At 34.7% G+C, this 64,091-nt stretch overlaps 5 protein-coding genes across 6 annotated transcripts in view; all 5 read right to left on the reverse strand.

Moving 5' to 3' along the window:
- LOC110103595 (signal peptide peptidase 1) overlaps positions 1-5,446 on the reverse strand; it is a 20,640-nt gene extending 15,194 nt beyond the window's left edge. Inside the window, exons 1-6 of the mRNA XM_020832379.2 lie at positions 5,315-5,446; positions 4,763-4,947; positions 2,105-2,220; positions 1,844-1,995; positions 1,668-1,753; positions 134-261 (exon numbers count right to left, since the gene is read on the reverse strand). Coding sequence (XP_020688038.1) covers positions 134-261; positions 1,668-1,753; positions 1,844-1,995; positions 2,105-2,220; positions 4,763-4,802 — 522 coding nt within the window. The 5' untranslated portion in view covers positions 4,803-4,947; positions 5,315-5,446. The remainder of the gene's footprint in view (positions 1-133; positions 262-1,667; positions 1,754-1,843; positions 1,996-2,104; positions 2,221-4,762; positions 4,948-5,314) is intronic.
- A 2,381-nt stretch (positions 5,447-7,827) lies between these two features.
- LOC110103532 (zinc finger protein 36-like) lies at positions 7,828-8,349 on the reverse strand. The gene has a single exon (XM_020832292.2). The coding sequence runs from the start codon at positions 8,347-8,349 to the stop codon at positions 7,828-7,830; it is 522 nt and encodes a 173-aa protein (XP_020687951.2).
- A 3,277-nt stretch (positions 8,350-11,626) lies between these two features.
- LOC110103528 lies at positions 11,627-16,764 on the reverse strand. The gene is made up of 6 exons (XM_028692692.1): positions 16,472-16,764; positions 16,291-16,384; positions 15,576-16,184; positions 15,270-15,456; positions 13,748-13,848; positions 11,627-11,928 (listed from the first exon to the last, which is right to left on the reverse strand). Exons 1-5 carry the CDS (start codon positions 16,546-16,548, stop codon positions 13,823-13,825), a joined length of 993 nt encoding a protein of 330 aa, XP_028548525.1. The 5' UTR covers positions 16,549-16,764; the 3' UTR covers positions 11,627-11,928; positions 13,748-13,822.
- A 2,771-nt stretch (positions 16,765-19,535) lies between these two features.
- Positions 19,536-29,211, reverse strand: LOC110103527 (casein kinase II subunit alpha-2-like). Its single transcript, XM_020832283.2, has 9 exons — positions 29,001-29,211; positions 27,567-27,696; positions 26,399-26,593; positions 21,893-22,050; positions 21,402-21,492; positions 21,171-21,236; positions 19,993-20,075; positions 19,778-19,841; positions 19,536-19,676 (listed from the first exon to the last, which is right to left on the reverse strand). The coding sequence occupies exons 1-9, from the start codon at positions 29,084-29,086 to the stop codon at positions 19,551-19,553; spliced, it is 999 nt and encodes a 332-aa protein (XP_020687942.1). The 5' UTR covers positions 29,087-29,211; the 3' UTR covers positions 19,536-19,550.
- Positions 29,212-30,639: 1,428 nt separating this feature from the next.
- Positions 30,640-60,584, reverse strand: LOC110103539 (transcription initiation factor TFIID subunit 4b-like). Of its 2 annotated transcripts, none has more exons than XM_020832300.2 (15): positions 60,337-60,584; positions 60,107-60,218; positions 42,822-43,489; positions 42,391-42,486; positions 42,167-42,223; positions 41,277-42,080; positions 37,772-37,887; positions 37,615-37,702; positions 37,323-37,458; positions 37,173-37,228; positions 37,030-37,086; positions 36,807-36,950; positions 31,811-31,894; positions 31,218-31,467; positions 30,640-31,045 (listed from the first exon to the last, which is right to left on the reverse strand). In XM_020832300.2, exons 1-15 carry the CDS (start codon positions 60,373-60,375, stop codon positions 30,855-30,857), a joined length of 2,898 nt encoding a protein of 965 aa, XP_020687959.1. In that variant the 5' UTR covers positions 60,376-60,584; the 3' UTR covers positions 30,640-30,854. The 2 variants fall into 2 exon arrangements, with proteins under 2 accessions (XP_020687959.1, XP_020687958.1); XM_020832299.2 differs by having other exon boundaries at positions 31,808-31,894.
- Between the last annotated feature and the right edge of the window lie 3,507 nt (positions 60,585-64,091).

Consider the following 64,091-nt stretch of genomic DNA (forward strand, 5'->3'; position numbering starts at 1 on the left):
TAACCAAGTCTTTTTAGGTCTTACATCTATCTTTCTTAACATAAATCAAATATAATACAATATGAGACCTAAATAAATAAATAAATAAAGATCTAATAACAGATCGTATCCTAAAAGAAAAGCAGAAGCAAACCTGAATGGAGAATGAAATCCCCAAAACATTGTTTGCTAGCCAGTGCTTCTGAGATGCATACCAAGCACAGAAAAAAGTTCCTGGAATAGAGGCAACAATCTGAGACCTCGTAAACTCTACCGAAAAAGCTGCATAAAAAAAAAAAGAAAAAGAAAATTGCATGCTCACATGAGTAAATCTAAATCTAAAATATCAAAAATCTGCATTCACGTAGGGTAAGCAGTCCAAGCACACAGATGAAGAAGAGAGGTAGTAGCATTAAAAACTTTTTTTTTCCCTGAAAGCTCGCCAAAAGTTGCAAGGATCAATCATCATTAAATCAATATAAGTTTATGTTAACTGGCCAAACATAATTATACAAAGTAATAAATAGACAGACCTTTGTTAAAAATTTGAAAAAAAAAAAAATTGGATCTAGGTCCTAAACTGTGTCAGCAGCTATTTTATTTGAAAATACCTATAAAAAAACAATGATTTAGGAGAAGAACACCTGCACATCCCAGGTCATCTCCCCTATGATTGTAGGGGAAACTAGCTTATAGCATTAGCAAATATCATAGAAAAGCTATAGCTTAAGTTCTCCTTACATTTTTCAAACAACGCATATCAGAAAAACAGAGGATTCATCACTAACAGAAAGTGTGTTTCACGGTTGGCTTGGGACAGCTGCATACGTTCGTTAAATTTATTGAAAATTTGTTGCGGGCAAAGTAGATCTTTTGAAAACTCCTGGGATATTATAGATTTTTTCCATCAAATAAATTAGATGATAGCTTTTCTACAATCACCACACTAGTCGATCTAATTGTGAAAACCTCTATCATTGATATTCCTTAAAAGCAGCAAGAAAGTTGTATCCAAATAAAAATGCAGCGGCAGTTTGGAAAATCAACGTCAAACAAATACCAAACACACTCACCCTTCAATATCAGGAGCTGAATCTATCACCAGGTGAGTTATTAAAATCAAAGAAATAGTTTGATGCATTATGGGGGTTCAAAGCATTCTAACAATGGCCACTTCCTAAACTACAAGCTTACAATAGCTTTCTTTATAAGAAAGACTGCAAGAACAATCCAAGATAAAAGTGCCGTGCTAAAAAAGGAACGTAGGTGAAGGCTGAACAATCATCCTAAAATTGCAACGTCTTATATTAAACCATTAATCCAATAAGAGCAGCTGACGCCCAGCCTACCAATTTAGGTCTACGCACGTATCCATGCCAGATAAAAAATAATAATAAGGTAACAGATCAAAATCAAACGAATAAGAGAAAAGCGTTCATAATCTATCAAACAGCTTTTTTTTGAAGTTTCTCGGAAATGGCAGACCAAACAAATGCATTTTACACATCCATCAAAGAATTCCCAATCTCATGTGCATGCAAAGAAATGCAAATTCAAAACAAAATGTTAAAATATGCATGTTATTTAAAAAAAAAAAATGCAACAACCAACAAATGGCAAATACAACATATAATCTTGGTGATAGAAGCAGTAATAACATAGTAGAGGATATTGTTCGGCATACTTACAATGGAAATATGGAGCATGCCAAATAATCAGATCATCATTCCAATGCTTCGGAAGAAAACGCTTAATTGAAGGCACTAGAGTGGCACTGCAAAATCAACATTAGCTGCAGCAACAAAATTTTGCCAAACTAGGAATCTAATAACTAAAATTATAACGAGAAAAGTAGAAGACATACGAAAAGGCGATGATCCCAAGCACAAAAAAGTAGCATGTGAGTACAGCATTGACCAAGTCTTTTGAAACAAACTTGAAAAGCAAAAACAATGACAAGAGCATTGCACTGCCGACTAGGGGGAAGCGCATTGCATGTTCATTGGACATTGTTTCCTGCATGAATTGGTATGCAGCCTCAGGAAAGGTAAAGCAACTAAATGATAAAAGATCTTAAACAAAGATATAACCATAAATTTTCAATGGAAAGATTAATGACACTTACCGATGGTGGTGTTGCCTTGACTGATCTGCAACAACCAACATATACCGTTAGGCATGCTGTCAGAATTACATTTAGATTGGGATCTACCTTAACAAAAAGTGGCGCCAAAGACAGACCTGCAAGAATTACTTTGGTGTCAGAGCATCAATTTTGATTTTGTACCCAAATGATATTGTGCAATTAAAAGAAAAGCATAGAGAGTGGTAAACCATGATACAATTTTTTTTAAATGATAAGTCGAGATAGGGTACCGGTACCATTGAGTTCATTCAGTGGACATCAAAGGAAAAGCTGTGCATAAAATGCATTTGAAGTTACTCGTGATACTTATGCTAAAATGTTGACTGATATTAGTACTTTTCAAGGCAACGAAAGAGTATCCACTCAAAATAGGATTATATCATGGATTAACATCAAACATGTATTATTGCTATTGGTTAGGGCTAAAAAGATAAAAAGAATAAATTTAGGATGGTATACATCATGGTCATCTTTATGTATTCTTATTTTTTGTTTATAGTTGAGTGCTATTTAGAGAGTTAAATATATTCTTCATAAATCATTTTTAAATTTTTTATCCACGTAACCTTGAGTCTACCTCACCATCCTAATCTTCTTAACACTAATTTTATTTAAATGTATAGTGGCATATCAACTAGCCTGCATTGCACATATCCAAACCACCAAAGCCTATTTTTCATTACCTTATTTGCAATAGATGTCACTCAAATCATCCTCCTAATAAAATTATTCCTAAAATTATTATTCCTAGCTTTTCAACATATATCAAGGATTTTTAGGGTCCAACATTCAAACCCATACAAAACTACTGATCTAATTGCAGTTTATAAATTTTACATTCAAGTCTTCATTATACCCTCTCATCACACAAAACTACTTCAAAAATTCTTTATCATCCAACCTTAACTCTATAAGTTACATTTTCATATATTTCTTCGTTATTCTATATAATAGAACCGAGATATTTAAAACTATCATACCTAAGTGTGCTCTTATCTTATAATAATATAAAATGATAATTGTTAATATCAAACCAATAAAATTATATTTCACATACATAGCCTTTGTCTTTACTAATTATAAATACTCTATCTAATAAATATCCCTCTATTTTCCCTTAATTTAGTGGGCACACTACATTCAAACTACATCTACAAAAAAACATACACAAAGGCATATCACTTTAAATGCCATTTGCAAGCATCTCCATAAATACTACAAAGATACATTAACTTAATAATGATCTTTGATGTAAATTAACTATAATTGAAAACTTAGTCACTCCACAACATTATATATTAGTCAATGCTCCATCATATACATCTTTAATAAAATTAGCATACCTTTGATGCACGCATTTCTATCTTAATATAAATTAATCAATTCTAATGATACTCATTCATATAATTTCTCAAGATAAAAAAAAATCATATAACGTCCTTTAATTGTTCTCTATATTTTAAATTAATAATCTTAGCGAAAAAAAAAAAAACTTTCATAGTAAATTTTTAGGGTAAGAAATCAAGTTGATTTCTTAGATATTTTATATTTCATTACTTTCTTACATAGCTTTATTACATGACTTAGAACATTCATCATCTACAATTAGCACAATCTAGAACATAACATTTTATTCTTAAATATTGATATCAAATTATTTCTTCTCCAGTCATTTTAACCTCTTAGTCTTCAAAATCCTATAAAAACTTTTCATTCACTAAATCACAACATCCATCATAGCCCTCCAAATCTCAATAGTTAACTCATATGTGCATAAATCCTTAACTTTATACAGCTTCTACAGAGATAACTCTACTTCATTTTTGAGGATCAATCTACAACATATTTATTATATTATTAATTATAGTATTCCAAAAGAATTTTCTTAAAACTCACACTTAGTAATTTATAAAGGTACCATGCCATGTTTCATTATTGTCTTCAACTTTAATCAAGATCATATCCTCTTCCCTCTAATGCATTTAAATTTATCAAAGTATCCATATCTCTTAATATTTGCCTTATTATTCTAGATGTTTCCTTTTCAATTTCTTTGGCACAAAGTTATTCTCTAAATCATCAAGAGTTGTAGCTTTTGTTTTATTTACTACACTCTATGCAAGATTTTTAGCTTTTTGATAATTATTATAAACTTCTAGAGAAATCAAATTTTGTCACCTTTCAAAATTGCATTTATGTTTCTTACTAGCATTCAATGCCTCATCACAAACAAAAGTAAATGAATATAAGAAAAATCATAAAGTAATCAATATTAGTTGGAATAAGACTGCATGCTCATGATGATGATGGCAACGATGATGATGAAAAATAACAAAATGCAGCAAAACAAAATCATTTGAAGGATATAATCATGCATGCACTTCAACACATTTTACCTCTATAATAGATAACTACTATAACTCATATCAAAACATGGAATTTTGAGTTGCTTGTGAGGTGAAACTTTCAAGGTGATTAATCTACTATCAAATGAAACCACATAAAACAAGTGCAAGATAAATAAAGCATTTGTAAGTTGAAAACACCGCTGTTTCAGATATTGAAAACATCTAAATTTACATCCATTATCAAAATATGACCTAAAATATTCTTGTTTCCGAATGTTATATAACTTACCTAAAAGAACTAAATTTGCCGAGCGTTCTCGATTCTTCATCTCAACGCTTGAGGATGCAAATGACACACTGAAGTGGTAGGTTGAGAAAACAGTAGCTGCTGCCGATTTCCGTAAGTGTTGAGGACTTAAAACTACATCAGAGACTAAGAACAGGATGAGAGACCTTCTACGCCCATCGTAGGCCCTGAAACGCAAAATTATTAAATTAAAAGCGTATTAAACTACAACAAAGAGATCCGAAACAACATCATTATGTATGAAACATAGTACTTTGTTAAATACAAATAACAAATCAAATAACATAGTAGTTTATTCCCGATCGATTCGATGGCCCTTCAACCACCTCAGATTCTAAAGAAACAACCCCGCAAAAGCAATTCGTATATCACCCCAATCCTTATCGGCCACACGTCTCGGTGACAAACGAAATAAACCCTAAAAACCCATTTCGAATTCAAATCCGGCGCGGAGAGACCGGGAAGGACTAAGGAAGCGGATTGCAAGAATACGCAATGATGAGAAACTCAGAGGAAATTGAACGAAAGACGGACCTTCTCAAGTCTTTCTGAGATCGAGAGGAGACGGATCACAATGGATTCTTTCGGAGCCGATAGAGAATTACAGTAACAGTACTCCTCGAGCTTGCATCGGTTACTTCCAGGCGGCTTATGCCGGCCTTTTTTATTTATAGGAAAATTAAATTTTACAATTTAGCACTCGTATTTATGAAAAATTATCCTTATCTTTGTTTTTTAATGGGATTTAAAAAATATCATTTAATTTGTATATATTAATAAATTACATATTAAAATTTTAGTAACTTTAGCTTCTATTTTATATCAAAATATATGTATAAAAATATTATCTTTCATTCTAAAAAAATAATATTAGTGATATTTTTATATGATTTAATATTTATATTTTGATATAATTAAATATCAAGTTTAGGGATTAGATATATAAATATTAATTAATTATATGATGTGTATGTAAATTTTTATTTATAAATTATCTTTTTTATTTTTTTAGCTCTAAATTAATTTAGAGAACATTGACTTTACATACAAAAAAGAAATTTATCACTATATCTTACTCAAATTTTTTTTATCATGATGAGTTTTAAAATTATTAAATTTATTTAGAGAATAGTGCTAATAAAATTTTGATTAAAGTTTTATATATTGCACTTATCTCAAAATATATTTAATGTTTATGAGACCCATCATGACTAAAATATAACATAATAATCTAAATTATATATTATTTTCTTTTTTGGGCCTTATAATACTCAATATAGTATTTAATGAATCAATATATAGCCGACTTAAATTCATAGGATTGAACTCGAGCTTGAATTAGAACTCAATCAATTATTCAATATCAAATTATAGATGAACCAAGCTTGATTTGACTCGCTTACACTTTAGAATAATTTATTGTGAGTATAGTTTAGGAATCTTGTTATGGGTTAGAAAAGACGAGAGGATACTACATGCTTGAGTTCATAATAGAATAGATGAGTAGGTGATAAATAGAAGTAAGCCTATCTTGGAGATGAGAAATTATTTTGTGTGGAGGCCAGATGCAGAACATCATTCAGAGACCAATCATAATGCACCACATAAGCGTTACATAGCTGCGGACTAATCGAAGGGGTGATGTGGCGCATTCTGATTTGTTTATGGGAGGCGTTTGGTGTTCGCACAAAATAATTAATCCTCAGAGAGAGAGAGAGAGAGAAATGAGGAGGTCAAAAGAGGATTCAAATGAGAAGTCATCGTTACTTCACATCACTTATCAATAACCCTACTACAGACCATATTCATCTATTTATTGAAGATGACTCCTCAATATGTACAATGAAAAGAATACATGCAAAACATCGCGACCACCAAAGCATGAAATTGCTCGTTATCGTATTCTTGATTGTCTCCTATCAACAAATAATAACAAGCAATATTTTTATTTATCTATAAATTAAATATCAAATTAACACATAAGAAATGCTTTTTTTTCTTTTATATTTGCTTGATATCAAATGTTTGGATGAATAAAGTATTACTTTTCCCCTTAAATCATCACAATTGTATAAAAAGATTTATCTACACCCTCCAAAATTACCATCTTAGGTATCACAAAATATAAATGATTAAAAAATAATATTTCTTAAATGTAATACCAAATAATTAGTAAAAGACTAATTATAATGATAAAAATTATGATAATCAATTGAATAACAACTTTTCTATTAATTAATTTAACAAAATGTACAATAACAAAGCCAGTATACTCCTCAACTTCTAAACAAAATGAAAAAATAAAAATAATAATAATGTTATGAAGTTGGTGTAAAAGCCCAAACAGTACACAACTAATTCAACATGATCGTTTCAGTTCATAAATATCATATTTAACAACTTAATCTATTCAATATCAAATTATAGATGAACCAAGCTTGATTTGACTCGCTTACACTTTAGAATAATTTATTGTGAGTATAGTTTATGAATCTTGTTATGAGTTAGAAAAGACGAGAGGAGTCTACATGCTTGATTTTATAGTAGAATAGATGAGTAGGAGATAAATAGAAGTAAGCTTATCTTGGAAAATAGTGGTTTTAAGCTTTCCCAAATGAAGCTTAAGGATTCATTTGGGACAGCTTTCTTGCTGGTTTTTTAAAAAAATTTTAGTATAAAAATTTTAATTTTTAGATTAGAAAATTGTTTGAAGAAGCAGTAAAAGAATAGTTCCAAATGAAGCCTACGAGCCTTATCGGATTGATTGTAATATTTTATAAAATTGATTTTTTTGTTGTTGTGGGAAAAGCAAATTATCTATTCTTATCGTAAAAAAATAGCTTTTTAACACAAATTTTCTTGAAAAACAGTAAGAAAATAGCAACCAAACAATTGGTGTTGCTGTTTGAAAGATAAAAACAAATAGATTCAAATCTATTTGAGAAAAAAATTTGGGATTAGTTTTTTATAATTGATGAACTAAATTAAATAAATGTGATACTTAAAATAAGAATGGTCGAATAATATTTTGAGCTTTTCCGAACGCACTAATCAGATAGCCTAATCTTCTTCCTCAGTAGAGGACTCTGAATCTCCTCCTCCTCCTCTGGCGGCAAGTTCAAGTCGAACACCCGCACGTTGACCGAAATGAAAGAAGACGACGGCGCCGCCGCCGCCTCCCAATAATGCAGCCGCTTATGCCCACCGAGGGCCTGACCTGTCTGAAACCGCCTCATACACAAAGAACACTGGTGGGCTCCACTTCCATTTGACTCGCCGACAGTTGGCCCAGCCGGCCTGTCCGCCCGGCCCGGCTCTCCCGGCGCGGCGAGTCGCCGGTGGCTCGACTTGTGGCCGCCGAGCGCCTGGTAGGAAGAGAAAGTCTTTCCGCAAACAGAGCATTGATACAGAGGAACAGAAGGCTGGCTCATTATACAGCTGCCTCCGGCGGCGAGGTTGAAGAGGCAGAGGGCGACGCTTTCCTCGGCAGTAACCGGCGGCGGATGGTTGGGGGAGGGAGAAGGCGAGGGGAGAGGAGAGAAGAAGCTTAAAAAGGCTTGTGTGGCCATCTGTTGAATGAAATTAAGATGGAAAAATACTAACTTGTTGACAGAATTATTGAGCTTTTATATGCTCTGAGGGAGAGAGAGAGATTTTCTGCGCTTACCAAGGAAAGGCAAAAAGCCTTGGCTGGCGGCTGTAGAAGTTCGCCGGATAATTGAGACCAGTGTACAAGTAGAAAGGGTCAAGATAGTTGGTTTGAACTAATTAAATTAAATTAAGGCTTTATTTGAAACAGTTTTCTTACTGTTTGGCAAAAGCTTCTTTTTAATCCAAAGCTCTTAAAAGTAGGAAAAAGTTGAGGTCTAAAGATATTCTAAATGAATTCTAAGATTTTGTTCGAGATCATTTTTTTAACTATTTCCGGTGTTTTAAAAAAATTGGATTAAAAATTACTTCTAAAAATAATTTTTTGTGGAGAAAATGATTTTTTAAAAATATCGTAGATATTATAAATACTTTTTTTATATAAAAAAAAAATCTAATTTGAATTATCTTTAAACTATCACACATTAATAATTTTATCTATTTGATATATCATCAAAAAATTATGTTGATTGGGCACAAATCCGGAAGCAAAATAAAGTTGAAAATTTCAAAAATTAAATTGAATACCATATGTACTATGATTTCAACAAACTTATAGTCAAACTGGACATCTCGGAAATATGAACCCAGCGACACCAGATTCTAGTCAATCCGAGCCCAAATGAGTACAAATCAAAGATCCAAAGCACATTTGAACGGTTAAATCTATAATTTGGATTACCAAACAGTTTCTAAACGTTGCATGCTTATAGTCGAATCGAGCAGCTTTACGAGACGAAGCCAACAAGCCCAAGATCATTGAATTATGATATCATTAAGACATTCAAATGCCTAATAAACGCACCATGATCAAGGGATTCAACATCGGCCGTCCATTCAAACCTCTCCCATTTTACTGATCTTCCTTCTATTTACTAGCAATGCCACTATCAAAAAATTATAAATAGATCCCTCTTTCATCATTGAGAGGGGAGGAAGAAGGAGGCTCAAGCAAGAAGAGAAAGAAGATAATGAAAAGTTTTATTGCCACCAGACTCCTCCTCGTCCACCTCACGGCCACCGAACATTCGTCATTCGTCGGACTTCTACCCAACGCCAGATTTCTGCCAGTCCCTAGACTTTTGCCCATCACCAAACTTTCGTTGGAGTTCTACTCGACGTCAGACTTCCGTCGAACTCTTACTTGATGTCGGACTTCCGCAAGTTGCTAGACTTCTGCCCGTTGCCAGACTTTCGTTGGACTTTTACCAGACACAGGACTTCCGCCTGTCACCGAATTTCTACCCGATTTCGGGCTTTCGCCCATCACCGAACTTCTACCTGTCGGCAAACTTTCGTCAGACTTCTACCCGACGCCGAAATTTCATCAGACTTCTACCCAATGCCGGACTTCCGTCCATCGTTGAACATATGCCTAACACCATACTTCCGACCTCTGTCGCAGGCTGACTACGATCCATCCAATCTCCTTCAACACACAAAAATCTTTCTGACAACTATCGCTCGCCAAGTACGATCCTCCTGATTTTCGTCGCTAGACAATAATCTTTCTAACCAATGTCGCCCGCCGACTACGGTCCTTTCGACCTCCATAGCTATATTGCGGTCATTCCGACATTTATCGTTAGACAACAGTATTTTATTACCACCGGCGTCCGCTGACTACGGTCCCTCTGACCACCGTCACCAAACTACAGTCTTTCAAACTTTCGTTGCATACTGACTGTGATCCTGCCGACCAAACAAATATATCAATATTGATTCTTCCAATTTCCACCATGTAATGCATTCTATGTGATGTATATTTATTGCATCAAGCCAAGGCCTTCCCTCCAATAAAAAGCCTCATTTGTAATCAACTGGAAATACGAGTAAATTCATTCAAATTGTGTTAGGCCCTATGAGTTTTCCCATTTTTAGAATTTGTAATCAACTGCTAATTATTTTAGAATAGGAGTTGGGAAGCAAATTATATTTACAAAAAGTAATTTGAAATAATAAATAAATTTGTGGTGTATGAATCATAATTTGCAAATGTACAAATATTTATTAACATATTATAAAATTTTCAATAAGAGAAATATTTGTAACACAATTAGGTTTGCAATAAGACAAAAAGAGAAATATTTGTAAATTTATAGGTGCCATAGGTGGTCAACTGGAAAAAAAGGTAGCCAGTAGAAAGTTCTGAAGGGGGCTTTCCAAGTAATATTGGGTTTGTATGGGGATGAGAAAGAAAATTGCATTCGTTAAATTTAAATGATGAGATGAGCTAGTAAGAGAAAAGTTGAGGTCAACAAAAATATTAGAAGTCAAAAGCACGTGAGGTTCGAACAGCGTTCCAATCCCCACGTGCTCTTATTGTTGTAGAAGAAGTCAAAGATGGCCTGCTCTGTCCTTTGGGCTCTCTCGGATGCCGGAAGCCTGCCCAGAGTACGGCCCAGATACAGGCCCAAATCGCTAACTAATCCAATGGGTGGGTGTTAAATATTATCTTAACATGGTATTGTTATTTATTTAAAGGAAAATATTATTTATTTAAAATAATCTATGTTGATTATGTGCATGTTCAAATTCAGAACCAATTTTGATGCAGAAAAATAAAATATTTATTTTTTTTATCTATTTTCAAATATTATAATTTATCATATTTTTAAGACTGACTATTTATTAATTATTTATTTAAAATTTGAATAAGGATCCCCCCCCCCACTTTATTATAATAAAAACAATACATCTATACAACAAATAATATAATTAAAATGTATACATTTTTAATTACCATATAGCATTCATTACTCACAAGAACAAATGTCAACAACAACATTAAGCTTTTATCCTGCTACATGGTATTGTCCACATGAATCATTTTTTTTCCATTAATCTTATTAAGCATCAAATTCGCATTTAAATTTAATAAAAAAAATCAATTTTAATATTTTCTAGTCAAATCTTTTTAGGTCTACATCTGCCTTTCTTAACATAGGACAAATCCAATACATCTACTCTCCTAATCAGGCCATAAGAAGTTCGAAGTTTTGTGTCCAAAGCATCTAAGACGACTCTCTCTAATCCTATATGTTAGTGGAGCTATTCCAACAATTTCATGTACATACTCATTTCACATTGTCTCTAAAAAAGCGAAGACACTCATACACCTAAGCATCTTCATCTCTGAAATACTTAACTTAATACTTCTCTTTTAATGACCAACATTATACATCATAAAGCATTGTAGGTCTCTACATTGTGCGCCATATAAAACATTATATTTGGTCGAACCGCCTTGCATAAGAACAACTGTCAAATGAGAAAAATTGCCCTGAAAAAAAAAAAATACACAAGTTCATAGGTTCTTAACAGATATTATATATATTATTTACATTTGCATCAATGCCATATTCAAACAATAACTTCCTTAATGAATGAGAAGACAGTGAGGAATTTTTTTTTTTTTAATTACTGACAAAGATGAGAAATGAAGCAGAAGCAGCATTTTTGGCTGGGCAGAACCTTTTAATTTGCTGGTTTTCTGAAACCTGAAACAATAAACATATACACATTCGAGTGAGACCATATAAGAGATCACCGACTTTTCAGTCCGTATGACTATAAAACTGTAGGACTTAGGCTATGTTTGGTAAGGTTTTCTTACTGCTTCTTCAAGCAGCTTTTTAATATAAAAATTAAATTTTTTATACTAAAAAGCTGTTTTAAAAAAGCAATAAAAAAGCTGTCCCAAACGAAACCTTAATGCAATGTCAAAGATCCAGCTTTTCCTCTCACTGAAATTTGAATGCTGCAGATATAAATCTATGATAAGTAAATTAAAGCAATTCAATATCCTAATAACTCTCCAAATCTCAGCAGGAATCTCATCTAGACATAGAGCCTTTGTTTATGCATATTTTTCAAAGCTAATTTCACAATAATTTTGGATCAATGCACAATATACTTCACTGTATTGTTCGTTATCCTCTAGAAAAATAATTTCTTTCTAAAAAATCCTAATTTAATAATTTAATAAAGTAATATTTATATCTTTCCTAAATATCTTCATATTTAGCCAAAGACTGTAGGTTCACTCTTAATGCACATCCCTCGATCTCTTATCTCGTCTTCGTTATATATTTACATCCCATTAGGGCAGTTAAAAAAAGCAAGTCATTGGCAAGCAACTCGTGCTTGGCTCGTTAAGAAGCTCGTGTTTGATTTGTTTGTCAAATAAGCAGGCCGAATTTAATAGATTTTTGTTCAATAGTATTTGAATGATTATTGACTAAAAAAATAGAAATATCATTAATTCTACATTTTTAGAATTACTTAATGTTGTGAAAATGGGACCGGACAACGAACCAGAAGAAACATATGTTCAACTAGATGAACCGGCCAGTCCGGTCCAGTTTTAAAAACCTTGGATTTACTAATTGATTAGTAGATAATTAGAATGATTATATTGTGTTCAACTCATTATTTATTTATTTTAATTTGTTCAAAATTGACTTATGTTCAGTTTGATTTCTAACGAAGCAAACAAAGACATGTTCACCAACAATTTAAAACATGAGCCAAACACAAACATACCAAATTTCAAATGAGCCAAATACGAACAAACTATCATCTCGTTTGTACCCCAAAACAATATGCATTTCATAAAAATCATCTAAAACTACAGAAATTAAGAAAAACAAAAGATATGAAGTTTTCCATATTAAATCATTGTAACCGGTGCCAATTCGAGTTGATAGATCATATTTAAGTTCGATCAAAGTTTACCTGATCAAAATCATCTTGAGAAGAATATGACCCGTTTATAATATAGGTCAAAAGGTTTGATGCGTGCCTAACCCAAACCAAACCACGTAAGTATCTAAAATGTTATTTATTTGAATCATGCAAACTTTTGGATTCATGTAGCCGACCTCACGTAGTGGGATAAAGGCTTGAGATTGTTGTTGTTGTTGACCTAATAAACTCAGCCTAATGATATACATATCTATTTTAATGATGTGTTTCTAGCTTTTTAAAACCGAAACCCAAATAGTAATCAAGTCAATCGAAATAGACCCGAATAGTAATCAAATCAACTTGAAGCTAGATTTTTTGAGATGGGGCTCAAGTTAAGTTATTGTGTCGTTTCATTTATTAACATCCCTACATTCTATCATCATTAGCATTGTCTATTTGGGGACAACTTGTGACCGATTTTATGTTGCCAGAATTATGTAAGGAAAAAAAAAAAAAACAGTTTCCCAAACAAGATGGCAGTAGAAGTTCTTGAGAGACACAATTCGAATTTCAGTACAAACTTAAGAACATATTGTTAATAACAAATTCTGTGGAGGAAATGATACTTACCTCGTGTACTGCTAAATGTAAAAGTCAAGTCCCAAGAATCAACTAGTAAAAGGCTGAGTACAGACTTTAATTCCTTTAACTTGCATGCAATACAAAAAGAACTGTCAAGATAAATCAGATTGTTAGAATCTGAAAAATGTGGATTCAAGCAAAGGAAAAAAAATTGCATGATTCAAACAAAACAGTTAATATCAAATAATTTCAGATAGGAATGCAAACGAATCAATATGCTTCAAAAGTTACTTGTAGCTTAGCTAGATTAAAGCTCATTTACAATCATTTAATCAACTAGTCAAACAAGCACGAAAGTCTTTATATATACTTGATTGATAAACGAACAAGCTTGAGTAGCTCGGTGCTCAGTTCGTTTGTGATCATGAAACTATCATTTAAAGCTCATAAAGAAGCTTGCTAAAAAGCTTGATTGAAGATCGATAATACGCTGATTATAATTTATTATTAGGTGATTAACAATGGGTCTTGTATTTTTCTCTATTAAATTATTTTTGGGTTTGCAAGCATTGAGAATGTAATTAAACAACAGCATTTGTACACATAGATAACCTTAATCCCATAATTAAAATAAACCATGGTCAACTCACATTTTATCTAAGAGAAACCTTTATGATCTTTTTTAATCTTCCTGTGAAACTCTATTTGCTTTGCATCCTTTCCTGAAGCTCTAGAAAAGCAAAAGATGATAAACTTGAACTCAAGAGTGCTTCAAGAGCACACAAGAACCTCTCTAGTATGAAGAAAGGTCATTTTTGCATATTTTTCCTAGACTTTTATCCAGTACTTCCTTCCCACAGTACTATATAAAAGGGCAATAACTAGATTCTTTGATTGAACTTATCATATTATGTAATTTAAAATTTGGCAGTATCATTTATCTTAAAATTTAAATGTAAAATGAAAATGAATGATTATTATTACATATAATAGAAAGAAGAAAAAATAAATATAAAAAGAACAAATAAAATATCAGTTGCAAACTTATATAATTTAAATCAACACACACTGCATAAATTTAAATAAAATAATTTATACAAACTTAAATAAAGGATTCATAAAGTTGAATAATATATAATTATAAACACAATATGTGTAACTTTGAATTGAATATATATGCTGTAATCTCATACAAATGCATAGTTTTAACTTTGACGTTGCATTATTTTAATAACCAGTATCCAGATATAAGAAAAAAACTACTCTTCAGCCTATATCCAACATAAAGAACCAAACAGTTCATTTTGGACGAATTTCAGATTGTTATAATCTTAAATTATGAAACAGATCCCGCTAAGATCCTTCTAATCTGAAGAAAAATGATTTTTTTTTTGGACAATTAAGCCAATTAAGTCAGACTCACACAAACACACAATGCATACACAAGAATCGAATCCAAGACCTCTTGGTTGATAGCCTAAACTCTCAACCAACAGACCAAGATGAGCTGTACGAAAAATAAATTCAATTTATAAGTAAAAGATGAGCTGTACAAAAGGAAGGAACTCACAAAGTAGTAGGACAGTAACAGCGATCCAAATCATCATTTGAACAGGTCGACCATATTGGATTTGGTATTGGGACCTCTGAAGTTGCCTTTGAAAAGTTCCAAACCAATCCTGGTGATGCTTATGGTAAGACTCATCTGTACAATCGCAAAGACACTTCTTGCTCTTTTCATAGCATGCATTCATGCCCTAATTAAAATAAAAGGAAACACTGTCATCACCAAGCTATCAAACAACAGGCAAAAGCTATATGAAAAATGGTACTCAAAATCTGAAATTTATTTTAAAGATAAGAAGAAATCAATTACCCGACTCAAATGATGATTCCGTAATGGTAAGGATTCTTCCATATCTTCTTGACTCGGATATTTCCACTTTCTGAAACCATTTCTATACCACTTTTTAGGCTTAGAAGATGATTCTGCAGCTCTCAGCTCAAGGACACTTGATAACCTTGGAGGGGGGGAATTAGATTGCTCGCCTGATAATCTCAAAGAAGATCCCTCGGTCGAAACAGAATCAATCAATACACCTACTTCAGCAATCCTGCAGTGATCTTTCTCCCCCAATGACAAATCGTTCAATTGGTATGGAGGATTCTTCAAACTAAAAGAAGTTTCTACATCCATCCGGCTCCCTGCTTCTTCAACATCTAATAGGGTCAGTGACACCTCCTTCCCTTCAGAAGATGGACTTGACAAGAAAAGGGCAAGCTCGTCCCTTTCCCCTTTATCTAGACCTAACCGCATCAAGCCGCTCTCTTTCTCCTCCTTTACATTTGATTCCTTCAGAGTCTTCTCCACCATTCCAATCCTATCCGAAATCGCCTCAACAAAATCGTTATGCCGAGTAACTGTGTCTTCGCAAGCTGAGACTGCCTCATCATCGTGTCTCACCGTCCTTTCCAACTCCTCCAGCTACGTAGTCAAAACCCAACAGATCAAACTCCAAAACTTTCGCCACAAATCAGAGACCACGCGGAATTAAAAAAAGGAAGAAAAGAAGCTAATAATCAGGACTAACCTGCCATTTCGCGGTGCCTAGGGCTATATGAAGCTCCCTCCGCACTTCGGCTCCCTCCTTCTCGTGCATCCATCGCCGATAAGCTGATTCCATCCTAGAAAAGTGAAACAACAAAAGTAATCTATCCCTCTTCTACAAAAAGGGAAAGGAGCAAAACTGTACTACGAGTGAAATCTGATACCTGTCAGCCGATTCCTGGACCTCCTCGGCAGCATAGAAGAAAGGGTCCTTCTCCCACCGATCGAAAGCCGAGGCCATCGACAGCAACAAAAGATTAAAAAAACCCTAGCCCAAGAAATCCAAGATTAGTAGGATCGGAGAAGGTAGAAGCTTTCTTCGGACCACTGCGTCGGTCGGTCGGTGAATGGACGGTGGAAATGGGACCCGCCGGAGAGGAGCGGCCGCGCAGTCGTAGAATAGAGATCGCGATCCCAAGCCGGGAAATAGTTGCAGGTGGCGGGCCGCTTCAAGACTAGCGACTAGCGAGCGTATAAATATAAAAATTTAGTTGCTAAACATTTAAATATTAGAAAAAATAATTTTATAATATATTTGAATTTTTCTTAAATTAATTAAATTTTAATATTTTAATATTAAGATGAAAGTAAATTTCCATTACTATGACAAAGAATATAAAATAGATAAAATAATAATTAAATCAGTTTTAATTGAATATGCATTTTTATATTTATTATTATTTATTTTAAAAGATATTATGTTATTTATTAGAAATTATGGAGTATTTTTTTAACTAAAATATCAATTCCTTTATGGATCATATATTTTTGAGATTCCATAAAAAAGATGCTAGATTTTTGACTTCTTGTATAGATCAAATTACACAAAATAATGATAAAAAATTTAAGGTTGACTTAAGCTTCGTTTGAGACAACTTTCTTAATGCTTTCTAAAACAGTTTTTTAGTATAAAATTTTTAGTTCAAAATATTTTTGTGCTAGAAAACAGTTTTAAAAAAGCAGTAAGAAAGTTGTTCCACCTAAGACTTTTTTATTATTACATAAAGTAGCTTTCTAGTACAATAAATTTAATTCTTGTACTAAAAAATTCCTTTAAGAAATAATAAGAAAGTCATCTCAAATGAAACCTTAGAGGCTAAGAAGGTTTAAAGGATAGAACAAATAAGGTATTTTGTAAAACTAAATGCAAGGTTCTAAGCATCAATTTTGATTTTAGGAAAAACTGAAGAGTTAACAGCCTTGCAAATTGTCCAATAACTTTTCCAAAAATCCCAATGTATTGATGCCTTGATTAGTTATGAATCAATTCATAGTGGGTGATAATTTCATCCTTCAGCTAGCAATCTCTATCAATAATCCCTCTGTTCTTGGAGCAATTATTAGGTGTAGAGTGCGGATGGGAGAATTCTTCGCACAAATACTAGTTACCTAGTGGTACCCAGCAGTACTGAGTGCGAATACCGAGTTGGGTACCACCAATGAGATGACGTGACACATTTTTTATTGATCCCCGGACGCACTCCTCACCCTGCACCTAATAATTTCTCATGTTCTTGCTTCTCCTTTCTTAGTGATTCCCATGCTTTGTATGCTTCTTTTATCTTCATTCTTTGTTAAAGCTACAACTGCAAAGATGCTTGATTCAGTGATCAAAAGCTCTGATTGTTTGAGTTCAAATCAGAATGGAGGTTATTTTTTTTTACCAAAGAGAAGATTATGAAGCTCTTTTTAGAGAAAAAAATTAGCATGTGTAGACGTATAATATCGTCCGAAGATCAATCAGAATGTGCCATATCACTCATTTGCTCGATACTGCTCAGTATACCACTGACATGATTGCACCTCATTTACCTCCGGACATAAAAATTGCGTCCAACATCTGCACATAATAATCTCCTTTTTAGAAAAGTTTCATTTCTAAGATGGCTGTTAAAATTTGTGTTCCCAAACTCACTTTCAAGCATATAATCATGCTTATATCAAAAAGTCTAAACCTGGCCTGTAACCACTCTTCCCTTAAATTATTGATATCCTAAAACTTTTTTTGGCTATTTCTTTACTTAAATTATGCCCAACTCCTTCACAAGTTTGTTCATTTATATTCCTTGGTGAAGAGAGAATTAAATGGACCTCAAGTCTCTGAAGTATTAGCATGCCATGGATTTTAAAATTAATAAAAAAATATATATATTTCTAAACATCTCTGAATCTTAATTAAAATTTTACTGTAAAAAGGAAAAAAAACAAATATTAATACCTTTATTAATATAACATTTTATTTGCGATCAAGTTGTAACGAGTGAGCCAAAATGAATCAACAACATTAAGCCTTTGTCCCATTACGTGGGGTCGGCTACATGAATCATTTTTCTCCATTGTGTTCTATTAAAATCAAAGTCTCATTTAAATCTAATTAAAAAATATCATTTCTAATATTTTCTAACCAAATCTTTTAAAGTCTACCTCTATGTTTCTTAACACAAGTCAAATCTAATACCACTACTTTCCTAATCGGGGCATCAAAAGATTGACGTTTTATATGACCAAACTATCTAAGTCAACTCTCTAATTTTATCTTTGAATGGAGCTACTCCAACCTTCATTTCGTATCCTATCTCGAAGGATAAAGCCACTCATCTATCTGAGCATCCTCATCTCTTTAACTTAGTATTATGCTTCTCTTTTAATGGCCAAAATGAAAGAGAAAAAAAAAACCATGCCACTGAGCTGCACCAGCTGACAAAATAATCAACATTTCTTGTCATTTTCCTCCCACAGCAGCATTGAATTGAAATAGTTAACTCAAGCTATGGACTACTGATCTTTAATTGATGACAGAAAGAAAGAAATATATATATATATATATATATATCTGAACAAAATCTCAGCCTTGACTCGAGTTCGAGCTCGTTTAGTAAACGAGCTCGAGTTCAAGCTTGTGCCGGCTCAAATAAATATTAATATATTTAAAATAATTTTATTTTATTTATTAAATTTAGATATTAAAAAATTAATAAAAATCACATAAGTTTTATTTAAATGTTAAACATTTCATATATATAGATTAAGTTTTAAAAATCCTACCTAATTTTTAAAAATTCTGCATAAATTAAAAAATTCCCGCCCATGGCTCATGAGCCGGCTCGAGCTCGTTTACAATGAGACGAGCTCGAATTCGAGCACGCCTGTCAAGTTCGACTCGAGCTCGCTTTCCAACTAATGAGCCGAGCTCGATAAGAGCCTAAACTCGACTCGTTTACACCCCTATTCTAGAGCTTAGTTCTATAAGAAATCTAACAGAACAAGAAGAACAAAATTGAAAGTATATGAAAAAATTACCATTGCTTCTCGTGCTGTAAGCCTATCCTGATGATCGTATCGAAGAAGCTTGTCAAGAAAATCTATTGCCTGCATTAATTTCAAGAGTTTGAGAATAATTTTCAGTGAATGTACTCCATGGGAAAATTTCTTCTTGGCACAAAAAAAAATTCAAAGGAAGGGCGTACAACCTCTGGAGATACCAGATGCTGGTTCTCAGCATTGATAAATTTAGACCATGGTTTCCTGCTGTGCCTGCAAGCAATACACAAGCATGAAGAAAACTATAATGCAAACACAAATTAATCAATCTTGCAAAATAATACTTAGCAAAACCTATGTGCCCATTGTCACCTAAATAGAGAAACAGACTAAAATATAAACATTGTATTTCTTGATAAAATACCTTCCAACCAATGCCTCAAGATGAGGATCAAGTTCTAATCGATATTTGCTTAAATAAGCATTTAATTCATCTGTTCCTAGCACCTGCGAGAAAATGCACATAAACATATTTGATCAAGCTAGCCTAAGGCCTTGAATTATAAAAGAAATTTGTATAACAATAAAATAAACCTAAACAAACAATACTTTACATCCACACAAGCAACTCATAATAAGCATAGGTCATTCAGGTTAAAAAAAAGTGACAATAAGTTTATCACAAACAATTACATTGATATTATGTTTCAAAGAGAGGAGGACGGTTATGGTAACGAGAAGCTATATGTTAGACTGGTCCAGCCCCGGCTTACGCAAAATAGGCGGAACTCTCCGCCTGTCTGTACGTGTTGAACGGATGCCACAAGTTTTCGGGGGCTGTTTTGGAAGGATTTTTGAGGGGTTTGAAAGGGAAATTTGCATGTAGGTGCTGTTTAGGGATTTCCTTTTGATTTGTATGCATTAAATAGATTGTTTTCCTAGGATTAGGGCATCTTGAATTTGGCTGAAATTTGAGATCACTTAGATCTAGGTTTTCTTTGGGCTCTAGCGTCATCTAGAAATTTGGGAGAGATCAATCCTCCTCTCAAATAGAGGATCAAATGTGTCTTGGTATTTTCCGCTTCCTTTTCATCAAATAATACAAATTATCTACCGTTTTTGTAATTTTGTGCGGATTTTTGTGGAGAATTCTCACTATATTATGAAGATTGACAGAAAATACTTGGGATCTACAAGTGTTTCCTATCACTATACAAATCTCAATCAAGTGGGTGGATAATGAGGCAATGTTTGAGGGATATTATATATTATTTCAGTAATGACAGACATTTTTTATTAGCATCTCACTGATAGTAAGCTGACTTCTGAAGAAGAGCAAGAATCTTAGATAAAAAAGGGAGGATTGGTCTGCTACTAACAACTGTCCTTTTTGGTCAAAGGGAGTAGAAGAAGAACAGGTTGAGTTGGTTAACCATAACAAAACATTGCAGATGAGTGAGTTATTTTATTTTATTTTTACTAACGTAGGAAGATGTTTGATTGGGAGATGGGAAGGGGGCGTGGGCTGTGATTTCAGAGGTATAACAAGATATTACTTATGACAAGCATCTTAAGAAGAAGCACATTGACATTGATTGGTACCTTGGCAATTTTCACTAGCTGGTCTTGGTTATCATGTCCATAGAAAAATGGTTCCTTGCGAAATATCTGCAACCAAAAAGAAGGATATTGGCAATGTTACACACTTGAAATAGATAAATCATTTATAAGCCCATTTATAAGCCCATAAATGCAAATGATTAAAAAAATTCAAGGTTATTGTGATATTTCCTACTAGCGGTATTAAAATTTCTAGCCTGAGAAGATGCTCACCATTCCAGCAAACATGCAACCAAGGCTCCACATGTCAAGAGAATAGTCATAATCTTGTAGATCAACAAGCAGTTCAGGGCCTTTAAAATATCTGTACGGAATAAATACAGGCATAAAATCTTCACAAACAAAATTATTCTATGCAGTTAAAGTTAGTTCTTCCTGACTCAATAAGGTAGAAAACAAGAAGCAAACAGATTTACTTCTGGATTTCAATTTTATCATCATTAACAAAAACATTACTATATTCCCAACCAGTTCCATAATTAAGCAATAAACTACCCAGTTTAATACAGACGTATATCAACTATTAATCTTTCCAAAGCATGAACTGCGTCGATATCTCCTGAGAGCAATTATAGCCAAGAAAAGTAGGGTTTCATTTTCAAGATAGATCAAAATGCTGCGCAGACCAAAAGAAAAATAATACCATCAAATGCAGATAAAGTAGCAAGGCTATACACTAGCATAGTTTATATCCATTTCTTCACCTTGAAGCCACACGAACATTGTACTCCTTTCCAGGATGATAAAACTCTGCAAGGCCCCAGTCTATCAATCGCAGTTTACGGAGTTCATGATCAATCATGACATTGTGAGGCTTAACATCCCGGTGCATAATTCCTTGTGAATGGCAGTAATCTAATGCCTGCAGCCATAAATATTACAGGATGACATCCAACAGAAACAAGATTAATATAAAAGTGCATTAAATTTAAATAAATAGGCCTTTAACAAACGTAGAATTATAACTTAAAACTTTTCTCATAAATTTTGCGACCAATAGATGCATAAATCCAGAAATGAAGCATGCCTAGGGAAAATCTAGGTACCAGACCATAATAGTGAAAGTTCATACATATGAAGAGATATGTCATTAAACTCCAATTTTATCAATAGATAATTAGTACAGGCTAGCAATAAGATATTAATAATCTACTTCTTTTTCTACTTATGCCGTTATACATTTACTATTACACCAAAATTTTGAATTGACGGTGATTATTTAACTTGTTTTACCTCATCTTTCTACTTCTACAAAATTTGATGAATCAAAGTAGCAATCAACTCCAATATTACTATATCATGACCTTAATAGTCCACTTTCCTTGAATGTAGACGCATGTTTTTGACTTCCAAACTAATAAGGGTAATTTTTTTAATAATAATTGGAACTAAAAAAAGCTCAAACATATAGTTAAAGTAAAATTCCAGTTGAATAAAATCAGGCACAATTGAGATGATTTTGAACCGGATCAACATAACTATTCATGTGTCAGTTGACATGTTCATATGCATGCATGCATATGAAATTGAAGTCCATAGTATACCTTTAGATGACAATGGCATAGATATAGCTCGTTGATTCTATTTTGATTTTTAAAACCCATATGTCAGTAAAGGAAATAGGATGCTACTTAAAATCCCATTTCGCTTTAAGAAGATTCACTCATTGGCAAGCTAGTCTTATAACATGGCTACGGTACACATAATAAAGTTGATAAAAACTTTCTTATGCTTACGTTCACATCCACAACGACATCTAAGGCCTAGTTTGTTGATAAAAACTTTCTTATGCTTACTTCCATATCCACAACGACGCACCTAAAGCCTAATTTCTACCCAAATGCAGCTTCACCTCACCCGTCAACTTCTAAAGACATTCTGTATGATTCATTTCGGGACTTCTGCCTTGTTTTTCTTCAATTCCCTATTTACTGCCAAATAATGACCCCCTTTCTCGTAATCCCCGATTAGTGCATGTTTTTTGCTTAATCTGTGATTCTACTTCCCAGCTTACGACCCTAACTTAGTCATGTAGACACCTAGACTAAATATTTGTTTTTGTTATTTGAGGTTTTTCAATATCTTCCTTAGATCTAATTAATAATCTGCTGATGTGTTTGAAAGGTTAAAAATAGGAATAGCTAGGAGAGATAGAAGTGGAGAGAAATTTAAAACAAAATTAATAACATAAATAAGGTCAGTAATAGTGTGATTTCTATTTAGCTAATTTTTAACTAGTGTATTATAAATGTATATAATGCTTCTCTCTTCAAATTCTCTCAATTTTGAAAAGAGATGAGCAACTAAAATGCATACCTGACAAAAAGAGGTTGATCATATATGGTTCCTTAAAGAGGTTGATTAGAGATGGTATCTTAAATGGGCATAAGATCAAGTGAGGATTCATGATGGGTATGTAATGGTTAAAAGTAACATGATGAGAGAAACTATACTTGATATTGTAATATAAAACTAGCTTAGCAACAATATACTTACAAAATGAAAAGAACACTTAATTGGGTTTAAAATTTGGACCGAACAATTCACAAATAAACTCCTACTAGGAAAGAAAAATCTCTTTGAATGGGTTGTAAGATGATTGCGAGAAAAAACTTGACCTGACAAGACATACAAGTACTTATGGATGTATACATATATAAAAAAATAAAAAGCAATAAATTAAAGGGAAAATTGAAAAAATAAGATGGTAGAACTTGGAGGTTGGGAAGTGGTCAATCTTACAAGATGGGTTGTTTAAAGAGGAGAAATAGAATACTATAACTGAAGCAAATTAATTGCGAGATAGCAAGGGTACTTGTATTAAGAATTGTAATTTTAGGATTGTCCATTAGTAGATCATAAATAAGGGGACCCAATGGTGGAGGGAAGGGAGTTACAAAAGGTCTTCAAAGCAAGAAATTATGTTTCTTTTTTTCTTTTGGAACAGAAAAAATGATAATGTATAGTAGGAATACTAAGCAATAAAAGAATATCATGAAAACGTAAAGGCAAATGTTACAAAACTTCACCTGATTATGATATGTGGATCTAAGAGTTGCATAAAAGAAGTCACTAATAAGCTAATAGTCACATCGGCCATGATCAAAATGAGAATGTTATGATGCATATGTGATAAAGATAGAAATGATACATTGAAAAAAAGACTAAATTAGAGGCCATGTGAGAGAAGCATCTACTTAAATATTAGAAAAAACTTACATGACTAGAGGAGGATAAAAATGTACAATAAAGTGTATAAATAAAATTTATGTGGAAGGATTAGAAAGGGAAAAACAGACCACATCTAGATGGCTAGAAGTTGTACCAAAAGCTTTATACAAAGGAGGCCTAGCATTTCTTTTAGCAATCAAAATGGATGAATGAAGTTGGCTGCACAAAATTGACCTCTTGAAGATAAGGCTAATTATAGTAAATATGTATAAGTCTTATGTCGCAATTTCTTGGGATAAACCAAAAATTAGTGTTTTAGTGAAGACAGCTCCTTGATTTTAATTCAATATCATCCATTTTAACACAATGTAAGAATTTCATTAACAGATAACACCAAAAAGATAAGATGATAGCAAACTTCTCTGACCATCCAATAATGAAAGCTTGGAACCTTGGGTGACTCATAATGACTCTTGATTGCAGGGGAGTCTGAACAGGAACATATCATTAAAAAAATCATAAAATTATATCCATACCTCATGAACAAATGACTGATGTTTTAAATCAAAACTCATAAACTATTGCACAGTACATGTGCAGCTTTAAATCGAACATAACAAGAGTCTGGTGCAGCTAATAAACCTAAAGCACCTTAGGAGGTTATTAAGAAAAATTTAAAAAACATGAAAATATAGTCCACATTGCAATTGTTATTTTCATCCCTGTAAGAAGTAACATTTTAGACTTTTTTTAAAAATAATCTTAAAGAAATACTTCAAATGCAAAGTATTTGTACCTGCACCATTTCAAGTTGGTAATAATGACTCAGAAGTATAACTTTATATCATGCAACACCAAGACGAGAATAGAAGCTACCAGTGACAACGAACGAAAGCACAAAGAAAGAAAAAGATGGGTGAAAAAAATGCAAGGTAAAAAGGACAAAAGTTATTGACTGGTTATATTACTTTTACAGTTCTCTGGCGTAGCTGTTACTTTTACAGTTCTCTGGGGAAGCTGTTTTGTATGAGATACTTAACCCCACTGGCAAATGTAAGTTGTAAGTCTCACACTATAACTGATTTTGACTCTAGACACTAAGGACATGAGGTAATGAGACACATATTCTCTTTGACCTTTAACATACTGCAATAAAGTATTGGTACCACCACTCCTGACCACCGCCACCAACCTAATGCCAGTTCTAAGCCAAACGGAACTTACCATGCAATATGGCCCAAATTCAACAGTATTGTTCCAAAGAAATATTCCCTCTTACTAGCACTTTAATAATGGATTCCAGATTCCCCTTAGGATGGGGCAATACAACGTTGCTACTAGCCTACTATTGTTCAGCAACTTAGTGTTAACATGACTTTCCAGCTGCTTGGCATCAGCGACAACACATTCTACAACATAGAGGAACATTTTTTTTTCAATAACAAGTTATAATCACAATTCAAATAAGCAGGTATTGCTCTGTTTGACCCTTAAACCTTCCCCCCTAATCCAATCCAGATATCATAAAGACACCAACTTCCCAAAGGCTCTACCAACAAAATATAATTACCCCCTCCATTACCTAAATTCAATACAACTTTGCCAAACTTCACCCAGGATGAAGCCAAAAGTCACTCAGAAAAACCATGTTGAAACCTTTAATCTAGCATCAGCACTTTGAACAATACCAACTTAGAAGTTTATCCTTTAATATACATATGCGCAACCAAGAATCTATTCTCACAAGTTCCTTTTTAAAGGGCTGCTAAGTACTGATATGCTTGTTCTACTTCAGAAAATTCAACCTACTTCTGAACATGAAGCATACAATAATTTTGTGATGATTGTACCAATCTTTAATTTTCAAAAAGAAAATCACAAGGTTAAATCAGCTTCTTTTCAAATATTCATATTATGATAGCATATAAAAAAATATTATGTTAGCACATCAAAAGAATAATCCTTATAGAAAAGATAAATAATGAATATGACATAATCAAGTTAAATTAGAAACAATCTTAACAAGATTAGGTAAAAACCTTAAGAAGCTCATAAATGTAGTAGCGTATGTCATAATCTGTGAGCGTGGGGTACAAGATTTTAAAATCTGTACTGTTCACATATTCAAATACTAAGCTAGGGGTTTTAGAATGCTGGTCTCTGACAATATCAAGAAGCTTCACTATATTGGGACCACCACAAAGGTTCTGAAGTATTTTAATCTCCCTCTTTATCTGAAAATAGAAAGATAATTGAATTAAGTGAAACAAACAGCAACAAAAAAATGCAACTCATATGAACGCTTACTAATTAAAAAGGTAAGTGAGGTAAAAATAACTCATTCAAAAATCAAGTCTTTTGGACTATTCATGAAAGTATGATTGGTTGTTGGGTGGGTGACATAATATTTGTGTGCTTAAGTTTTCTGTTGGAGGTGAGTGATTCTGCATTGATCCATCTATTCAATAGCTAATAAAGAAGAAATCTTTCTTTCATGCTGAATTATCATAACATTACTCCATGGTGCATTTTAATCCACAACAACTCTGATCAACCCTAGCACAGCAAGCTAGAATGCATCATACCAAGCACAGGTGGTCCATAAACTTCAGTGAAACCATTGAAACTGCAGTGATGTCACCAACAAGGTAAGAAATATGAATGATAAAAGTGGCCTATCAACTGAAGAGTAGTACCAAATCTTATTAATTTCCAACATGGACACTGATAGTGTTCAAGAAAATTAAATTGTACATAGAAAATATGGCCAGCTCAGATATACCAGTTTCGAAGTCCATAAATTTCACCAACTGCACCATGACAACTCTTATATAACTGTGCAAAAGCCTATAAATTCTGGTATTGTGCACTATGATTTATTGTTGAATACATATAATCCAAAAGAAAGGACTCTCAAGAGTAAAAGGATAGCCCACAAATACCAATAGAAGAGAAGCATAAATTTCTACCGTGCGTACAAATTTCAAAGTAATGCTTTTCAACTTATAAATCTTGTTAATGGGTGACACATGCATATAGCATATCAGTGAAGTTGCAATAATCAACAATCATCCAATTCCCAACTAAGCAAGCATGGAGCCAATATGTTTTTTCCTAGTAAAAGAATTCATCCATCAATCCATTATAGTATATGCTGGATTGTATATCGATCATAAATAAGACATGCATTAATAAAGAAAACTGTACCTTCTTTTTCTTAACAGGTTTCAGGATCTTAATGATGCATCTCTCATTGTTTGAAACATTAACACCTTCAAATACCTCACTGTACTTCCCTCTTCCAACTTTCCGAACAACCTCATAATCATCTTGGTCACTGAATGAAAGAAAGGTAAGTTAAGACCAAGCCAAATCCATCAAGGATCTGTTAAATTTAATACAACAACAGCAACAACAACAACAACAACAACAACCCTTTATCCCACTATGTGGGGTCGGCTATATGAATCCTTTTTTTCTCCATTGTGTTTTGTTTAGAGTCAAATTCTCATCTAAATCTAATAAAGAAAGGTCATTTCTAATATTTTCTAACCAAGTCTTTTTAGGTCTACCTCTACCTTTCAAAGCCATCAAGCATGTGTTAAATTTAATAATGAGGGAAAAAATTAAAAAAGGTAAATTTTTTTAAAAAATTGATTAACAAATCACATCATCGCAAAATTTGTATTCGGCTAGATTGTTTGAGGACAATAGCATTCGTTGGGTCTCTATATTTCATTGTAATTGATTGAAACTGAGCTCCAAAACTAAGTTCTAACACTTATTTGGCAAAGTGGATGACATAAAGTGAGAAGAGATAAGTGAACTTCATGTTGTCTCTTAAAAAGACAAAAATCTATTGATCATGCCAAATTTCAAGCTTTCAACAGATGGAGGAAACCTGTTCAGAACCTCACAACGAAACAAGTTTTTGAAGACCCATTAAGAAAACAATTTCTGATTTGATTTTACAATGAAAAACAATCATACACTGCACACCCAATTTAAACTTCATACGCCAACATGCCATTTACTGCACCTCAAAAATTTCTATAGCTTACTACTAATAGTTAAAACCTCCACAGCTTACCTTCTCGCCAACTTATTAACTACAAATAAAAAGTTAGAAGCTCCCGTCAGATTTGGGAGGTTATCTTACACATCACACGGACAAGACAGCTCATAGAAATTAATCAAATATGAATCAGCTCTCCACCTAAAGGTAACAAAATTAAAAATAACTATTCCGATCAACCCTACGCTTGTAATATGACAGTAATTTACTGACGATTATAACGGGAGCCACATAAGACGAAGAACACACCGGCATGACTGCGAGACAACAGGACAGAAAATATCAGAATAGCCGGGCTCTCAGAATCCCAGAAAAGCGCGGTAGAACAACGGAAAAAAGGACAGCTCAAGAACGCATCGAAAACAAATATAAATTTAAGAACAGCATAAACATCCCCCAAAACTTTCCTCATCCAACCAACAATTCGTGAAGAATATAAGAGTAAAACACCACAAGATGCGTCATGCATATACAGAAACCCTAGAACACGGTTCCGATCCATGAAGACAAAACAAGAATAAATATCAAAGAAAGGAAAAGCGATTAGGCATGGGAAAGGGCTTTACCCCCACTGCACAGTGAGGGACTCATAGTCCCAATACTCCTTAGGGCGGATCACGTTGATGTCCGCGTAAACTCGAGCCTTGGACATGGCCGCCGCCCCTCGATCTTCCGATTCTCCCGCCGGGAGCGATACGATAAGCGATCGTCGAGATTTCCAATCTGCTATATATCCATTAGGAGCGCTATTCGGATATGGGTCGTTCTACCCAAAATCGTGCAAACAATTTTTTAAAAAGGAAAAATATCAAAATTTATTTAAATTAATTTATAATCAATATTATTTATAAAATATTATATTACATTAATTTTAAAATTAATTTAATTATTTTTTAAAAATTCATAATATACTTCATATCAAAATTTACTAAAAACTACTCTCTCTAATCATTTAAAAAAAATATTCACATAAAATAATCTTTATTTTAAGAATATTTTACCAATAGTATTAAATTTGATAAAATTTATTGGGTGAATAAAAATGATATTTTGAAGTGTTTTTGTTGACTTGAAAGTAAACACTCGCCATTAACGTATGATTTAGAGCTCAATCAGCTATGAAGCACTACGAAGCTTCATGATAGAGTTAGCCACTAAACTATTATTCTTTTTAGTTTCCTTTTGGATCTCTCTTTTGCTTTGCAAAATTGGATCAAAGAAAAAGCATTATATGGTGACACATAGGGGACGAGCCAGCCTCTCTTTTGAGAGAGATTGCTACGTGCAGAGACTGGATATAGAGAACTGTTCAATTTTATCTCTGTGAACACTAAAAGCATAGTTCATAGAGACAAATCGAACGATTCTCTGTCCAATTTCCGCACGTAATAACTTCTAATCTTTTGAAGGTGAGCAAAAATGAATAGTAAAATATATAATTTTATGAATGAAATATAAAAAAAATGCTTAGAATTTGAGCAAATGTATTTTATTTATTAAAGATCGATAAAATAACTAAAAAAACTTATTCTTTTAAGATCTTCATCATACCACCCTTGGTAACAACTAACAAGTAATTTTGTTGGCTATTGGGTGGCTATTTTAGGTTAGAGAAGGCATTGAATTGGATATATATTTAGCACTCATTGAATGGCAATTTTAGATGCAAATAAAATCTTAGCAAAAGCCATCAATCAACCCAAGGTTAAATTTATTTTGAAACATGTAAAACAAATGAAAAGGATTTCCATATAGCTCAAAATTATCTCATTTATATTCATAATATCCAAATCTAATTATTTATATAACATATTAGTCTATGTTAATACCCTTAATAAAAATCATTGATCATAAAATGTAAGTCATGACTAGTTCTCATTGAATGATGAAGAAGAGATGAGAAAGTCCAAATAAAATATTATCCAAAAGGGTCGTAACGAGATCTCCAAATTTTTTTATTTATTACAAATCTAAAGTAGCTTTTTAATACAAAAAATTTTAGTTTAAAAAAAATTATACTAAAAAAACTACTTTAAGAACCAGTAAAAAAAAACGTCCCAACCGTAACATTAATTTGGTACAGCTTTTTTACTACTTTCTAAAGCAGCTTTTTAGTACAAAAAATATGTAAACTAAAAAAACATGTACTAAAAACCTGCTTTAGAAAGTAATAAGAAGGTCATTCTAAAGGAAGCCTAAATGCAATACACCTATAATACGTATGAGCACATTGCATTTATCACAACATAGCACAAAGAAGTACACAAAGTATAGTCTATTTTCTTCTATTACACTTCTTTCCTCTTATATTTGTTAGAGTTCCTTTAGACCCCACTAGCAACCTTTCCAGCCTTAAAATGGTCTTCATGAATCCTATAAACTGGCAAATATGTGAATGATTTTGATAGCACATACCTGTATTAGAGTGAAGCAAGCTGTTCCATTGCAGAAGATTCACCAGCTTTTCTCTCATAGAGCCTGTATAACAAACTTGATTTTGACATTTGGGGCTCCCTCTCTAAGGCTGATATCACATCCTTAACAGAGATACTGTGTGGAACTTTAATATTAGACATTCCAGATTGGATTCTTGAAGTTTTTCGTCTGATTCCTAAAATGCAATAAGAGGAACCAAGATTTCGCGTAAGAATTACATTTTTAATTGATCCGAGATGATTAAGGCTTCGTTTGGGATGGCTTCCTTGATGAAAATTAAATTTTTTGTACTATAAAGATGCTTCTTGAAGCAGTGAGAAAGACGTCGCAAACGAAGCCTAACTTACCAGATAGAGGTGCTGAAGAGCCTTGCTGTTCAGATTCTTGTTGGTCATGCCTTCTGAAGCCTGGTATTGATTTATTGCTTATAGTTTTACCCGACTGAGATGAGGATGATCCATCTAGTCCTTCGCGCTTCTGTCGAGCTTGTTCGGCCATGAGCTGCCACTTGGATAGCATATCATCTCCACCAACAGCAGCCCGAGCGGCAACATTTGCGGCGGTTGTTCGCATTTTGTCGTCTTCTTCCTTGTTGACCTGCATGCAAATTACACATACTAAAATTTGAGATGGTGAAATTAGTAGGGGCAGATTTCGGTAGTGCGAATAACATATCATAAGACTATTTGGTTTCATTTGGGACGGCTTTATAGCTACTTCTTAAAACAATTTTTAGTATAAAAATAAAATTTTTGTATAAAAAAGTTGCTTTAGTAAGCAATAAAAAAACTGTCCCAAACGAAGCCTATATCGTGTTGGAGGCAGTCTCCTAATTGATTGGCAGCAATTATCCTCACGAACTATTTCTCAAGATGATGAGGGTGTTCTAGGGTAGATCTATTTTCCATTCTTTTTATGTTTAATACAGTGATACCACCACCTTGGTTGCCTTTAGACGACCTTCATCCTTTTCCTTGTCCTTTTCTTTGTCCTTCTCTGCTTCACTTCCAGATTTCATGTCGACCTGCCATCATACAAGATTAGGAATTAGGATCTCTAACTTTTTTTGGGGAGTTCGAAAGCATATTAAAATATTGGATAAAACAGATTTTGAAGAATGATATCAATAAACTTGTTTGTCCAATCTATATAAAATGAGTAAGTTGAAAAGATTTGATCGAACAGAAAAACATACTCTACTTTTGGACTAGTTAATTTATGTTAATTAAGCATTAAATAGAATTCAAATGCTGAAACGGACTTAAATAGATTTAAGAAGACTTTAATAAATCAAGCTTAATAGATCACATAAAATAATAACTAAATTTTCCTGGTCAATACATTATGTTTCTTATTTTTCTAAAATCAAAAACATTTTAAGAAGACTTTAGAAGAAAATGAAAAAAGGAGAAGAGGGTTCCAAGTTTGACTAGGATCTAAAAGTGTCAACACGGGTCAAAAAGAGTCAAGAAGAAGCATGTGAGATTGTACAGCCCACATTCACCCAAGTCAATGCCTTCAATGGCCTCATCCAAGTCTCCAGAAAACCTATCAACGTGATGTGAAACCAGAAATTGTTTTATGATATTAATAAAAGTTGTTGAGCAATGATATAATTAATCTAAAGGCATCTCAAAATTAAAACTCAAGGAATCTCTTAGAAGCAAACGATGTTTAGGCAATCAATTACAACTAAATTTGCAAGTTCTTTAAAATAACAACTTAAACAAAAATAATGGAATGATTAGTCAACTAGAATCCGGCGGTTAACAAATTGATCGGTTCACCTTGAGGTCCAAAGTCGCTCTCCTACTTCTAGGATTGGCGGAGGAAGAAGAACCACACGAGTAACGAAATCACTCCAAGGTAGACGGTGAAGACGATCCGTAGCGAGGGCGAGGGAACCGGCGGCGGTGGGGATTGCCGGCGGCTTGTGATTGTCCAATGGCCGAATAGTAGGTTCTCTTCAACTGACAACGCCAATTGGTACGAAATGCGGTTGATGTATCCGTCTACTGTAATATCCCAACCCGGTTAGGGATCAAAGAAAGGTGATCGTAAGATGTCGGTTCTCCAGTTGGAATCCTCTACGAATCCGTGATAAAATTCCGGATCCGCCATTCATGTTCGTGATGAGTGGAGAAGAGAAGAGAGAGGGGGAGGGGAGGTGGAGGCGGCGGTTTTGGAGAGAGGAGGGCTTAGGTGAGCTAGAGGGAGAGGGATGAATTTAAAAAACTGAAATTAATTTTAGCTTCAAGTGGTTTTGGAGGGAGATTAATTTGAAATTTCAAATTAATTCAATAATGGCCATGGGTTTTAATGGAGGAGGTAATTAGGGGCTGATTTGGTGGAATTTTGAATTTAAATTGGGAGAGAGAAAAGCCCATTAAGGGGGCCGGCCATATGGGGAGGAGAGAGAGGCTTAGGAATTAAGAAAGTGGGGACCACAGGGTGTTAATTAATTCTAATCAAATCTGAATTTAATTTCAGATTTGATTGAATTTGAAATAACTCCCGAATTTGAAATAAAATGAGAGTGAAAACAGTTTGAATTTCAAATAGATTTAAACTCCTTTAAATGTCTTTCCTAAATAGAGACAAACTAATTAGGAAAGCAATTTAATATAGGAGAATTTGAAATTCGAAAAGAAGAGGGCCTAGAGGGGGCCGGCGGCAAAGAGGGAGGCCACGGGTGGAGGGTTGGATCCGGCGGCTGGCTGCTGGCCGCGGGGAGCTGGGAGGGCCGCCGGTGGTTGGTCCAGCCAAGGGAGGCCGGCGGTGGAGCTGGTGGGATGGTGGGGAATTTGGGAGAAGGGAGGTTTCGGCTAAGTAGGGGAAGAAGGAGATAGGTGTAAGGGAAAAGAAATTTAGCAAGCTACAAACCTTGAACACCACCTCCACAAGAACTCGCTAAGAGATCTTGGGAATCACACGAACTCGCAAAGAGATCAATAATAAGAGAATTTCAATTCATCAACAATAATCCCTCATACAAAGCATGGAGACCCTTATATATATGGGCCTCAAGTCTAAGAAAATAGAAAAAGACACAAATGCCCACGGGGCTACAAAAGAGACTCACTACCCTCAGGGGTATACTAGGAAACTGAAATAACATAAATAAAATGAGAAAATACATCAAAAGTACAGACTATGAATCGTGGCCATCGATCTACGTCTCCGTCGATGGTACACGTGTCGAAATCTCTGACTGATATCCGCATCACAACGTCCAGCAAAAGCCTTAACTAAAGTTTCGTTTGGAATGACTTTCTTACTGCTTCTTAAAGTTGCTTATTAGTAAAAAAATTAAAAAAATTTGTATTAGAAAACAACTTTAAGAATGTAACATAAAGTCAAGATAACTTTAACTCGTTGGCATATAGTGCCAACAAACACAAACTATATGAATAAAAAAACTGTGGGTGGGCTCTTGAAGAATTCTGTGCTTAGATTTGCTTCCGTTTTTGAGAGAACATTATCAGATTTAAAGGTTAAATATTTCAAATTCTTAGTTAACTAGAGTTTAATTCCATTTTTGAGAGAACATTATGAGATTTAAAGGTTAAATCGCTTGAGGTTTCCTCGATATTTCAAATTCTTAGTTGACTAGAGTTTAATTAAGAATTGGGGCATTGAGGTTTTTCACAAGTAGAACCACCCATGGTTAAATAAGATTTCGACTTATAGGTCAAGAACACTCAATTAAAAACATCAATTAAGCTCGAAGTTAGAAATCATTATTACAAGTGAACTGAGGTGGATGAGTGATCAACCCGATCAAAATTCAACATTCTAATGGACTCAATTTATCAAAGTTAGAGGGTTATCTACCATAACTTCTAGCCAGCCTAATAGCTGAAATAATATTTAAGTGTTGCCCTCTCTCGATTATTCCAAGCAAATCGAGGTGGCAATATACTGAAAGACAAATTCTTTTATGATGAAATCCAAAATTCACTTTATATTGAAAAGTCAAGAGGTACAAAGGATGAACATGGTTCAAGGCTACTAGGCATAACCAACAAAGGCTCCTAAGAATGGCATGCTCAATTCATATATCCAAGAGTAAACTCGAACCCACTCCAAAAGAGGAATGTCCTAAAGCATAATTGGCATGGGGTTGCACTTTGTTGCAAAGTTGTATCAAACATTTGACTCAATAAATGAGCCTCGAGGAATGATTCCTTCCATTTTGAGGTTATTCAACCATACAATACTGAACTTTATCACATCCACTTGTTACCATGTGAAGGGAGTCTAAAGTTAAGATTACACATTTGTATCATTGCCACCAAAATGGCCAATGATTGGGTCCTACTTCCTAGGGAAGACCCAAGCATTGGGGTATGAAATAATGGGTTTGTTGCTCCAGTGACAATCATATCAATTAGTTAGCACTCACATCTCAAGGAAATCCCACAAATGGGACTTACAGTCCTAAGGATGCGAGAAGTTCAAATATTGGATTTGCAGCTCCGAAGAGAAAGAAGCTCGTTGATTAGAATTATAACTCTAGAAAGAATGGTCCAAACGGGTGGTCCATGTGACTAACTAGTTTTACAAGGGCTTTACAACACATGCAATGACTTTCAACCTTGAGAAGGGTGATCTAGAGACAAAACATACAGCTCTGTACAGAGGGGCCTAAAAGTACGGTCCATGGGAAATATGAGTTTTGTACCGTATAACACATATGGAACTCACAACGGAAAAGAAAAGCAATCTATATAGCTGGGGTTATAGCTCTGACTACTAAGAGGCCCAAGAGTCTGTTTAACGAATCTTCACATCATAACACTGAAGTCCTTACATAAATGGATTTCTAAATATCTTAGCAAAGCTTGAAGTTGAGTTATTGTCCCTGAATGTACTATAAAATTCAATGCACCACATCCAACCACTAGCACCTTCTGGACCTAAAGCCGAGCCAAATTATTATCTAAAAACAAACTATAAAAACCTATAGTTAAGTTAATCCATGCAATAATTCTACTTAACCATTAAATATCATATTCCAAATTATTCTTTTGAATATCAATTAAGAGGTTACCCGATAAACAGTTCATCAATTAGATCTTTAAAAGCTTATGACAACAACTAAGCTAATAATAAATTAGTAATTATTACGGCTCAATTAAGCATATCAATCTTTACTAAAGCTACCTAGGAACTAGCTTGTGTAACTCGTTACACTGTTCTCTTCGTACTAAAGACACCAACATCCTCATTGTACATTTTCTATTTGGCGGTGCAACGACTCAAGTGTAATTATGCCTTTGGCATCGTTGTAGGAGTATGGATTTAAGTTAGATTTAATTTAGATAAACTCACAGATTGACCAAGAACAGTTTTAGCAAATCTTAAATGCATCAAAACAACCCTTGTCGTTTGTGCTGATAGGCTTAGTCGTGATTCAATAATGATAAATACAAAGAGCAATGAAGCAGTGTTTCAAGCACTTAAGAGAAACCTGCTCAATGGAACAGTAAGAACAAAGCAATAAACTAGCTAAAGCAGCATAATATTTCGTCTATGTCTCTTCTCCTTCAAAACAGAGTTTTTATCCTTTTCTAAGCTAAGGATTTCTTTGCTAAAAAAAACTAATACTAGCTGAAAAGTACTAGAGTACTATGCTTAACAGAAAAAAGAAATAAACGGTTGTGGATGGGTAGTGGGCACATGAGCATCATCATGGCATGCCAGCTCAGCCAAATAACCGCATCAAGCAATATATGGAAAGATAAAAGTGTAAATTTGTATATTAAATTAATTGTTATCTTGCAGTAAAAGGATGGCAATAGTAGACAAAAACCTGTAATTTCAATCAAAGATCAAAAATATGTAGGCATACTAGGATGGTGTTTTGTTTTTTTTTTTTAATTGAAATTACACTAGAAAATTTATGTAAAAAAGGCAAGTAGCACATTACTCACATCAATAGCTTTTCGGAGCTTTTCTGCCTCCTCGGCCTGTTTTTTATCCCAGTCATCTTTTATTTTTTTGTTTATCGCCAAGATTTGCCGTCCAACATCTGACGTAACAACAAATCGCCGTCTTGCCTTTTCGCTATCAACCCTCTTAAAACATTTAAATGATAAGTCACAAAGGAGATACTACAAGGATAAAGAGAAGAGCAAACAAGTAGATAAGATCCACCTGCTTTGCCAACTTTATCAAGTAACTTAATAACCCACGCAAACGCTCTTCTACACACTGATGAAAAGGTATGATTTTAGGCACCAAAATAATCAAGAAATAGGCGCAAAGAACTCTTCTAATTAGTTAATATGTTGTCTAACCAGAGACAAGCATCGCTCCACATCACCACCAATGCTCTTTAAACCATGTTTGGATGCTGCAAGGGAATCAAGAAATCAAATTAATGTTTTGATTCGTAGTAAAAGAATTTTAATAATAGAAAAAATAATAATCATGTTTTAACAAGTAACTGATTTCTGCTAGCTTTTTCTGAAGAGAACCCCTCAAGAGAATTAATCTTTCTTCTTCCTCCTGCACAACTCTTCGACTTGCTTCAGAAGCCCGGCTCTCCTCTTTAGGAGCACACAATAGCTGCTCCTCTTCCTCCTACAAAAAAGTAAAATACAGAATTACACACTTGACTCCCAGTGCTACCAAATGCAAACAATGCAGTAAGGACGCACATGCCTTCAGTAAAAACACCATACTCAGATATCAATAAAATGGGAACAATGAAGTACATAATGAAGCAAAGCACCATACCCTAAGATTAACACCACTGACGGCTGTAACATCATTTAGCTGATCGATGCTCTGATCATGGAATGCCCCAGAAGTCTTCTGCTTTTTACTTCAAGGTAGGAAAAAATATGATTAGCATTGTGTAAATCAAATACTTCAACAAAAGTATAATGCTAACCTCGATGGAGGTGAAGTGCCTGGAGCTTCCAATGGCTTTTTGTGCCCAGCAGAAGTTTTTTTCTGGGGAGTTTTTGTTGCATTCCCCGAAACAAGCAATGGCGTTGCAGATGAAATCTGGGATGGAAAATATTAGCATAACGCCATCAAAGGAAGCATTTAAGGTTGAAAAATGTGGAGATTTCACATCCGACATCTAATGGGGTAGTTCTTAAAATCGGCTCTACAACAACAACAACAACAACAACAACAAGCTTTTATCCCAATTCGTGGGGTCTAACTATATGAATCATTTTTTCTCTATTATGTCTTACTAAGAGTCAAATTATTATTTATATCTAATAAAAAATGTCATTTTTAATGTTTTCTAACCAAGTCTTTTTAGATCTACCTCTATCTTTCTTAATATAGGTCAGATTCATGATTTAAAAAGGCGTTTGAGGTGTACGCCTCAAGGCGCACCTCGATTTGAGGCGCAACTTAGATGCCTCAAGACTTAAGCCTAAGTGGTTTGGTCGAGGCTTACAATTTTCTTCATTGAGGCATACACCTTGAAGCGTAACGCCTCAAGGCAGTTTGAAACACTACCTCGATCAATTTTATTTTATTTTATTTAGTTTGGAAGAGTCGAGAGAGCTTATTAGATTTAGGGTTTCGTCGGTTCAAAACATTTGTTTCAATCTTCACCCCTCCCCCCTTCTGTAGCTCGCAGTGAAGGAAACGCTCTCGGCTTCTTGTGCACTGCTTTGGCCTCGCCTGCTTCGACCTCGACTACTTCATCCTCGACTACTTCGGTCACACTTCGTCTCAATATGAATTCTTCATGACAAGGTAAGGATCCATCTTCCCTTTTGAGCATGGAGGCATCAAGATCTTTTCTTAAATTTGTATGATTGAATCTTATGGAAGCATCATTTAGACATAATAAAATTGGGTTGATGGAGAAAAGAGTGATTTTTGTGAGTATTTACTTTGAATCTTGTGTTCTAGAATCATTGATCTTCAAACAAGTCATTATGTTCGTCATGTACTTAATATTATTTTATGAGTTATTTATAATTTTTAGTAATTAATTTTTTTCATTTTGAGGCTTACGCCTCGATTTTCCTCGAGGCATATGCCTCACCTCGCTAGGACAAAACACCAAGGTTCCTGCTATTGCCTTTTAAAATGTTGCTCAGATCTAATACATCTAGTCTCCTAACAGTGTCATCTGAAGGCCTACGTTTTATGTGACCAAACCATCTACGACGCCTCTCACTAATATTATTTATCATAGCGAGTTACTCCAACATTTTCACGTATATGCTCATTTCGCATTATGTCTCTAAGTGTAAAGCTACTCATCCACTTAAGCATCCTCATCTCTGCAATATTATACTTAATTTTATGCTTCTCTTTTAATTGCTAACATTATGAACCATAAAATATTGTAGGTTCACCACCATTTTATAAAATTTTCTTTTAAGTTTGAGGGGTACTTTTCTACCACACAACAGGCCCAATGCATTCCTCCACTTCAACCATCCAACTTGAATTATACTAATAATATCCTCATCTATTTCACCATCATTTTGAACAACATACCCGAGATATCTAAAACATGCACACTTATTAATGACTTGATCACCCAATATCACAATCCCGACACAAGATCTATCACTACTAAATTTATGCTACATGTATTTGATTTTATATCTACTCAAATGAAAACCTTTAGACACTAAGGTTGACCTACATATTTCAAGTTTTCCATCAACTCCCTCCTTAATGTCATCAACAAGAACAATATAATCGCAAAAAGCATACATCAAAGCGCATTCTCTTGTAAATGTCTAGTAAGAACATCCAAGACTGAAGCAAAAAGATATGGGCTTAAATTTGATCCTTGATGTAATCTATTTGAAATAGGAAAACACTTGGTTAAATCACATTGTATTTGAACAATAGTAACGACTCATGTATACATATACTTAATAACTTGAATATAAGTATTATTAACTCATTTCTTTTCTAGAACTCCCCAGAGCACTTCTCTTGGAACTTTATCATATACTTTCTCTAATCAATAAATATCATATGCATATCCTCCTTACTCTCTCTGTACTTCTTGATCAAACCTCTCAACAAATGTGTATCTTCCATAATAGACCTACATAGGAATCCAAACTGATTTTGAAAAATACTGGTATCATATCATAGCCTATGCTCAATTACTCTCTCCCATAATTTTAATGTATGATATATTGACTTAATTCCTCTATAATTTGCATATTCTTGTGTATCATCTTTATTCTTAAAAATATGAATCAACACTCTTTCTCCACTCATCTGACATCTTTTTAGTCTTCAAAATAATATTAAAGAGTTTAATAAGCAAAAAAAATCCACATTTCTATTGAAATATCATCTGGTCCTACTGTTTTTTTATACTTCATTTTCTTTGAAGTCTCTTTAACTTCGGTTTAAATAATACGATGATAAAAATAAAAAATCTTTATTTTTATTTAGGGTGCTAAGATCACTAAAGTCAATCGTATTCTCACAACCTTCATTAAAAAGTTTATCAAAATATATGATCCATCTATGTTGAATATTCTCTTCTAAGAAAATTACTTTTTGATCTTCTTCCTTAATGCATTTCACTTGAACTAAATCTTTACTTATATTATCTCTTTGCTTGACTAACTTATACATATATATTTCACCCTCCTTAGTATTTAATCTATTATATAAATCACTAAAAGTTAAAATTTTGCATTACATATTACTTTCTTAGACCCCCTAAGGGCTCCTCTATAAACTTTTATATTTAAATAAATTTTTATAATAAAACTTCTTAAATATTACCTTTTTTGCATATTTTAATTCCACGGTCAACTATTTTTACTTTTAAGAGTTTTTATTTTTAATTCTCCAAACACATACTTTGCAGCATTCCTGACCTTACTAGTAGACCATATCTTATACATTCATTAACTTCTGATTTTGTGCTAGTCTATCCAATAAGCATAAAATATATAAAAGCATATAGAATGCAAACTTCCTTGAAATTCCCCAATCCATGAAGTTTAAAATTAGTTTAAAGTTTAAACCATAATTAGCATCGAAATTCTTCCCGAATAATCCTTGTCCAGGGTTTCTGTCGACGTAAAAGGCTTCTTGAATAAGTCATTTTGACCCGTAAGACTTGAAGTATGTTTTGTCAATCATTTGAGATCCAAAATCAGCTGTTTAGCAGACAGCTAAACTAATTTGAAGGATGAGATTTTATTTACCTTTTTACAGCATAATTTGATTCAGCTATCATCTATGCCAGCAGAAATAAGTAAGAAAATACAGCATCGTGAACAAAGCTAATCACAAAAAAATTTACACCACAGTTATTCAAAAGTAATCATTCACATCTCTTGATGAAATGGCTAGAAAGTATGCAGACTAGGGAAAGAATAGGCCATGAGAAAACCTGTTTAAATATGTCAAGAATTCTTTTATAAGATAGTAACCTGCATTGTTCCATCATTGATTGGTGTTGGTCCAGAAACATGATTTCCAACTGTAGTCATAGGGGTTGAAAGCCCCATTCTAGAAGACAACTCATTTTGTTCAACGTCGCTTACCCCAAATAAAGAGCTTTCTGGAACTGTCAGTTGAGGTCTGCCAAGGGGTTCAGAAGCCTGGTCAATTATTTCTGGCTTAACAAGACTCATTGATGACATAGCAGCACTTCGTTGTTCCTTGTTTGGATAAGCTTGCATTGTAACAGGACTTTGCTGCAACAATGTATGACTGGCTAAAGAACCGCCATGAATTCTCTTGGATTCATTGCCAGTATTTTGTATTTCATACTTTGACATATGTGCCATACCCATGAGCTGACTAGACCCAAGTTGGGTTGCATTAATGCCTTGAGCATGAAGTGCTTGTTTTGTTTGTGAAACCTGGCCCTGTGACTTTTGAACAGTTGCTTGAGCACCAATTGAATGCCTAGGATAAGGATGAGAATTAAAATTAGATGATGTGTTTCCATACATCGAGAAGGATGATTGTGGGACTTGTGTATGCTGAGGCAGTTTGTTAACTGCTTGCAATGAGGTCATAGTACTTTCCTTTTCTTGGTTCCCTGCATTCAAACCAGCAGAGCGTGTTTGACCAAAATGCATTGCCTTTCCTTCTGACTTAATATCTACTTCTCGGGACTTCTGGATACTATTGTCAACTGTTGGGAAGCTTGTCTCAGTTTGCCTTTGGATTGTTGAAGCTGAAACAATGGGGAGCTGCCGAGGGGGAGATTTCTGCCCCTTTTGGTTCTGGGAAGATGACATGAGATGAAATGGTGGAACATCTAAGATTTGGCAAATCACCAATGAAATGGAAGATTTCAGGAGGCTTGTACCTGTAAAGAATATAGGTTTGGGTTCATCGGAGGATTTCGATTTGCTGGAGCTTGAAGCTGCGTAAGATAAAAATATAAAGTTGATGGTATCCCATTACAATCATCATATAAACCCAAAAAATTGGTTAAGTGCGTCGCATTTCTTATAATTCTAACAAGTCCATCTCTCCAATAACAACAATCATGAAAATTTGCACAGTTATGATAAATAATTAATCACTCACCTGCACTTGAAGTTTCTGAGCTGCCTGTCTAAGCATCTGGTCACCAACAATATTCCTGATAACCCTCAAGAAGTCATCCTTGCTGACTTCATTACTCTACAAAACCAAAACTTAGAGTTTGCTAGAAGCAGATTTACCACACATTAGACATCCCAGCTCAGCGAAAACATCACATACTAACATCAAAATGGAGCTTCTTAAAGAACGCTCATGAAGAAGTCAATATATCAGCAGATAATTTTATTTAACAAATGTTCGCATACAAAAGCCACTTTCAAAAGATTTATCTTGTAAGAAAAAGAGCTCTCATGCAACAGTATAACCAAATCCAATGCAAAATACTACAATCACACAAATCCAAAAGGTAATCAATCAGCTAGCAAGTTTATGATGTTGTGAATTACTTTTTACTGTAAGCAAGTATGTCTCACCCTTAGCTTAGAAAAGATGGCCTGAAGCTGCATTGATCTATCCTTATCAAGATGAGGACGTAGAATTGGGATTAACAAGTGGAATGGTATGGTAGGTATCTGTTTCGTTTGTCTAGCTGAATTGGTTGCTTCACTAGAAACCTGTGGCTGTTGAACATTCAAATGATGCAAATTATGTAGATGGTTTTCTTCATTGGAAGCTAATGATTGTTGAACATTCAACTGCTGAGAACTGTGAGTTTGACTCGTAGATGACTGAACTCCTTCCTGTTTGTGAGGTTGAAAAGAAATTTTCTCAATAGTCTTCATTTCATCCTTTTCAACAGCTGGGGAAGGTTTCCACTGCTTGGATTGAGGATGTTTGTCTTGAGAGAGGTGATGACCGCTATCTGACTGACTTTCTGTTGCTTGATCGTTTTCATTGGCACCAAGTTCTTGTTTTGTCTGCTCTGTTTGAGAAAGATGCTGCTTTAAGGACTGCAAGTGCTGCTCTTCTGTTTGCCGCATCGCTTGTCCAATATTTTCATCTTCAGTGCAAGCTTTCCATTGTTCAAGTAATTGTTTTGATACAGAGACGCTTCCTTGTACGACATTTTCATCTTGGCCAGATGTTTTCCATTTCTCAAGCAATTGTTGTGGTGTAGCATTGCTAACTTGACTGTTCAATTCTGCATCATTAAAAGTCAAACAAATTAAAGACCATAAATGATAAATAAAAGAAAGAGATAAAAAATTGAGCAGTAGGGAGACCAGCATCTTAAATTTTATATCACAACATAATTAGATTACAAGAATACAACTACAACAATAACATCAAATATTTATCCCACTACATGGGATTAGCTACATGAATCCTTCTTTTTTCATTTTATCCTTTTAAGAGTCAAATTCTCATTTAAATCTAATAAAAAGAGATCATTTCTAATACTTTCTAATCAAATCTTTTTAAGTTTACCTCTACCTTCCAATATAGGTTTGATCTAATACATCTATTCTCCTTACCAAGTCATCGGAAGGCCTATGATTTATGTGACAAAACCATGTAAGACACCTCTCTCTAATCTTACCACCGGAGCTACTCCAACCTTTTATATTAGATTATAAGAATAGATCAACTGCAATATGAGGTCAACTTGTGCCATAAAAGATAGCCAAAATGCTAAAATTCAAATCATAAATTGATGCATGGGGGTGAGGGTTGATGGAAGTCAGACACAAATAGTAATTAAAATAATTTAATTTTTAATTAGCCAAAAGGTGTGAAAGTATTAATTAAAATTTAGAAACATGCTCAAAGGACCCCTAATATGTGAGAAAATATTTAATATCTCAACTATATGTTATAATTAGATATTGACTCACATTGACCTATTATTGAACAGTTCATGACTTCGAGCCTCCTTCAAATGATCTAAATTGATTCTTAGGTAATTTATTTTACCCAGAGACAATTTGCACAATAAATGTAGAATCAAGCAAAATATTTTAATTTCAAGTTGAGAGCAAGTTATTTGTTGATGTGTTGCTGCTCACTAACTTGAGATAAATAGAAATATTTATGAAATATAATGGCATGAATGTGGAAAAAAAAAATCATCGCAAGATTATTTAAAACTCTTTGCATAATTTTGGTTGAATGGAATTAAATTTTTCTTCAAAAAAAAAAGAAAAGTAAATATCATTCAATGTCATATGCATGCAAAGCCCAATAATTCCTTCTTCACACATCTCTCCATCTTCTATTGATCTATGATTGTTCTTTTATTAGAAGAGGATATTCAACAAAGGTAGATGAGATATTTTGATTAACATTTCAATAAAGATTGTGAGAATACTATTGACTTTATTGACCTTAACATCATAAATGAAAATAAAGATTTTTGTTTTTATTGACGTATTAGTAAAACCGAAGTTAGAGGGCTTTAAAGAAAATGAAGTGTGGAAAAGTTGTTGGACCTAACGATATTCCCATAGAGTTGTAAAAATGCTTAGGAGATGAAGGAATTTCTTGGCTTAAAAAAATTTTCAATATTATTTTGAAGACTACAATAAATCCCAAATGAGTGGAGTGTAGTGAATCCTATTTTTAAGAATAAAGGTGATGCACAACAGTGTACGAATTATAGAGGAATTAAGTTAATGTGTCATACTTTAAAACTATGGGATAGAGTTATTGAGCATAGGTTATGATGTGATACTAATGTTTCTCAAAATAAAATTTGGATTCATGCCAAGTAGGTCTATTATGGAAGCTATACATTTATTAAGAGGTCTGATGGAAAAGTATAGACAGAATAAGGAGGATCTACATATGATATTTATTGATTTATAAAAATCATATGATGAAGTTCAAAGAGAAGTGATATGGAGAGCTCTAGAAAAGAAAGAGATTAATAATGCTTATATAAGTCATTAAGGATATGTATGCAGGAGTTGCTACTTGTGTTCAAACACGAGATGGTTTGACCAAGTATTTTCCCATTTTAGTTGGATTACATCAAGGAACAGCTTTAAGCTCATATCTTTTTACTTTATGGGTGTTCTAACTAGACATTAACAAGAGGATGTACCTTGGTGTATGCTTTTTGCTGATCATATTCTCCTTGTTGATAAGACTAGAGAGGGAGTTGAAGGCAAGCTTGAATTATGGAGGTTAACCTTAGAATCTAAAGATTGTCGTTTGAGTGGATCTAAGATCAAATACATGGAGTGTAATTTTAGTAGTAATAGATCTAATGGGAGATTGTGACTTTGGGCGATCAAATCATTAATAAGAGTGCATGTTTTAGATATAGCGGGCCTATTGTTCAAAGTGATGATGAAATAGATGAGGATATTATTAGTATAATTCAAGTTGGATGGTTGAAGTGGAGGAATGCATCAGGCCTATTGTGTGGTGGAAAAGTAGTCCTCAAACTTTAGGGAAAATTCTATAAGATGGTAGTGAGACCTGCAATGCTTTATGGCGATTGGCACATAATGTTGCCATTAAAAGAGAAGCATAAAATTAAGTGTTGTAGAGATGAGGATACTAAGGTGGATGAGTGGCTTTACTCTTAGAGACAGAATGTGAAACGAGCATATATATGAAAAGGTTGGAGTAGCTCTAGTGGTAGATAAGATTAGAGAGAGACGCCTAAGATGGTTGGTCACATAAAACATCGGCCTTCCGATGATCTTGTTTGGAGAGTAGATGTATTAGATTTGGCTTATGTTAAAAAAGGTAGAGGTAGTAGACTTAAAAGACTTGCTTAGAAAATTTTAGAAAAGACATTTTTTTGTTTGATTTAAATGAGAATTTGACTCTTAAAAAGATACAATGGATAAAAAAAGATTCATGTAGTTGATCCTACATTGTGGGATAAAAGCTTGATGTTGTTGTTGTATCCCATTTTATCTTATACTTCTTACCAACTTTATGCAATGAAAAAAGTTGTCCATTTCAATTTCTAGCCATATTTCAAAAAACTTCTACACACTGAAGCCGCCAACTTGAAATGCCTAAACATTGACGTGAAATGAATACAAAAGTAAAAGTAAAAAAAATAAAATATAAAACAAAAACTTTGACCACTTCCTCCTATCACACGTTGATCATCTCACCCAAATCATTGGTCCAATGCAACTAACTTATATGTTTTTTTTTTTCTTTTTTTTCCTAAGTACAACTGACTTAGATTACTTAAATCATCACCCACATATATGTCGCTCATTATTATTATCACTACTTTCATAGCCTTCGCTATTGGTATTACATCAAGATAATGTGACAACAACATCAAGTCTTTGTCCCACTATGTGGGGTCAACTACATGAATCCTTTTTCGTCATTGTGTCCTGCTAAAAGTCAAATTTTCATTTAAATCTAATAAAGAAAGATCATTTCTAATATTTTCTAACCAAATCTTTTTAAGTCTACCTCTACCTTTCTTAACATAAGTCAAATATAATACCTCAACTTTCCTAACCGGGTCATCGGAAGGCCTCCATTCAATGTGACCAAACCATCTAAGGCGACTCTCTCTAATCTTATCTTCCACTGGAGCTACTCCAACATTTTCACGTATATGCTCATTTCGTATCCTATCTCTAAGAGTAAAGCCACTCATCCACCTAAGCATCCTCATCTCTGCAACACTTAACTTAGTATTATGCTTCTCTTTTAATGGCCAACATTCGGCACAATAAAACATTGCAGGTCTCACCACCATCTTATAGAATTTTCCCTTAAATTTGAGGGGTCTCACCACCATCAAGATAATGTGAGAATGACAAAATTTTATAATCGTGTTGCAAAACAAATGATAATGGCAGTATGTTGATTGTGGATATATTTTATTTCACATTCATGTCCTCTATGGTATCGCAATCACTTGCTATGAGTTGCAAAAAAATTGGATCACAACATCACGTAATCGATATTTGAGCTCCATTTGTCATGTTTGTCAATCATCTTTTCATTGCTGGTGATTAGTTACTATTTCAAGGAGTTATGAAGCATCAGAATTAGCAGACTAAACCTTCTTCAGAAAATAAAGAACCAATTTTGTAGGTGCTTTTCTTTGTAGGATTATCAAAACCAACATATACTCCACTAATATGCTTCCATTTGCACAGCCTCCGACCTCAACAACCACTCCGCCTGGTGCATGCCCTGGATGCTTAGAGTTGGAGCCTAGGGGCATTGTAATTGACACATCAAATCAACTTGGTAGAACAGAATTTCTTTTCAATTGAGAGAAAGTCGATACAGCACATCAAGAGGGCTTTGAAACAACTTTCATGTTCTTTTTTTGTGTTATACTTATATTTATTGAATTTCATTTAGGAGCTATTTGGTTTAAACAGGAATGCAAAGCAAAAAAGACTGCAGTGGAAAGTAAAGGTAGTATATTAAATATGCTTTTGAGTTGTAAGGTTGAGAGGACTATAAATGCAGGAATTTATTTTTTGTCCGCTTTGAAGTAATGGAATGCAAAGTAAAATAGTAGTACATTTTGAACAATATTTGATCCGAGTCGTCCAATGGTGAGGGTGGTGGTCAACCGCAGCGGTGGTCAATACTCGACATCACTCTTACTAAAGTTGTATATTTGGGATTCACTCAAAATGGACAAATTCCAAAGACACTTAAAATGAAGTAGAGGATGAATTCCAAATTCACTCCCAAAGTACTTTGCATTTTAAGCGCAGCTATCTAAACACCTCAATTTTCAAAACACATGCATTTATTTAATGAGCGGAGTAAAGTTGTAATTTTAATTTATGTTTGTAGAAGTGTATTAGGGAAACTCTATTAATGTATTCGTGGCTAATTAGGATGCCATGAAATATCCACATGCATGGGCCATGCGAGGAAGTAGGAACAGCCAAGCAAGGAATTGTCAAGGATACCGACCAATACATGAAGAGGTTGGGTCCAAGTGAAAGAGCACATGGATATCTTCATTATCAAGCTAACAATGTTGAAGAAGTGCATTTCTCATGCAAAAATCATGGTCAACCATCAGCCTGCATCTTCTACATTTCAAGAAACCACCTCTATAGACTAGGACGGTGGCTCCACATTTTCTTGGGACTAACGGCCAACCACCCCTCTCGTTCTCAGGAACTATAAAGATAATTGGTTCAAAAAAATATTACTTTATATATTGCATCTCCCACTTTACCGTCAAGAGAAACAAATGAAAACATTTAAGAATTCTACAATTTTAACATCATTTTCTTAAAAAGGTGGACATGAACTAGAATTAAAGACCATTCAAACTTAAGAGGTTCAAAGTCTTAAACTCGCTCAAAAATTGCTGGATATTTGACTCTACACAAGTCAATTTCAAGATCCACTCCATAATTGAAATTGATATCAAGTTTCCCCTCACTCACTCAAATATAGTTTAAGTCGACTGGAACAGGACTCAAAATGAGTATTTATATAAAAATACAGTATAATATAATATAATACATGTATAATATGTATTATACTATTAATATTTATGTATATAATTAATAAGATCAATTTCAAGTCAACAAAAAAATGGTTTTGATTTGATCCGAATCACTCAAACCTGACTTGAAATCAATCCTAATAGAATAAAAATTACTTGCAATCTATGGCAGAGAATCATTTCAGTTGCTATGGCATCATAATATTAAGACTTAAAAATTAGCCTTCATCAAACATAACCTATTTGTCTTCCACTTATCTTCCATTTAAGATGAACTAGCACTCAATTTTACCATGATGGATCAAAAGACTCGTACAGAAGTCAAGGCCAATCAGGTATTTGATAAAATTCTTAAGTGGTTCCAACAATTTCTTACTTGGGTTATCGAATTATGCCTACATCTTAAACGGCCAGAGATCCATACATATAAATTTTTTTATGAACTCCTAGCAAGAGAAAGCATGGCTAGCTACAGATCGGTAAGCTAGTTGTATCCTGTTGCTTTCTAACCTCAAATTCCCTTCCACACATTAGGAGTTTATTTGGGTTCACAAAAGAGGAAGTGGAAAAAGAAAAATGGCGGAAGTGGGATTACTTTAGCTATTGAATGATAGGAAAAGTGGGACTCTACTTATTTATATAAGTGAAATAAAAAAGCTCTTTCGCCAGGTTTTTGGCCTTATATACTCAAAAGCTGCTCCAAAATGGTCATAAGAATAAAGAAATAGATTAGTACAATTTATAGTGCTAAAATTATGAGTTTAAAAAAAGGACCATGACCACTATTTTTCATCACAATAACATAAATATTCAACAGTTATAATTTATCAAACTATAACGGTATAACCAGACATGTTATGAATCAGAGAGTTTGGTAGCTAAAAAAGTTGTTGACATTCATGTCGAGTGGACAAAATTAAAATTTGTGACATGGGTTTGCTATAAATCTTGTAATGATAGGTACAGCAAAAATTACTAAATCATAATGAGTTTCGAGTTGCACCAATTGAAAATAAAGGGGTCAAAAGAATATTAAAATGATTTTTACAAGTATAAAAGGGGGCATGATGACAAATAAACTTGGGATAAATTAAGTCGAAATAATTAAGAAAAATAAAATGTGCTGGGCAAAGGTAAAAATATTTAGTAATAATGAACAAATGGTAATGTTAAATACTCAAATATTGCATGTAGCATTTAAAAAACATATACAAATGGAGAATGACAAAAAAAAAAGCAAACCTCAAATTATTAAGGATAGAACAAATGAAGATCCTGATAAAACTATAAATGTGGATGAGTTCAAGGTGATTTCTATTCTTGCTAAATTGGCACACCTGAATGTTGTTAATAGAATAAAAGTTGTGCTTGCAGCATTCACTTTCTATCCGCCACTTCCTCCTATTAAAAAATTTCTACTTACAATCCTAATCATCCATTTAATCACATCCATGACATTGTAACTAATATTACTATTGTAATACTTTGGTTTCATAGTTTTCTGTAACACTTCATTGTTGCTGGTAAGTAATGAGAAAAGTCCATTAGCTTCTTCATCTTCGTTTCTTCTCCAATTACCTCAAAATGCTTAGTTAGCATGGTATTAAAGCTCTTCTAAGTCTCCTGACATTAAGCTTCCCTTCTTTATTGCATTTACTTCTTTCTACTTCATGGCTTCTTAAATTTCCATGAATAGTGATGAAGATGCAACTCCTCTGGTTGGCAGTTCTCCCATTCCTCAACTAATTTTTTTGCCTAACATAAAAAATGTTGTGATCATTCAGCTAACTTCCAAAAATCATCTAACCTAGCATATAAAAATCCTCAATATTTTAGAGCAAATGGAATTAAAGGTAATCTTGATGGTTCCATTGCTGTTCCCTCTCGACAAATCTCTACCATTGCTGGTGAAATTATTCCCAACCCACAAGCCACAACACTCCATTTGGATGTTGGTCGATCAAAATTTCGCAGTTGCTTTGTTCTCTACCATAACCACAGCTTCATTGCCCTACATTTTAAATCTTGATTCTTGTGTTGAGATTTGGACTACCATTGACAGTAGATTGTAGAAATAAATCATTCTCATATACTTGAGTTGAAAAATGAGCTTCATCACATTTCTATGAAAAATCAATCTATGTAATAATACCTCTCTGAAATTAAAACGAAGGTGGACACTATAGCTGCGATGGGTTCTTCTCTGGATCCTGAAGATAAAATCCTTTATACTCTCAATGGTCTGCATTCTTCAAAACTATGATTAGGACAAATATCCAACCATTAATTTTGGTACATTTCTATTCACTATTTTATGAACTTGGTAAATAAATTTGTGTTGAATACTTCAAGCCATTCAGATTTTGAACAATATGTAACAATTAATGCAACTTGTAGAGTCGCAATAGAGGTTCGAGCTATCCATTCTTTGCTCAATCAAAACACAAGCATAACTCTGATTTGTTCAACTCTCAAGGACGTCAATTATGTTTCACACAATGAGGCGAAAGTAGCAATTAGGAGTACGATTAATGTCAAATCTATCGAAAACCTGGTCATTCTAAACTTAAATGTTGGCACTTAATAACATAAATTACTATAATAGTGATGCACCTCATACACTTACTGCGAATGCGTTGGCTAAATCCAATATATGATATTTTTACAAAGGATATACATGTTGCAACTCGAGCTCACGAGTTTATATTTTTGATGATAACAAACATTGTAGCTCACATCCTTATGTCTACTTGTATTTGCAATGTATATTTGTTTGTGTGTACTAACATTTCAAGAACACCATGCACCATCCAACGAAGATTCAAGGCTCAAGATTGGGTAAAAAAATGTTATGTTGCAATATTTTTTGTAATATTCATTAATGTATTTTTGATTTCTTGAGTCAAGTCATGTAAAGGTGTATGCTAGTTTGGTGACCATGCACACACACTCAGGGGAAGTGAGTTTGAGTCAAAACTAGAAGTTGAAATTTTGAATTAATCATACTGTACGATCCGCTCATCTAACTAATCGTACTGGACGATCAATTATGATCATGAAAAATAGTTGTCAATCATAATTTAGGCAAGATTTTGAATTTCATATATTGTTATAATCGTCCAGGACAATGTACATCGTACTGGACGATCTATGACAATCATGCCTAAATTGATCATATGATTAGTCAATCGAATCTGCTTAATTTTGATATTCTGATCGTACTGTACGAACTTGATCGTACTATACGATCAACAGAGACGATTTTGGTCGTCCTATGTTTCGTCCTGGACGAACTGCATTTCGGTTGAACTAATCGTCCCGGACGATCTCATAATCATACTGAATGATATGTTCAAATACTAGAACTGATCGTATAGGGCAATGCTGATCGTACTGGCAGAAAGGGCTATTTTTGTACTTATCGTACATGCGATCTAAGGATCGTACTATACGATCTTTGACGACTGAAATGATTTTTTTGGATTTTTTAAGCCCTCTATTTAAGCTTTCTCCAAAGACATTGTCATGCATTAAGTCTTCATTTTTTTGGAGAAAACTTGACGAGAGAGCCTTGAAAGGAAGAGAGGAAATAGTGGAGTTTGAGAGGGAGAAGATCCTTGTTGGGTTCAAGGGAGTGTGGAGGGAGTTTCACACGGTTGCTCCGTCAAGCTTGCATCTTAGTACCATCGGATTCAAGATTTGTCTTAAGGGAAATTTTGAGAAGAAGAAGATATCTTTTGTGTCAAAGGATCCGGCTACTCCACCGCATCGGGGAAGGTCAAAGTGATTCAAGGTTCTCTGCCTCACCAAGAGGGTGAAAAGGAGTCCAGGTTCTTTGCCTCACAGGAGGGTGAAAAGGAGTCAAGGTACTCTGCCTATGAAAGGAGTTCGGTCCTCTGTCGCACCGGATTGATGGAAGAGAGTTTGTAAGGGCTTCTTCGCTTAGCTGTGGGGGCTCAAAGAGAGACACTATAGTGATAGTGCAATACCCGGAGTGGGTGACTCCGGGGAGTAGACGTAAGTCATGGTTTGACCGAACCACTATAAAATATGGTGTATTCTTTCTGATTTTATTTTCTACCGTTTATTTTTTCACATTTTATTTTTTATTATAACTACTTTGTTGAAAATATGTGATTGATATTATATTGTATTGATTAAATTATTATCACCATTTTTGTAACTTTTGATAAGTGTACTATCTTCCGCATCAAGTGATAATATTGCTTCCCTCTTGGTTAGCATCGGGACTAATTCCATAAAAATTTAACAACCCTCCTCGGACTTTCACTACATCTCATATCACCTCTAATTCGAAGCAATTTGTTTACTTGCACGCGTATCATGAAAATCAACAAGGTGTTGTTGGGAATTAACAAACTCTCTCAATCTCTAATATTGGTCAAGTACTTCTTCCTACCCCCTCACTGTAAGCTTCTTCTATTTCCACTTCATATTTCAAAATTTTCAAAAATCTTGTATTTGTTCATCGTCGAACCGTCGACAACTCATGTTCCATTTTCTTTGTTACATATGGTTATCATATTAAAGATGGGAAGACCAATTGAACGATTCTCTCAAAATTTGGTCTTGACAAGCTTTATCATATTCATCTTCATCCCCAACCTTCCCAAGACTTTAGTCATGTTGGTTTCATCTCTATTGAAAACTCCACTACTACTTGGCATTGATACTTAGGACATCCTCATTCAGCTATTCTCTCTATTATAGCCAATTTAGGCACTAATATATGTATTCTCTTGCTATTTTTCCTATATATATGGCTCTCTTCCCCCCTGTAAGGTGATGAAGATTATTTTTGAATGAATTTTGATTTTAGCCTATTCTCTTGTGTGAGAGTAAGTGTGATGGAGTGATGAAGCCTTAGGAGAAGGCAAATGAAGTACCCAATAGCCCATTAAGGTGAGCTCTTAGTTTCCCCCTTGTATCTCTTCCCCTTTTCCTCCTTCCTCCCTAACCGTCGATCAATCCCCCCACCCCCCCCCACTCTCCTTGTGACCTTCCCTCTCTTGGCCAACCACCCCTTCCCCTTCCACCGCCCACAGCAAGCCCACCACCACCACCACCCCATCCAAGTCCCCAATCCAAAATTTTCAAATCTGAAATTTTGACCTTCGGGATTCCAATTGGACCCCACTTGTCACTTGGAATTCTGAATTCATAAGTTACTCCTCTCCTTCTTTTTCATTTTCAAAATTAGCTGGGAATTGGAAAAGCCACAACCCCTTCGCTTTCCCCATGGTTGGCTCACTCTTGGAACTCTTCATGTTAATTAATAAAAAGTTGATCCATTACTTGCAAAGTTCACTTTAACTTTTCCACTTTTCAAAACTATTTTTCTATTTTTCAACCCCACCCTCTCTCATTCCCCTAAGAACCCTCTTCCCTTTCCCCATGATTGGCCCACTCTTGGAACTCTCCATGTTAGTTGATGGAAAGTTAGTCCATTAATTGCAAAGTTCAATTTAACTTTTTCCCCTTTTCAAAACTACTTTTTTCATTTTCCAAACTACCATCTCCCATTCCCCTAAGTCCTACCACTCTAATTAACCTCACACCATTCCTAATCTCCACCAAATAGCAAAAATCGTGGCCTCCCTCCTTTCAAATTTCAACCAGCATCTCTTCTTCTCCACTGTGAAGCAAGACACAAGGAAGGCACTACGGAGCAACCCTTTGAAGATCAGCCAGCCTAGACCACATCACACATGAAGGAAGCTTCTCTACGACGCAGATAGCTAAGTCTTTCTACTCTTACTTCATACACTTAAGTAGTTATCTTTGAAGTCCAATTATTTGTGACATCACTATTTTCATGATAATTTAAATCCACTATCTTCTTAAATCGTTGAGTACATGGTCTTGCAGTGACTAATCTATGTTAAATGTTGGATTTTTTGCCAAACCATGTTAGCTAAGTTATTGATTTGATTTATCCTTCTTGAATTCTAAAACTTTGGTTGTAGTTAATTGTTATTTGTGGATTGCCTTTCTTACTTGTTTTTGTCAAAATCTCAGTCATCCCTTAGTATTTGATCCCACGGTCAGGATGAGAATCCGTGGGAGGCTCACCTGGATCATGCCAATATCCTTCTATATTTGGATAGCTGAATTAGGAAGGATTATATTCAGGCAATTATGTATCAATTAGAAGTTATTTATTTCTTTATTAAGACATCTTGTATAGATCTATAAATAGGGATAATTTTGTATAATAATGAGAAGGTATTTTTACCCTTCTCAAATTCTATGAATTCTAACATGGTATCAGAGCCAACGGCCTTCATTGCCGTGGAAAAAAGATCACTGAAGAAAAAAAAAAAAAAAAAAAAACGAAGTAAATCGGAAGCTGCTTGCGGGAAGAGGTCTTGCCGAGCCTAACGGAAGACGAACCCGAAGCCTCGACGCAAGAAGGGTCGCTCGACTCTCAACCACCCTAGCCGTATCTCTAGGTCGAGCTCAGGTAGAAGCTGCTCGGGAGAAGTTCTATCGGACATCAAAAGACAAAAAGAATCCGCTTGAAGACGGCTCTTGGAAGCTCCTTCGATCTTCCTGTCTCACTCGGATACGCCAGACAGAGCCGTGCTGAAGAAGACGACGTAGACGGAGCCCTTCCAAGCGGAACCTTGCCGACGGAAGACGTGGGACGAAGCCTGGCCGACTAGACGCAGTATTCAGCTGTGGAGAAGCTAGCGGGACGAGAGCCCTCATGCGTGCGAGTCTTCCAATCTTTCCGTCTGCGCAAGGTGCGACCACGAAACCTGGTTCCGTCGACGACTATGGCTCGCACGCGGTCGACTTGGGAGACTCAGCCATCCTTCTTCCGATCTGAGTCAGGAGGAACCAGACTCTGCCTAGAGCTCCGCTCCAGCCGTTGTTGGCAAAGCTCCATCTGCGGAAAGTGCGACCGCGAAGCCTCGCGAATACAAAGAAAGGATGGAGCGGTGCCGACGAAGCCAAATACCCAACGGAACCTACGGGACGAGCGACTCGATCGGAACTTCCAATCTAAGCCGAAGGAGCGTCGTACCCGATCCGACAGAAAGGGAAAGTCAACGAAGGAGCGAAGCAGCCCACTCGATAACCCCTTCCGATCGCAAATCCCAGACGATCCACGCCTGCGACTCGCGGGAGGAAGCCAAGCCCGCGTGCGACTTGGGGGGTGGAACCGCAACCCGTGCCCTACTCCAATCCGAGCCTTTTTTTTTTAAGGCTCGGCCGGTTCGATTTAAAAAAAAAAAAAAAAAAAAAAAATTTTTTTAAAAAAAAAAAAAAACTTTTTTAGTGAAAATAATTAAAAAAAAAAAGTTGAGAAAATCTTTATCATCGACCTTTATTGTCGACAAGGGAAATTTTCTCCGAGAAGCCTTCATTGTTGAATTTCTGAGGAATACAAAGTTACCACCACCGACCTTCATTGCTGGAATTCTGAGAAATAAGGGTTCCCACTACCGGCCTTCATTGTTGGAACTATGAGAAATACAGGTTCCCACTACCGGTCTTCATTGCTGGAATTATGAGGAATACAAGTTCCCACAACCGGCCTTAATTGTCGGAATTTTGAGGATTGTTTTCCATCATCGGTCTTCATTGCCGGCTTTCTCTGGTGGTTGATATCCTATCCATAATCAATGTAGCTCTATCTATTAGCGAGTAATTGCAAGCTGGTCTCCAGCTTGAGGGGGAGTGTCAAAATCTCAGTCATCCCTTAGTATTTGATCCCACGGTCAGGATGAGAATCCGTGGGAGGCTCACCTGGATCACGCCAATATCCTTCTATATTTGGATAGCTGAATTAGGAAGGATTATATTGAGGCAATTATGTATCAATTAGAAGTTATTTATTTCTTTATTAAGACATCTTGTATAGATCTATAAATATGGATAATTTTTGTATAATAATGAGAAGGTATTTTTACCCTTCTCAAATTCTATGAATTCTAATAGTTTTGAAGCTTGTTTTATGCATCCCCATGATTAATAACTTACTTATTTTACATTCAACTTGTGTTTAATTTCATAATGCAAGTCTTCACATGCTAGTCGCCTAGTCCTACATCATTTAATATCAGAGAGAGGTTGCCCTAGTTGCATGTGCTTAGATCCATCCTATTTATCTTCATTTTAGCCTCTAATTGCATTTCTACGTTAACATATTATTGACCTTACTTATGTGTTATTTTGTTTACAATGTCTAGGTGTTGTCCACTTTCCTTTAACATCTAGTGTGTCACCTATTTGTCATCCTATGGACCCTAAACAGTTGCAGCGAACTCTAGATGATTTGGTAGGTCAAATAGGCAACTTAACCCAACAAGATAGGGCTAACCAAGTCGATGCAGCTGAATTCCATCGGCTCACAACAGAACGCCTTAACAACCTTGATAGAGCTAGGAGCCTACCCTCTCTTTACACACCATTAGGCCACCCTCCTTGATTGGAGATGATTTAGGCCAAAATGAGGGACATCCCCGTGCCCCTTATCCGCCCCAGCAACCTAGGCAGGACTGAGACCTACCTCATGGTCCAAAACATGTGTTTAGTCATAAGGCTCATCATGCGAATGAGGGACACCCTCGTGGCCCCCACCTTGCCCATCAAGCTAGGCAGGACCGTGAGCACCACATGCGTGATCCGGATGCTCCCCTCTTAAAGAACATCAAGATAGATGCCCCTACCTTTGCGGTAGCCTTGATCCTCAAATCTTCCTTGATTGGAGCAAAGGCATGGATAGCTTCTTTAAGCGGTACAACATCTCAGAGGAGCGCAACGTTAGATTTGTGGAGATGAAATTGATTGGTAGGGTCAGTCAGTATTGGACCAACTTAGAGAACCTTAGGAAATCTCGTGGTGACTACCCTATTACCGACTAGATAACCATGAAGCGTGAGCTTAGGCAAAAGTAACTCCCACCCTCCTTTTTTCCCGACTCTTAGATTGGTGGAATAGACTCACCCAGGGTAGCAAATCTGTGAGGGGCTATATTTCTACATTTGATGATTTCTTGATTCGGTGCACTAGTGAGACCACCACCACACCTGCCCAGATTCTGTCCATGTTTAGTGTTGGGTTGTGTTAGGATCTCCGCAAATAACTGTTTGCTAGAAACATCACTACCCTAGAAAGTGCCTACAGTTTGGTACTTGACCTTGAGGAGTCTAAACCTCAACATCCTACCCGTTACCAGGATGTCAAATCCTCTTTTAGACCCTTTGGGGGCTCGAGCCTCTATGCCTCTAACCCAAGGCCGCCTCCTAGTCTTGCTAGTCGAACCCCTGCTGATTCACATCAAATGAACCTGTTATTCCAATTCAATCAAGAATGCATACTGGCACTAAGCCCTATCTAAGAAATTTCAAGCACTTCATTCTTAATGTAGTCGGGTTTTGGTTCTGCCACTCCAAAATCATAATATTATATGGTGCAAATAGATCTATAAAACTAAGTTCAATTCAAATGGGTATGATTCAAGGTAAGAAGCTTGTCTTCTAGCTCAAAGGCATGATCAAGAGTAAGACTTTGATTATACTGAGACATTTAGTACCGTTGCAAAGCTACATACCACTCATATTTTTATTACATCAACTATTAATTGGAATTATACTAATCTTAAGTTGCATGTTGCTAATACATTTTTACATAATAATTTATCTAAGATAATACATATGTAGCAGTAACAGGAGTTTCGGTCTTGGGCATCCTCATTATGTGTGTCATCTTAACAAAGGCATCGACGATGTAAAACAAGCAACTCATCAATGGTTTGACAAACTGACCTCGCACTTGTAAGAGCACAACTTTAAACAAAGTATTGCAGACCTCTCAATGACATACTATTGACGAAAAATGATGCTTCCACCATCAGAATTTTATTTACAAATCCACCGCACCTTTCAAACTTCATAATTTGGGAGCGGGAGCTTTGTCATAGTTTTTAAAAATAAATGCTATTTAGACTACCTTGGGTTGGACCTACATCAAACGCTTTATGTTACATAATTGATGCATGGCTCGAGTATCAAAAGTGTAAGCTAGTCAAGACTCCTTTATCTCCAAGTCTCCTATCCATGAGCATCAAGACTCGATCATTTAGAATCCTGAATTGTATCAACACATGGTTGGAACACTGCAATATATAAGAACCACCACACCCAATATTTCATTTGTTGCTAATAAGGTGTTAAATAACAACATAATAGTTTCAATAGTCAATTTCATATTATCAAATGCTTTCTTTTGTATACAAAATGCACAATACATTATGGGCTTCCAATTACGCAAGGTTCTCCACAACTATGAGCCTTCTCTAAATTGGATTGGGGTAGTGATACTTCATAGAGGAAATCAACGATGTTACTATGTTTACCTAGGTCACGCTTATTTCTCTACGTATTAAGAAACAATCTATCATTTCTTGTTTATCAACCAAGACTAAATATAGTGATCTTGCCACAACTGTGACATTGATTGACTTTGTCGGTTATTAAAAGAATCTAGCCTTCAAATCACTCAATAAACACCACTTTATTGTGACAATATTACAGCATTAGCACTTGTCAATAATCCTATGTTGGTGCCAAGCATATTGAGGTTAACTATCACTTTATTTAATATTGCATCAAGTCACAGGAAACCGCTGTCCATCACATTACTTCTCAGGATCAACTCGCAAATATCTTTACCAGAGTGCTCCCCTAATTACAATTTTGCTTGCTCAGAAAAAAAAAAGTTAAAGATTTGCCTCTAATCATCAACTTCGAAGGAGGGGTTAGCAGAAAAAAAAGTTGTGCTTGCAGCTTTTGCTTCCTGTCTGCAACTTCCTCCCACATGAAAATCTCCACCTTGTGTACCAAACTATCCATTTAATCACAATCATATGATTGCAAATAATACCGAAACAATTATGATTTAGATTCTTAGTTTTCTGTATTTAACACTTTGTTGTTGCATTGCTAAGTAATGAGAAGAGGCAATGCGCTGCTTATTCTTCTTCTCTTCACCAACCTTTTCAAGGATGCTTAGTTAACAAATATAAGTTAGTGATTCCCCCAACTTATAAGGTTATATTGATTTAAGGTTAAATTTTAAACACTGTGCGATTGACTAAAGCTTCTTCCGCTTCTTGCACGACCAAAATTCAAATAAAAATTTAGGAAACCAAGCAAATCTATTACAGTGACACTCTCAACTTTCCTTCCTCCACCAACGTACATGCAACCAAAGAAACATCAAGCAAAAACCACTGACTCACTAATAAAGTACCAACCACCTTGATCATACTAATAAAATGAACAGGAGTACGCGAAAAACGAACATTACCAGCATCATGGTCCGAAGGCTGGCGGGCGTGGGATGGGGGATCTCCTCCGATGTCGCGGGTTAGTGCAGCGGAGAAAGCTTCGACGTCCGCCCCAGAATGCAAACTCTCGTCCTGAGAATCAGGATTCGCAAATTAGAAGACATATAAAGATCGGCCGATCGAATAGGAGGGATCATCGAGTAGAGCAGGGGTTTGATGTTTTCAAGGAGGGGGCAGAAAGGGGAAGAACCTCGTCGTCCTCCAGGAACTTCACTATGGATGGATCCATTCTAGGGCTTTGAGGCTTTTGTTCCTCCACCAGAAGCTGTTAAATTCGTTTCTCTGACTGATGAGGAGGGTGAGGACGGGGCTCGCGCTCGCGCGCTAAGGGGCTGTTTGGTATGCGGATTTAGGCCGGATTTAAGGCCGGATTTGGGCGAAATCCAGCGAAACGGAGAGGGCGGAAGCTTTACATTTTCATTGTTTCCCGAAAATTTCTAGTAGTCATTGGTTTTATAAGCTATAATAAATAAATATAATATTTATGGTGATAGAGATATGTAAAGTTTAGCATCATAGTTTTGTGCAAATATGTAGTGCATAAATAGATAAAAGAGTAGTGTGAAATATTTATAAGAGACATCAAGTTTTTTACGTATAAAATCTTGAAAATGAAAAAAATCATAAGATATGACCCAATTTAAATGAATGCACTAGTATTGATACTTGATTATAAATAATATCTATCTTTAGAGGGAGCAATTATTACATCCTGTATCTGAATGCGTTCAGAGACCAATAATCACGTGTCACGTCACCTAAAACTCAATATTTTGGACTCAATATTGCTCGGTATACATTCGGATTGTTTGGTTTTTGACCAGATGTAATAATTTCTCCTTTAGAGGAGGGTGCTGACTCAATGTAGCCAATATATGTTGTATAGAGTGTATTATAAGGTAACAGTTCTAAAGAGAATGTTGACATATTTATTTTGTCAGTACAACGTAGTTGACATACGAGGGTGTTCCAAATGAACGAAATCGACAGACGACGGTGGTCGGAGGGCAGGCGACAATGTTTGGGAGCAGATCCAGCTTTGGTAGCATCTGGCAAGAGTTCCAAAGATAGCTGATGAATGTGCGGAAATTCGACCATGATCGATTGTTTGGAAGAACTCCGGCAGTGGCAATGTTGGATGGAGAGTGCAAAAAAGCTCTTAAGCTTTATCCTCCTCTTCCCTCCCCCTCTTCAATGAAGAAATATGGATTATTAATAGTTTTTTTTTTAATTGCATGATTAATAAATAGGGAAAAGGTCAGGAGCATGTTGGGAGTGTTTCAATAGACGGCCGATATCAACTCCCCCGTTCATAGATATTTTATCGAGCATTTGTGTGTCTCAATGATGTCATAATTCGACAATCATGGACTCATTTGATTCATCTCATCGAGCAGCTCTATTCGACTATAAGCATGTCACATTTCGATACAAATTGGTCATTTTATTAATGTTCTGAAGCTTCCCAATATACCTTGCTCATTTGATTTGGACCCATTTGGGCTTGACTTGGATCGAATTTGTCAATTTGGTGTCGTTGGGTTCATTTTCTTTAAATGTTAAATTCAATTATAAGCTCGCTAAAATAGAAATTTAGATGATCCCAAATTTATTTTTTGAAGTTTCTGGTTCATATTTCGTTCAAGATAATGAATTAATTGTTTGTCCATTATGTGCAGGCACCAGCATAACAGAATACCACATTGGTCGCCCACTGACATTGTCATCATAACACTTCGATAATAGAATCCTGCTTCGAATGCCCACTGACGTCGGCATAATATCACATCACAATATCTCACATCAATTTTTTCAATGTATTTCATTAATTAAAGCATAATTGGACTGAATACAAAAATTATGAAAATGTCATAACGACAAACAACATAAATACTATTGATAAAAAAATTCATAATTTCAAAATATAATCAAATGTTTGGGAATTGTGTAAAACATCATTCTGAAGCTTTAATTGAATCGAAAACAATTTTTAGATGTTAAAATAAATTTTGAAGACAATTTTTTTTTTCAAAATCATCTAGCAAAATTTTTTTAATATACTCAAAATGTTCATAATCTTATTTTATGTAATTTATATAAATTAAGCTCGACTTGCGAGCTTGATAAGCAAGAGAATGATGTAATCAAGAGAATTTAATATTTATAGGTTTAAAAATATTAAATACTCAAAAGCTTACCTCCTTTAGGCCCAAATCAAAAGATATGAGAATGAGAACTCAAACAATAATATAATGATCAAATAAATCCGAAGATATTAACAAGAAATTAGTATCATATAAAATTAACAAAAAATTATGAGAATCATATTTGCATGTGAGGATGTTTTAAATTTCATGATAATTTATTTTGTTTAAATTTCAGTCATATTTTTATATAATTGCATCATTATCATGTAAATTATGCTATATTTTAAAAAAATTAATATTTATTATGTCACCCGGTTCGCCCCCGGTCAAACCATCTAACCACAAACCTCTCATTTTTAAATTAATTATCTGGTCCAATCTTCACAACATCGTCAATTGCAACTATTTTATTTGCGTGCATGTTGGATTTTTATGTAAAACAAATATTTCACAAGCTCCATTTTACAAATATTAAAACTAAGTTATGCATTGAGCGCTGTTAAAAAGAATCACGATCGTTAACCATCATGGCCACCACCACCGATCACTATTACCAGCGACCACACTGGCAACAATAGGTGAATACCTCCATCCACCTCCTATGACCGCCTTTGACCCCCTGTTACCACCACCGACAACCACTACCACTGCTGGCAACCCATAGTAAACATCGACACCACCAATTATCTTAACATATATGATAGCCAATAAAAAATTAATAAACATATTTTATTTTATATCAAAATTTAAATAAAATAAATACATAAACTTATGCATGTTCTCCCAACCTAGCTATATTTTTTTGCATGTAATGGAGACCAAATCAAACTCTTCGATTCTTCTAATTAAAAAGTTAAAATAGTTAAATGCACAAATTTACAAATTAGATGAATGTGAGATAAATTTTAAATTCTTCATCAATTAAGTAACACCCACTATTTATAGGTGATTAAGAAAACTGATTACATTGAATTATTTGTGATTAGAATCATAATGATGACTTTGGGAATCTAAAAGGAGCCAAAAAATTTTAAAGAATAATTTCATATATTAAAATTTCATAAACACATAGTATGGTATGCATATGATTCATCTCGGCCTAATCCGGCCCAGATGGTGGCTGATTATAGGGGCATAAGTGGATTGAACTCGACTAGTTAAAGAGCTTGTTAGGTGAACTTATTGAGTAATGAGCTTGGGTTCAAGTTCATATTAGAGCTCAAGGTCGAGCTCAACAATAAAAAGCTCTTTGATTTGCGAGCTAACTCGAATATATAATAAGCATTAATTTTTTCTTATATATATAGTCATATGATGCTTCAAAAAAAAAAAAAGTTTCATGATAGGACTTCCAAAGTTTTGCTGGTACCATCACTCCAATCCAATTTTTTTTACAGTGAAACCCTCTTCTTCTTCCCGAGCTCAAAATCTTCTTCATGGTGACTTCTTCCTTTTTCGAGTTAGTTGGTGGCATTACTTCCTAATTTCTTTGACGAGCTAAGCTCACGAGTTAAGCTTGAATTCACTATAACTCTGCTGAGCCAACTCACTATATGAGCTCGATTCGAGGGCAAGCATGTCTTTTAGTCAATGAGTTAAACTAGATTTAGCTCTAACTCAAGCTTTACTCAACTAACTTACACCTCTATATAATTGTTCCTTGATGGTGATCTGGCCCATCCCAAATCAAACTCCACATTATAAAAAGGAAAAAACTAAAAATTTGTAAAAATAAAATTTGTTAAAGATTAAAATCCTTATGATATTATATTCTTAAATAAATTTAAAAATATTTTTT

This window comes from Dendrobium catenatum, unplaced genomic scaffold (genome assembly GCF_001605985.2).
Source record: "Dendrobium catenatum unplaced genomic scaffold, ASM160598v2 original_scaffold_254917, whole genome shotgun sequence".
Lineage (NCBI taxonomy): Eukaryota > Viridiplantae > Streptophyta > Magnoliopsida > Asparagales > Orchidaceae > Dendrobium > Dendrobium catenatum.

Excerpts from the sequence above, each read along its gene's own strand:
- LOC110103532 (XM_020832292.2), bottom strand. The coding sequence starts at position 8,349 with ATGGCCACACAAGCCTTTTTAAGCTTCTTCTCTCCTCTCCCCTCGCCT.
- LOC110103528 (XM_028692692.1), bottom strand. The coding sequence starts at position 16,548 with ATGGCCTCGGCTTTCGATCGGTGGGAGAAGGACCCTTTCTTCTATGCT. Across the intron at positions 16,185-16,290 it reads TAGGCACCGCGAAATGGCAG|CTGGAGGAGTTGGAAAGGAC; the intron begins GTTAGTCCTGAT and ends TTGACTACGTAG. Across the intron at positions 15,457-15,575 it reads GGAATCATCATTTGAGTCGG|GGCATGAATGCATGCTATGA; the intron begins GTAATTGATTTC and ends TATTTTAATTAG.
- LOC110103527 (XM_020832283.2), bottom strand. The coding sequence starts at position 29,086 with ATGTCCAAGGCTCGAGTTTACGCGGACATCAACGTGATCCGCCCTAAG. Across the intron at positions 27,697-29,000 it reads TCCCTCACTGTGCAGTGGGG|TGACCAAGATGATTATGAGG; the intron begins GTAAAGCCCTTT and ends TCTTTCATTCAG. Across the intron at positions 21,493-21,892 it reads AATGTTCGTGTGGCTTCAAG|ATATTTTAAAGGCCCTGAAC; the intron begins GTGAAGAAATGG and ends TATTCCGTACAG.
- LOC110103539 (XM_020832299.2), bottom strand. The coding sequence starts at position 60,375 with ATGGATCCATCCATAGTGAAGTTCCTGGAGGACGACGAG. Across the intron at positions 43,490-60,106 it reads GCCTTCGGACCATGATGCTG|AATTGAACAGTCAAGTTAGC; the intron begins GTAATGTTCGTT and ends TTAATGATGCAG. Across the intron at positions 37,229-37,322 it reads GAAAAAGCTAGCAGAAATCA|CATCCAAACATGGTTTAAAG; the intron begins GTTACTTGTTAA and ends ATTCCCTTGCAG.